Below are 70128 nucleotides of genomic sequence, written 5' to 3'. Positions count from 1 at the left end.
TACTGCTGGATGCAACTTCGTGAAGATTCCGTGCAACATAAAAGAAGAAGTTTGAGAGTAAAAGCGTATTTTTGATCTCAAACATAGCCAAGTCAAAAGCTGCAAAATCACACGTGTTGACTTTATGGGTCATAACTTCTACAATTTTTTGTCGATTCAGACAAAAAAAAAAAAAAAAAAAAAAAAAAAAAAAAAAAAAAAAAAAAAAAAAACTTAGGCTTAAAATGTAGGTGACGAAATTGTCTTTCAGAAAACCTATCTTATGTTGATATATATTAAAAAAAATTTTTGTTCCAAAAAAAAGTTAATAAACTTTGATAATTTAGTAAAAAACGTCAAAAATGCCTTTTTTTTTTACTTTCAACAGCTGTTTTGCGAAAACTACGACTCCCATTGACACGAATTATATATTACCATGTAGGTTATATGTGTGCTTTTCGAAATGTATGCACTTCAAAGAAATGGCGCGCACTGTTTTCGAGATTGCAGGTAATAATTGCACTATTGCACAAAAAACAGGTTTTTTGGGAATATCTCGGAAACCGTTCTTAAAAAAAAAAAAATCATTTTTGGTTTGAGCGACCTCAAATTAGTTTAAAAAACGCCTTTTGGTCGAGGACCAATTTTTGGTGTAAACTAGTGTAAGCGATACATTTGCACTCGAATGTTGGCAGTCTTTCAAGCGAGTCGTTTAAACTTGGCAAATAACTGTTGCATCATTCTATTTTGTACTTCAGTGCATTGAAAGCTCAAAAGTGGATTCTTATGCAAGATACTCCCATTTTATATACACATATTATACATACATACATATAAATATTTGTGTTTTTGTAAATATATACAAATTAATTGTTTTTATTTTTTAAATTTGATTATTTATTTTAACGGTGTGGGTATGGAAAATGCAGAGTCATCTATGCTCATGCAATTAATATCAAATTCTGGTCGTGCATTGGCACATAAGTACATACATATGTCCGACAGCATGTGCATAGTCATACTTTGCATGCAACACACACCTTCCCGAGACATTGTGTGCGACTGCAAGCTTTGAAGAGCCGGATTTTAGTTTATTTTATTGCTTCTTTTTCTATTTGATGTGATAAATATAATCACTTTGTCGCCATTCCAGAATATTTGATTACGCCAATGGCGCTTTACACAAGCATAGCATAGCCAAACATAACATATGTATATGTATGTACATGCTCTTGGTGAACGTGATTGAAATGTGTACACAGGGCTTTTGAAGTAAAATATGTAAGTAAGTATGTACATATTTACATAAAAATAACTCGCACTATCATACATACAAATGTACAGTGCTACATATTCGTTTAAACGCATTGCATTTTTTTCGTTTACTTTAGAACTGTTTTAAGATTACAACAATAACAACAACAAATATTCTTCCAAACTATTCGTTTAGGTAACAGTAAACCATCGTTGCATTTGTTTCTTATCTATTGCTTTTTGTTGTAAAATAACGGGTCTTTATTTAAAATTGTGCTTAAAAATGCTACATATTCGTATAAACGCATAGTTTGTTAAAGAGTGCAGTAGTGAAATTAAAAGTGATTAACTTGTGAATATTGTTTGTAACTGAATATTTTGGTAAATTCTCACAATTTTTTTACACATTCATTCAAATTTCTTAGCTAAATTAAATTTTTTAACCTAATTTCTTCAGATTTTCTAAAATGCCTAAGGCAAAATACTTAAATGATGAGGAACGGGTATTGGTCAGTGTTTACCATGAGGAGGGCTATTCCAATCGTGAAATTGGACAAAAAATTGGAAGATCCGAAAGAGTTGTGCGTGCTTTCTTAAAGAAAGCAGACATTTATGGAATAAAGAAAGCAACAAGAGGCAACACAAATTGTCACAGCGTGACAAAAACAAAATAAAGTATGAGGCTACGAAAAATTTTTTGAATTGCACACAAATAAAAAATAAATTGGGCATCTTCTAACATATCGGTGTACGTTTTTGAGTTCATTTTTGACGGCACAAAGCACAGTTGAGCCTTGCCAGCTGACGAAAATGCTGCCCACACCATAACACTGCCACCACCAAAGTTACGCTTCGACATGCGTACATTATTTTTTTGTAGATCATGCCAATAACATGAGTATGAGTCAGGGCCATCTAAATTGAACTTCTTCTCGTCCGAAAACACAACTTTCCTCCATTCCGTAGTCCAATGAATGTGTTTACGGGCAAATTCCAAACGAGCTGTTTTTTGATGTTCCTTTAACATTGGCTTAGACTTTGGTTTTTTCCATTTTATATTTTCATCAGTTCGTAAAATGTTCAAAGTGTGTTTTGCCGTTACAGGAAGACCCAATTTATTTTTTATTTGTGTGCAATTCAAAAAATTTTTCGTAGCCTCATACTTTATTTTGTTTTTGTCACGCTGTGACAATTTGTGTTGCCTCTTGTTGCTTTCTTTATTCCATAAATGTCTGCTTTCTTTAAGAAAGCACGCACAACTCCTTCGGATCTTCCAATTTTTTGTCCAATTTCACGATTGGAATAGCCCTCCTCATGGTAAACACTGACCAATACCCGTTCCTCATCATTTAAGTATTTTGCCTTAGGCATTTTAGAAAATCTGAAGAAATTAGGTTAAAAAATTTAATTTAGCTAAGAAATTTGAATGAATGTGTAAAAAAATTGTGAGAATTTACCAAAATATTCAGTTACAAACAATATTCACAAGTTAATCACTTTTAATTTCACTACTGCACTCTTTAACAAACTATGCGTTTATACGAATATGTAGCATTTTTAAGCACAATTTTAAATAAAGACCCGTTATTTTACAACAAAAAGCAATAGATAAGAAACAAATGCAACGATGGTTTACTGTTACCTAAACGAATAGTTTGGTAGAATATTTGTTGTTGTTATTGTTGTAATCTTAAAACAGTTCTAAAGTAAACGAAAAAAATGCAATGCGTTTAAACGAATATGTAGCACTGTAAGTATTTCCATCGCTTAGTATATTTTTTCTTTTTTATAAGAAATTAAATAAGATGAGATCAATCTAAAGCAACAACACCAGGCTGGGTTGTCCGTGAAGAAACAGCTTACAGACACTTCGCTAAGTTTAACACGTCACCTGACGCTTGGCATCCGCGTTTCTTTGAACGACTTAGCAAATGATTGTTAATTAATCACAATTGTGGGATGTAGTATTTATACAAAATAGGTATATATATACATACATACATGGTTTCAACTTATAGAGATGAGCCGGTGTTGATAAATATGAATTGTATTCCAAAGTGAATAAGACTTTTTTAAATGTTTGTAAGGCTTGCCTAGAATGATTATCAACTCACAGCAACGTGCAGTCATGAGATGCTTGAAGTATTCGAGTGCTTATGTCATCGTTACAAGAATAAGCTTTTGGATGGTCTAAAAACAAATTTGCTTTTTCAAATTAAAATATTCTGAAGTTTCTTCAGGATAAATCCTTGACAACCCGTCTTTTATTTGCTTCATAACTGCGTATAACCCCTTAAATAACAAAATCAATCATCCATCTACTCAAATTTGTTTGTTAAATTGGCATGCGGGACGTATTATGGTTAAACTTGGCAACGCAATGCAATTTTTCATTATACGAGTATGAAGCAAGTCTATGAAGTTATGGTATGGTAGTTTTCACGAGTGGTCTAGTAGAGCCATATGTTGACCAACCACAACTGTGCATGAATTAAAAAAAAAATATTGTTCGAAAACAGTCATTGGCCTAATGGAGATTAGTTTGAGCAGCTCAAGAACACCAATTCATCGTATTTTACCCGAAGATTTAGGCTGCGAAAGAATGTGTGCACGGTTTTTCTGCACAATCCGGTTTTTTCTGTCCAACATTTGTGAGCAAGTGTTCTTATAGCACTTTCTGTATATGGCGTATATACATTGTATATTTATATATATTAGGGCGGGTCAATTTAAAAATCGCTAATTGCTCTGTGAAAATCGTATTCTAGGGATCAAAATAAGAAACTTTGCCGAAGGAACCATACCTCTACCATACCGAACGAAAAATCCCACTTTGACCCATTTAGAGTGCTCCAATCGAGTCCAAATGTATGACCGACCCCCACTAACTTTGGACGGCCGATCCACCCATGCCAGTGGCACACCCCCTGGAACTCCCCTGGGGGGTTCCCCATACAATCATTTCAAAATATCACCATTTTTGGCCTTTACATGAGAAAAGAAACTAAAAAGTTCGACCCAAATTGGGGGAGGTATGGTTCCTTCGGCAAAGTTTCTTATTTTGATCCCTAGAATATGATTTTCACAGAGCAATGAGCGATTTTTTGCCTCCCCACAAATAGACCCGGCCTAATATATATATATATATATATATATATATATTTAAATATTATATATACAAATTTTGTTGTGCATCTTGATTTTGAGGGCACCTACAGTTTTATGCCGCTGGAACAAAGCGCTGGAAGGGCTAATCAACTTGCCTCCCTCATCAACTTGCACTAAATCACGTGGAAATACTCGTATGTGGCCGCCGCCTCGGTGCTTAGACTTAAAAGTATAGATGTGTGAAAAGTCGGGTGGTTTAGCCACGTCTCTATTTTGCACACTCTGAATAGTCACAAACAAGAAACAGACTATTCTATTCCTAGACACACCTTCGACAAACTCTTCAAGAGCATCCGGGGCACGGAGATATTGAGGGAAATTGTAAAGCCGATGAGCCAGCCAGTAAAGGTACTACTCTTCAACTGCTCAGTGACAGAAGTGCCATTGGGATACCTATGGACACGAGCAAATTAATAATGAAGAAAAACATTATCCAAGAGGTCAGTAGCACATGGAGAGATGAAAACACAAGCGTAACCTCTAGATTACTATGGCCGCAAATGAATACGAGAAAGCCAAAGTAACTTAGTCGTACAAGAGAGGAAATCTCGAAAGCCGTAGCTAGGATAACTAGGATAACCAGCCATTGGCTATTTGGCAGGCATTCATTGAGATTAGGAGTTTTCTCCCATCAATATTGTAGAGGTTCTAGAGATGAGGAAGAGGGAGAAAAAGTTGTGCATTTCCTTTGAATTGTCCAGCTTAGCTGAAACCAGAGTAGGTTTTCTAGGTAATATTTTTTTCAATTCTCTTACGGAACTATGTGGCGGGGGGATGGGACCAACCCTGCGCTTCATAAGAGCTACGAAATGGTTCCACAAAGATACATAAGTGAAGTTCCCGTATCTCACTCTAGTATCCTGTAGGGTCTAAGTGAGTTGGTTGTCGTAGCAGATGCTTTCCATTTCAATTCAACCGGGCTATTCGGGTCATGTTCTTCGATTTCGATGTAACTCAAATATGTTGCTCTCTGGTCAAAATAATGAGACACGTATTTTTTTGTTCGCCCGAAAAAAAATTTTTTCAAGAGTTATCGGCAATTTTGTTTTTCGGCTCAAACTCGATTTTTTTTAATTATATAAGAAAAATTTTTTTTAAATGCCCATAACTTAGTCAAAAATGAACCGATTTTAATAATTCTGGGTTCAAAATGATCGTCATTACTTACAGGAGCGACTTAATGTAGAAAAAATTGCAAAAAAGTAGTTGAAGATTTTTTATTTAGCAAAAAAGAAAGAAAATTGAGATTTTTTCGAAATTCAATATTTCAAAAAGTGTATTTTTTTTTTTTTATAACTTTTTCTAAATCAAGAAGACACCTCAAACTTCAATTGAGCAGAATGCCCAGTAGCTAAAATGAGTTGTTTTTGAGTAATGAATTGAGTAAAAAACCTGTTTCGCACTTTTTGTTTTTTGCAAAATGAAAAATTTTCAAATACTTTTTTGCAACTCTTTCTACATGAAATCGCTCGTGTAAGTAATGACGATCATTTTGAACCCAAAATTATTAAAATCGGTTCATTTTTGACTAAGTTCTGAGCAGTTAAAAAAAAATTTTCTTATATAATTAAAAAAAATCGAGTTTGAGCCGAAAAAAAAAATTGCCGATAACTTTTGAAAAAAAATTTTTTCGGGCAAACAAAAAAATACGTGTCTCATTATTTTGACCAGAGAGAAACATATTTGAGTTACATTGAAATCGAAGAACATGACCCGAATAGCCCGGTTGAATTGAAATGGAAAGCATCAGCAGCATAAACATTCGCCATACATACATATATGGGGAATGCTGCTGAAGTGGCAGTCCTTGGCCGGATGTAAATCCGGGTCGTTCCAGTTACGAAGAACCGACAGTCGTGAGAACCTAAGTGAGTTTGTTGTACAAACCGATTACCACCATAATTTAACCTAACCTAATTTCTAAAAAGAGGGACGTAGTTCCAAATATTACTATTTATTTAGTATCACTAATTTCTGGTAAATGTGTGCCAAATAACCGTCTGTGCCAAGCACTATTTCTAATTAATTTTTTGCACTATTTCTGCCATTAGGGGCAGTGCTGCAACAAAAGAAGATATGTGAAGGGAAATGTTGAGCCCATAGTCCAACTAATGATTACTTGGTGTATACTGCATATTTTTGTGTATTTCGTTAGTATATATTTTAACTGGGTTAAGGAACTATGGAGATCGGTTGATGTTGGAGCCTGTGAGCTGAAAAAATATTGTTAGCCTACAAGTGTACTTTAGTGTTTTTGTTTTGGTTTGCAGGTGCCGCTACTCAAAATATATAAATATACATACACTTATTAATGTGCATATACATACATATATATATGCGTATGTATATTAAGGTACATAAATTCAAAGAACTTTATATACATACATACGAGTAAATACATTTTTCAAGTGTTTTTCTATTTACATCGAGTCGGTATTTTTATATATAATTTTTGCATTTTTCGTTTTATTGATTACTTACAAATTCATTTCTAAGTATATGAATATACATACATATGTGTATATATAAATATTTTACAACTAAATAAATGTTTTTGTGACTTAAGTTTTTAAATATTACAATTCCAAAAATTAGGTATGTAGGTGTTACATAAATATACAAGTAGGTATATTGAGCGGAGTACAAAAGAGTAAATAAATAGGTGTGTAAAATGTAAAAAGAACAAAAGGATAGGAAGAATAAAATACTTGTGAATTCGAAACTTAGCTGAACCAATAAAAGTTTTGATATTTTAATAAAGTTGTGCTTTGGATATTATTATTTGCTTTTGTTTTTGTTTTTGGTTTCTGTGTATTTTTTATAGTTTTTTTTTTTTGGGTAAATGGCAGCCCAAAAATCGCATATTTACATATTTATTACATGTATATGCTATATATGTACATATGTACGTTTAGAGAAATATATATGTATTTGTTTATGACTAAGTCATTTGAATGCGAAAGTTGATTTTTTAGATTTCTTAGGTTTTATTGCAAAAACAAGCTGATGAATATGTGGCAAAAGCAGCAGCATAGCAAGCAAGTTACTTTATTTCAAGCTGAACATTTAATGGCAGCATGTCTAAATATTTATGTTTTTATTATATATAAGTATATGTAAAATTCTTGAACACTACTGATTCCTCAAAGAAAAAAAAAAAAACAGAAAAAAAATGTTACCGGTGTGTGGGCAACTATTGAGGCAACTCATGAGCAACAGATAAAAAACTCAAAACTAGAATCGTCAACAACTAAAATTGTACGAAGATAGATAAACACTATGTAAATATTATTAGTTAGTTTTTAATAAGTAAAGAAATATATGTTCGTGTGGAACCGCACTTTTTATACCCAATGCATAGGTAGGTGTGCAGATTTACGTGTTATTAAGCAAATGGTTACTGCTGGGTTACCAAAAAACGCTTTTCAAGCTTCACCCTTATTCGTGTATAAAAGTTATCTGATGTGGCTAAAAATTACGAATTTCTAAGATATTCGTTAGATTGGAGAGGGTTATGGTTATCGGATGATTTTTTCCCATGCAAAAAAATTCGAACATTCGCCACGAAGTAACAACAAAAAAAGTGCCGAAAATCAACGCAAAATGTACCATAATTGCATGGGCTACAAAACTAAATAAAAAATAAATAATTGGCGCGCACACTTCTGTTAGGTGTTTGGCCGAGCTCCTCCTCCTATTTGTGGTGTGCGTCTTGGTGTTGGGTCTTGGGACCTACAGTTTCAAGCCGACTCCGAACGTCAGATATTTTTATGAGGAGCTTTTTTATGGCAGAAATACACTCGGAGGTTTGCCATTGCCTGCCGAGGGGCGACCGCTATTAGAAAAATATTTTATTTTTTTATTAATTTTGCTTTCACCGAGATTCGAACAAACGACCTCTCAGTGAATTCCGAATGGTGATCACGCACCAACCCATTCGGCTGCGGCGGCCGCGGGCTACAAAACTACGTAGCCAGAATATCTGTAAAAATTTTGACTAAAAGTTTAAAATTTTGCTGAGAATTCGTTGCAGTTTTCAAATTGTATACTATATTTGAACTATATTTTTATAAGAAAATAATAAAGTGAATTAAAAATGAACTTTTTAGCGCAATATGTGCATTACTTTGCCCGCGCATCATAAACGGATTTGTGAGATGTTTTTTAGGTGAAGGGGTTACATCTAGTTAGAAGCCCTGAAAAATGAGGTTTTTAAAAAAATTTTCCTGAGAAAACTTCTGAATTAATTATTTTAAGCCTTTGTACACATATTATCGTAACTTTGAATAATATTTTAAAAAATTTTATTTGCAAGAATAACAGTTTTTATAGCTGCTACAGCAGATTTCCAGGAACCCCTCCAAAAAAAGACGTTTTACGGTGACCACTATATCTCCGAAGTGGATTATCTGAAATGAAAAAACCTAACGGATTTGATTAAACTATTGTATATTCTTGTAATTAATCGAAGGAATAAGCAAAAAAAAATTTATTGACAAAATGGCGGCTTCTCAAAAAAAAAAATCTATTTTTTGGAATAGTTTTGGCCTTAAATTGTGTATAAACAAAAAAATGTTTATCGGTTTTAAAAAAGCTTCGATTAAGTACTAGAAAATATAGCTCAGAAGCCGGTGTAAAAATTTCAGACTAACCGGTTTAGCCGTTTCCGAGAAATCGTGGTCACCGACTTTCAAAACACAGTTTTGAGAAAAACAAGGTTAAACGCCGGCCTGCTAATTTAAAGTGCTCTGACGCGTCGTTACATTTATGCGTATAACTTCAAAAATAATCTTCAGAATGACTTGAAATTTTCATAGTGTTTACTTAAATATATGTACATTACAAAAATGAAATAAAAAAAAGATCGATTTTTTGAAAATTCTAACTAGATGTAACCCCTTAATGGCAGAAATGCACTTTGAGGTTTGCCATTATTAATTGCTGTTAGAAAAAACTTGCTCTGGACAAGATATACTCCAAGTTTTATAAAGTGTTACCATAAATTTCTGAGAAATATTCGAAACCTGTTAGTTTCAGGAGTTTCTTAAGTTCACGCACGAATTCTCGTTGTTTCACAGGGTTTGGTGCTTACCGTGAAAAATCCCTCTTTTTGCACAGTTTAGACAAACAAACGGAGCTATAATCCTCTCCCCACTATGGCCAGCTTGATATGCAAGTACGAACTTTATTTGCTCCCATTCACTTTATGCATTGGGTATAAAAAGATAAACAAAAAGAGTTGGCTAGAAGAGAGCGACAGTGAGCAAGAAGAGAAAGCGAAAGAGAAAAAAATTTGCGTTAGAGCTTCTTTGAATTCAATTCACTGAATGTTGAGAAGCGTACGCAATCAGTTATTTCGGCGTAGATATGTTTATTTTATATTTATTTACAGTTATGTAATAACATATAAGAAACACCTCAGCATATAAAACGATAAGCCATGGGTATGGACAAAATAACGGTAAGACTAGAAATTTATAAACTACTAAGTTGTATGAGTATTTTAAGCGAAAAAAAACCGAATGTTTAGCGCTTGATATTAACAGTAAATCGTTTTTTCCCCGATTATCTTTTTTCCTGACAATCTTCATCAGATAAGTATAGATAAGTATATGCACCTAATACTTAGTACAATATGCGTACATACTTATGTCTGTATGGCTATGCAAATATATGTACTCATGCCTAAATATGTAATCGAAGTTTCATTTGCAAAATGATCTCTTAAAATACTAAAGCTCAAAGCTGTACTCATACATTTTTACGTAATATTCACGACCCTTACTCTGGGCGTCGTCTTTGCTGTCGAAGACTCGGTTACGCTTGTGCTGCTGCTACTACTTTGGTACTCCTCTTCGTTGTTGACTATTTTCGGTGTTATTGTCACTGCTGGGGCGTCAGTTGGTGACATTGTCGTGGTGCGCTTTCTCGATTTTCTCATTCTTCGCGCCCTGTGCTTACGCGATTTCTTCTTGCGCACTACGTGCGTTTCAGTACTAAAGCTTACCATTTCTTTTACTATGCTGCCACTACTTATGCTACTCGCACTGCTCGCACTAACACTAGCATCGTCTACAGAAGTGCCATTACTACTACCAACACTTTGTACTTCATTCTTAGATACATCGCTACTCTTGTGGTGGGTTGTAGCACCTGTTTCCTGTATGAGATTGGTGGGTGCCTCAACTACAGAGGCAAAACGGCTTGAGTATTCTGCACTCGAGTCAGTGGGTCTGGGTTCTGCTAACTGGGGTTGCGTGGTCGTTTGTGGGAATGGGACAGTGTTTGTTGCCGACTTACTTTCGACTGAAATTGTGCGATCTACTTTACTGAGTATAACTTTGTCAAGATTGGCTATGGTTATGATTAGGGGGGAGGACTCATTGGATTCAGGGCGTAAAAGGGGTAGTGGTACAACAGGTCTTACGTATGTGCTGGACTTCACCGCGGTATCGACGCTTGTTGGATCATCCGTTGCTACCGTTTTAGATGTGGTTGTTTCCAAGAGATTGTTGCTAACATCATTCACAGATTCAGTTTGAGTGATAGTTGCTTCAGTGGTTGTGTTTGACACATTCGGTATGGTAGTTGTGGTTTCATCATCAAAGTTATTGCCTACAATCGTTGTGAACTCTAAATTTGGGAATGCTTCGTTAGGAATGTTATTTATGCTATCACTAATTGGGATTAGGGGCAAAGCACTCTCAGTAGTGGTCGTTAATAATGTCGAGAAAGTCGGTAAAGGCGTACTCGTACTTGTACTTAGAGTTGTGGCTTTTGAGTTTTGAGTTTCGTTCTCGTTTACGCTAACTGTACTAGTTGAAATTGTGTCGTTTGATCCGAAAATGTAGTACACACTATTTACAGAATTTAATTCTTTACCTTTCCGTTCACTATCGAATAGACCTTCCAAGGAAATAGTCGAAGTCTCTACTGCACTGCGTATCACTTCGGGTATCAGTGCTTTACCATTCCGCTGTTCCAATGTAGTTCGCGCTTGTGCACTTTCCGTAGAGTAAGCGTATTGGGGCACATAATATGGCCCACCATCGGGTAAAGAGTTTCGTACCGGTATTGAGACAGTTGGCTCTGTGGGCGTGTAATCAGTTACCGTGCTGTGACCATCAATGGAAATGTCACTACCATCGACCAGATGAACAAATTTCACAACGCTGATTTCGCCCAGCTGCTCTACATGGGGCAAGGACTCGACCTTTACGTTCGATGCGCCAATCGGTTTGAGAAACTCTTGATTTGCCTTTGATTTGCGACGTAGCTTGTCTTCTTTCGAGGTAATTTCAACAATACGATTTATCTCTACCACCTTGTGCTTGGGACGTGCTCTCTCAGGTACAAATCGACCAATTGTATTGGCACTTGCTGTTGGTGGCCGATTTGTCTGCTCGCCCTCGGTCAGCGTGAAAACGTGCAAGAGAGTCGTGGTAGGCGTTTGAGGCGTCGTGAATACAGTACGTTCTGCGCCTGGCTCATTGTCCTGTGAAGAGATTTCATTAGCATTGATATAATAATCAGTGTTGGTGTCGCCGGGGGCGGGTGTGCGTGGTGTTGTGGTTATGTAACCTTGATTACCATCCACAATTGAAGTGTATTCATCATCGTCTTCAGTTTCTGTGTTTTGTTGGATGTGATCTTGTGTATCTTGTTGTTGATCTGTTGGTGTTTGGTTGCCACCTGATATGACAATTTTCGGTTTAAGGGTGGTGTGTTTTTTGCTGTTGATATCGAATATCTTTTTATTGCGTGCATTTAGTGCTTCAATATTTAAATCTTCAATAAGTGAGTTATCGCTATAATTTTCCGGTGTCTCTGTGGATGTGGCTGTGTATCTACGCTCATATGAGCGTGTGTTGGTTGGTATAAATGGTGCCGGTTTAGTTGGAATTACCGGCGTAGTGCGTTCGAAAGAGGTAGCAATTGGTTTAAGTGGCAGATTTGGTGGTACCACACCCTGTGGCAGATTCACAATGCGCGGTCTATTTGTGGCGCGTGTATTATTGGGCGGAGATGAGCCGAAACGATTGCCGGACGTGCTTGTGCCAAAGCGACTAGAACCCGAGGAGGGCTGACGTCCTCTGCCGTTAAAAGGCACATTACCTGAAGTCTGTGTAGAGGATGCAGGTAGAGCTGGCCTTGAACCTGGTGGGACACGATTATCTTTAGTTCGGAGTGCAGGTGTGTTTAACTTGGGTGTTGTTTGGTTTGTGCCATCGTCTAATGCATGTGTTTCTTCTTCTTCTCCTTCTCCTTCCTCGTCGTCTTCATCTTCTTCTTCATCTTCATCCCCACCTTCGATTTCTTCATTGTCTTCCTCGATTTCTTCTTCATTTGTTTTAATCGTTTTTAATAGCGTGGTTGGTGGTCTATTGAATAAGCTTGAGGGGCGTGTAACTGGTCTTAATGTTACAACTGGTATTTGGGATTTATTTTGATCTGTGGCAGTATTCGACTCTTTCTCTTCCTCCTCTTCACTCTCATCTTCATATTCTTCGTATTCTTCATCTTCGCTTAAAGTCTCACCGTTCGGTATGGGCACCCGCTTGCCGTTCTCAACTCGGAAGCGTTTTGTTTCTGGCAGTAATTGACTTCGTGGATCTGTACGCACAAAGCCCTCACCGGTATTGCGATTAACGGCATTGAAAGGGTGGAAACGTCCGAATTTGCGCCGTACAAACTTTCTTCTTGGCTTCGGTGATGTTGGAATTGTTGTTGAAATCGTGATACCAGACACTTTTGGTGGAGTGTACGGGCGTCTAGCGACCAATTTTCTACGGAAAGTAGGACGAGAAAGAGGAGTACGTGCCGTTGTTACATCTGTATTTTCGTCTTCTTCAGTTTCCTTTCCACTTTCGTTTTGTGTTGGTTTTGTCCGAGAGGCCAGACCGAATGGACGCCTGGGTAATGCGGTTTTCGCTTGTGTAGCATTACTGGATTTTCTATCATCACTTTCTTCTAGTTCATTGGTTGTTATTATAGTTTCTGTTGTGACATCAGGCAGTAATTTTCTGAGACGGGTAGTTGCAACAACTGGTCTTTGTTCTTCTTGAATTGCTGTCTCACCGATATTAGTCTCAGCACTCTTTGTAAGATTGTTACGTGTGAATGTGAGTTTAGTTAGGCGATTGCGTGGAATACCAGTATATTGCTCTACTGCCGGTGTCGATGTTTCCTGCACCTCATCACCTTCTTCGCCTGCATTAGTGTCTACACCTTCATCTTCATCTTCATTCTCGTTTTCATCGTCAACATCTACGTCCTCTGTGGGCGCTTTCGTTCGGCTACTTACGCGCGTCAATACAAATGGTCGTCGTGAAGGTAAAATTATGCCACTTGAACTAGAGCCGTTAGCTTTTGCTCGTATAAAGACATTTGGTGGAGGATTTGCTGTTACATTTTGACTATCCTCTTCAGTTTCTGTCTGACTGTCTGCTTCAAAGACACCATCATCATTTTCTGACGATTTTTCTATGTTGCTCGATGTAACTCGGTTACCGAAACGAGCTCGATTGCTTCTGCCAAATAAAATAGTTCTTGTGCTATTAAGGTTACTGTCGCTGGAAGTAGAGTTTTCGGAAGAGATTTCTGATGTATTTTCCACACCTTCTCGCCCTAAGCCGTAACGGGTTGCATTAAAACGCGATTGTCCTGCAAGGGATGCTTCCGATTGGGCGTCGTCTGATTTAGTTTCGTTTGTCAGAGTTGAATCAATCGTGCGATTTACTGGCCGTATTAACTTGCGTATAACTTTGCGGAACCGTTTAGTGGGTTTAGTTTCCGTAGTTACCGGACTTTCGCTTTGAGTTTCATTTGTATTTGAGTCTTGGGAATTTAAAAGTTCTAACCTGGTACGTCCTACTTTTTGGCTAAGCGAGTTGAGAGTATCTAAGCCTTGACTGACTGTGTTGGTAGTATTAGTAACACTAGAAAATGTGAAATTACTACTATCACTAACACTAGTATTAACTAAAGTAGCATTACTAAATGTACTTGAGCCGCCAATTGGACGACGGTATTTCAAGACCCGTATCCGTTTCAGTGTGGGAGCTGGACTAAAGCTCAGAGTGCTTTCGGTGGTTGTGGTTGTGCTGTCTTCATCTTCATCTTCTTCATCATTGTCATTATCTCCATCTTCATCATCATCATCTTCATCATCTACTAACGCATTTACCTGATTTGCTGTTGTTGCTGCTCTATTTTTGTTTGGCTGGTATAATTGTTTGGGCGGGAATAAGCTAGAAGATGTTTTTATCGTGGTTGGAGCTATAGTAGTTGTTGTAGTAGTTGAGAATCGTGAGCGGTTGAATTGATATTTCTGAAAACGTCGTTTAGAATTAACTTCATTACCCTTATCATTAGTGCTGTGATCTTCATCATCATCATTATAATCAAGTTTATCTATCAGATTATCAGCCTCAGTTTCTGCTTCAGTATCTACATTTCTACTATCATCATCGGTTATTTGAGTGTTGTTAGACTTGGGACTTAAATTAATTTTAGTTCTACTTGAATAGTTGGATACGGTGCTGGTACGGTTAGTATTATTACGATTTGCGAACAAACTAAGTAAATTATTTCTTACAACAGGTCTGGCAATTTCGTTACCAGTACTGACTGATGCGACTTCGTCCTCATCATTGATGTCTCTGTCTTCTACAGTATTGTCGGTGGCATGTTCGTCTTGTGCGTCATTATTTACAGAGTTTTTATTATTTGCCGTTTGTATAGTCTTCGCTCTGTTTGACAGAAGCACATGCAGTTTTGAGTTTACTACCCCTTCGTTATTTTCATTTCGTGTCTGACTTTCTTTCACACGATTTCTTAAATTTTGCAGACTAGTTTGAAGTTCGTTCGAAGGTCGAGTGACTTGTGGGCGGCTAATTGGTCGTCGTGGGATTTGGTCATTATTTTCAATCGTGCGTTCTTCATACTCGTCATCGCTGTCCTCATATTCGTCATAAGCTTCTGTGTCTTCTGCTCTAGGCTGCGTTAATGGACGGAGTGTGCCAAATTTTGGTTGCGTTCGTACGTTCGTAAATATCTGTGGTTTTTGGAATATTGGCTTATCAGACGTTACTACATCATTATATTCGTCGCTGTATTCATTCTCATCTTCTTCAGCTCTTTGGTAGCTATTCCTGTTGATTGTTGGTAATAAGGGTCGCTTTGTAGTAGTTGGCCGTGCTTTCTGGCTAAAGACATTCAAATTGCGTTTAGTTGACAAAGTTTCAACAGGCGCTGAAGTGGTTGCCTTTTGCCGATTAAATGTTTTAAACGTACGACGTGTATATAGTTCAGTAGGTCCTTCAGTATTTTCTTCTAATGACGGCCCACTCGTTTCAGTTGTGGTGCGGATGCGACTTAACCGATTGAAACTGCGGGTCGTTGTAGAGTCTTGAGTAACTGTACCAAGTGTTAACTTGGCTTCATCGTTGCTTGAAGCTATGAAATTTTTATGGGTGCTCGTAATAAACTTAGGACGTGTGGTCGAATCTACTATATGCGAATTTTCGCTAACTTTCAATTTCAATTCGCTATCATTTTCTTCTTCAGACTTTGATGAAGGCGACGTTTGCAATAGAAGCGCTCGGTGTCGATTTGTTTGCCCTAGGCTTAGTTTGCTGCTGGCAGCTGAAGCGTCCGTCGTGTATTGCGTGTCTTGATCATTTGTCAACGACTCTTCTGGTGATTGAGTTGTTGTAGTCAACTGTTTCCTACTAAAGCCGGTGAACACACGACGCGTTGTTGGTTGGGTAGTGGGCTCATCAGGATCGGTAACAGCTGAAGCCTCTGGCGTATTACCTGCCGATTCATCATTTGTTAATGAATTTCTTGGTGGCTGAGTGGTTGTACGCAACTGTTTCCTATTAAAGCCGGTGAACACACGACGCGTTGTAGTATCTTCAGCATCGGTAGTACTTGTTGCGAGAGTTGTGTTCGTGGTATTAAATCGTGTAGTTTTATAAACTCTGGATTCGTCAGTAGTATTATGCACTTCATTTAATTTTGTAGCATCTTCAGTTTTGGGAACGGCAGTTGTGGAGCTTTTGATCCGTTTTCTAATAATTAACCTGCGACGACCAGGAAATTCTGTAGTCGTAGTATCATTGTCTTCATTTACGGTTTCTTCGACCGGTGTACTAACTGTGGTTGAAGTGTGGATTCGTTTTCTTATCAAAATAGGACGACGTGGTGTAGCAGTTACACCATCACTTTCTGTGTAATATTCTGTAGTAGAAACTTCATCAACTTTTGTATTATTATGACGATCAGTACTCAGAAGCTTATCGTTGTCGCCTTCATCCACTTGTTTGACGACCACAGTTTCCGTTGTGTACTGTTCTTCTTGCTCGGTACTATTAAGCGTGCTGGAGTTGTTTTCTGCGTTCGCAGTTGCTTCATCTTCGTTTAACACAAGACTCTCTGTACTTTCAGTGGTTGTGCGTAAACGATTTAAAGCCAAGTACGTACGCTTGGTTGTATGGTCTTCGTTTTGCTTTTCCTCTTCCTCTTCCTCGTCCTTCGCGTTCTTTTCTTCGTCGCCATAGGATTTCAAAGGGCTCGCTGTAGAAGTTTTGTCTCTTAATCTATTTATAGTGGTATATTCTCGTGTGGAAACATTTTCCGCTGATCTTTCAGTACTAGAAATTTCAATTGGTGATCCGGCCTTTGTCTTAACTTCCGACTCGCTCGAGGTTGTAAGTCCTTTACGATTTATTGATGCATATGGCCGACGAGTTGATACCGAAGAACTATATTCATTCGCTGTTGAGATAGTATTTTCGTTTTCTGCAGCTTTTTCTGTTGTGCTTCGAAGTCCATGTCTAGTTAATAGAACGCGGCGCTCAGAATCATTGTAATTATTCGAGATTTCTTCGACTGAACTTTCCACTGTTTCCTCAATTTCAGTTTTCGGTGTAGTTGATTTTAAATTCAGTCTATTTATTGCACTATATGGTCGTCTTGTTGTTACTTTTGTTGACGTTCTTTTTGGTATGCTGTTCTCTTCATCTTCTTGCTCTTCTACATATTTTTCTGTCGTAGTTGAAGTTCTAAATCTGTTTAAAGAAAACGAGGGACGTCGTGTTGTACTAACTACATTGTCTTCCGTTAACTCTTCCTCGCTCTCTCCTTCATCATCTATAGTTTTAGCAGTACTAGTTCTAAATCTTAGACTGTTGATTCCAATTAAAAATCGTTTAGTTGTTGTTTCTGGAGGATCGCTTGTTATGGCATTTGCCGTATTTTTTGTTAAACTATAACTATTAACAGTGCGATCAGTAAGTGTGGTCAGATCATTATAAGTGGATTCCTCTTTCAATTGATCTTCCGCTAACTTTTTCGTTGACAATCGAGCGGTTGGCTTTACAAATCGATTTAAAGTACGTCGGCTTGTCAAACTGGCAAAGTTTTCATTACTAGTTTCTTCATTATTTATAGTACCCGAGTTCTTCGTTTCATCTACTGTTGATGTCGGAGACTGTGTAGTAGGGCTTTCAGTTGTAGATTTGGCACGCAGTTTGTATAGCGAAATGAAGGCTCGCTTTGTTGAACTTTCTGCGGTAGTAGTGGTTTCCTCAGATGGACTTGCAGTTGTTGTACGTATGCGATTTAATTGTATGTAATTGCGTAAGGCGCGTGAATCTTCGGTGCGATTATTTGAGTCGTGCTCTAGTATTGTTATTTTAATGGTTGATGTCTCATTGTGTAATATTGTTTTAGTAGTGGGATTGGCTTGGGCAGAATCTAAGTCGGGTTTAAGGGCCGAAAGTTTTGTAATTGTGGAGTTTGGTTCTCTAAAGGTTTTACCAACACGATGCGATAATTCGCTACTGCTTTCATCGTCTAAGTTATTGGTGTATTCGTTTGCCGAATTCTTTGCTGTTGTTTGTGGAACACTGTTTGTAGCAAATATCTGTTTCAATTCGGCTTTTGCGTTTTGATCATCGATTAATTCTTCTCCAGATGCTGTAAATTTTGATCCGATTGATTTTGCCCCCAGGTGCCCATCTACATTGACCCGGGGGTTTCCAATAAAAAATGATCTTCTTCCCTACTGCCTGCCGTGGAGTCTACCACAGCTTCATTACTGGCATTGCTTTCTTCAGAAGCAACAGATATGTTACTGTCGTTACTTATGTTAAAAACTTCATGTATTTGTTTCTTGATATCGACGTTGCTGGTTTGAGCTGAAGGTGGTGGCTGCGGTTTTCCTATATAGATAACTGGTGAATCTTTATAGTATTGGTAGTATTTTCTTCTGTGATATATAGGCAAAGAGAGGGAAGAATCTTCTCCATTTTCATTTAGTTCATTATTCAGTTGTGAAATTGACTCCAAACGAGTAACATCATTTCCTGTTTTTAAATCTGTTTCAGTCACACCACTTCCACTAGACGTCTTTGTTTGGGTTGTCTGTGTTAAAATCGTTGTTTCGCTCTTTGAACTGATATTTTCTTCACCGTTTTGCTTAAGTTTGCCTATAGCGTTAGAGAATTGTTTCTTGAGGAGATCAAAGGCATCATCGGCAGGTTTGGAAATCTGCTCCAAAGTTATTTTAGTGGGTCTTGTTGTAGTCGGTACTTCTTCTGTTGTAATAGTTATGGCAGAATTCTCAGAAGTCTCCGACAAGGTTGATTTAACGGGCTGCGTTGTAGTTGTCGTTGTAAGATTTTCAGTAACATTGGTTTGTTGCACACCAGTTTGAACGGTAACTTTTTCGTCAGTTTCTTGTGTGTTTGTTTCACCTTTAGATTTCACGGTTACTTTTTTATTCAAAGGTCTTTGCAACTTTATAACTTTTCGTCGTAATCCTGGCCTAAGTGTAGTTTGAATGCTTTCTGTATTGGTTACTGGCATAGTGAATGCTGGTTCATTAGTTGTTGTAGTCGTTAAAAGTGGTCTTTTGAAAGCGAAACCCTTTCGTGTTGCTTGTGTCACTGCCTCAGTGGTTGAGAACAACTTTTCCGTGATACTAGGTTTCACATTAGTTGATGTTCTTGAACCTTTGGAAAGTGGTCGCTTGAATGTAAATCTGGTTATTGAAGTTGGTGTTTGAGTTGTTGTTTCTAGGCGCAGCTCCTCTTCTTTTTCGGTAACCGTAGCTCTTTGCGTCGTTGATGTTGTCCTACGCAGAGGCCTTGTTGGTCTAGTACGACGTGTAGTTGGCGCCGCTTCAGTTGTTATTGGTCGTTGTGGTCTGGCACTTTCTTCGTATTCATATTCCTCAACATTTTCACTTTCAGTTATTGTTGCAGGCTTTTTTATTAATTTTCTTCTAGTCTTGATAATTGTTTTCTCTTCATTTCCCCTTCGTTTTGATTTTGGTGCAAAGTCCAATGAAAGGAGTGAGGATAAATCGGAGTCTCCGAAGCGTACACCACCACGGTTTCGTGTTACAGGCCGCGGTGTGCTAGGCGGTATCTTCTCTGTTATAACCTCATAGACGTACTCATATTCAGGTTCAGCTTTTTGCACCGTTTTTGTGTGAACACGTTTAATGGTCTTTTGCGTATTGCTAGCCGTATTGTAGACTCGCGTTTGAGTCGTTTCAGTTTCAGTTTCAGTGTTAGTTTCGTTTTCATTTATTTCATTTCTAATAGAAATTCCATCAGAGTCGCCAATTCGGTTCGTAGTTCTGGAACTGCCTTGGCCTGTATATTGCGCACGTGCGCCAATTCTAGAACGAGCGCTGAAAGCTTTTCGGCCTGAAGTTCGGCTGTTGGCCAAACCTGTTCTCTCTCTTCCATCCGGTAGATCTGCGTTCGTTTCACCAGTGTGCTCTTCTGCGGCTTCATTGTAACGATTGCTTGTTGATTTGGTGAATTGGTTTGTTTTAAAGCCTTGTACTAAATCGCCATGCGCTCTCAGCCTATTCTTCGTATTAGTTGCATCCTGAGATGCTGAACTAACTTCAGTTTTCACTAACAGATCTGAGCTTCCTTCATCATAAGATTCTTCAGCGGCAACATTTTTACGGCTGCCTGCTAATTTAGTGAATTGGTTCACATTGGTTTTTGAGCCTTGTTCAGTATAGTCATGCTCTCTCTCCCTATGCTCAGTGTCACTTGCAGTCTGGGATGCCGAATTGATTTCAGTCTTTACTGCATTTATATTTTGGGAAAATAGGCTGAGGTGCCCTGAATTTGTTGAAGAATCTGTATCAGAGTTGGTGCCGTTTTCAAGGCTTTGCTTTGTTGTAGAATCAGCAGGTGATTTATTCTTTCTCATATCAGCAGATATATTTTCATATTCCCCAATAGGAGCAACATCATCTTCAACCTTTTTAATGTTTGTGGAACTTTCTTTCTCTTCTATATTTACTTTCTTTGAATCGACTTTGGGCTCGCTTGCAGTTGTTGAGCCATTGCCCACTTGTTTTGTTGATTTCGAACCCGACTGAGCAGAATTAGATTTAGTTTCATTTAAATGGTCTCCTTCTTGATGTAAATATTGGGTAGACGTGAATGATCCAGTAATGTTTTCATTGTTTTTATTGAATTTATTGCTTCCTTTGTCTTGAGAACCTTGTACTTTAGCAAAAAGCTTTGTAGAATTCAACGCGGTGGCAGTTTCATAATTCCTTTTGACGCCTAAGTCACGATGGTTTGCTTCTCCATAAACTGCAGCCGTTTCATTGAGTGCTTTGGTGGCGTTCCTACTGCTATTTATTCTTCTTCTAATTACAGTAGTTCTTCTATTACTGGAATTTAATCGACTTCTGTTATTTCCGCTTAGATCTGTTGACGTTACTTCATGGGCGTTTATACTATTGATTCCTCCTTTGACACCATCGTGTTCAGCATGTGATACAGTGCTGATTTTTTCCTGTTTCGAGGCGATTGGTGGACGGAAACTAAGCTCGCCTGATGATTCTTTATTTCCTCCTTCTTTGTATATTCCATCCAAGTGTACCCGATTGCCGAGGTTGTACTGAGTATGGTTGTAGGGTCGGTGTTTATTCTCATCTAATGCCAATAATGAGGACAAATCATCCTTATCCGCTCGTGGCCGATAAGTACCTCGATGTGTGGTGCGTCGTCGGGAAGTTTCAGTTGTGGCGTCAAAGCGGTTCTCTAACGTATGACTTCTTTCATTAGCATCTTCATTAGAATTACTTGATTGTTTACTATCAGTGGCTAATGATTTCTCATATTCGTATGTATGAGTTGTTGTTTTCCGATTTGATGTCTTCTGTAAATTTCTTTGAGTAATACCATTAGAGATTGTGGATTTGCTATGCGCTTTACCTTTCAGAACATATTCGTGTGCCGTTTGAGCACGGTTTTTAGTTGCAGGGACTCTTATGCCAACTTCTATTGAACCTGGGCTTAGTGTGGTTTTGCCCGATTCCTCTTCGCTGATTTTTGCCGTGGTGAAGGAGGTTTCTTGGAATGCGCGATTATTCGTACTATTTTCTTTTCGAGCTGCATATACCTTTTGGATGGCTGGCGTTGTTGCACTTTCCGATGTAGATTGCTCAGTGGTCGGGTCTATGGTAGGAGAAGTTCCAAAAGGATCAGACGATGTGCGCACACTGGAAGTGTTATCGGATTCAAATTGTGGCATTTCTGTACTTTTATCTATTTCAGAGAGAGTTGAGATTTCCGGTGGTGCGGTTGTAGATGGTCTGTCATTAATTACGGACTTGGTTTCAGTACTGATGTCCTTTACGATCTCGGAGGACGAACCAACTCTGTGATGAATTAAGTTTCGTTTACTGGAATCCATGCCAGATTCAAAAGTCGGTGACGTAGTAGTTTCAATGATCTCTGGCAGAGTGGTACTTTCTGGCGCTGAGGTTGTAGTAGGACTACCTCGAACTTTGGACCTTGTTTGATTCGAGTTGTTTTCTATGACCTCAGATGACGTACCAACTCTGTGACGGGTAAAGGTTTGCTTACTAGAAATCGTATCGGATTCAAAAGTCGGTGATACAGTAGTTTCAATCATCTCTGGCAGAGTGAAACTTTCTGGCGCTGAGGTTGTAGTTGTTCCACCAAGAACTTTGGACCTTATTTGACTGGAGTTAGCTTCCGCGACCTTAGATGATGCACCAAATTTGTGACGCGTAAAGGTGTGCTTACTAGAAGTCGTATCGGATTCAAGAGTCGGTGATACAGTAGTTTCAATCATCTCTGGGAGAGTCGAACTTTCTGGCGCTGAGGTTGTGGTTGTTCTACCTCGAACTTTGGACCGTATTTCATTGGAGTTGCTTTCTGCGACTTTAGCTAACGTATCAACTCTATGACGCGTAAAGTTTTGCTTGGTAGAAATCGTATCGGATTCAAAAGTCGGTGATACAGTAGTTTCAATCATCTCTGGCAGAGTGGAACTTTCTGGCGCTGAGGTTGTGGTTGTTCTACCTCGAACTTTGGACCTTATTTGAGGGGCGTTATCTTCCGCGACCTTAGATGATGCACCAAATTTGTGACGCGTAAAGGTTTGCTTACTCGAAATTGTATCGGATTCAAGAGTCGGTGATGCAGTAGTTTCAATTATCTCTGGCGAAGTGGAACTTTCTGGCGCTGAGGTTGTAGTTGGTCTAGCTCCAACCTTAGATCTTGCTTCATTGGAGTTTTCTTCATTAACCTTTGATGACGTAGCAACTTTGAGATGCGTAAATTTTCGCTTACTAGAAATCGTATCGGATTCAAGAGTCGGTGATACAGTAGTTTCAATCATCTCTGGCAGAGTCGAACTTTCTGGCGCTGAGGTTGTGGTTGTTCTACCTCGAACTTTGGACCGTATTTCATTGGAGTTGCTTTCTGCGACTTTAGCTAACGTATCAACTCTATGACGCGTAAAGTTTTGCTTGGTAGAAATCGTATCGGATTCAAAAGTCGGTGATACAGTAGTTTCAATCATCTCTGGCAGAGTGGAACTTTCTGGCGCTGAGGTTGTGGTTGTTCTACCTCGAACTTTGGACCTTATTTGAAGGGAGTTATCTTCCGCCACCTTAGATGATGCACCAAATTTGTGACGCGTAAAGGTTTGCTTACTAGAAATTGTATCGGATTCAAAAGTCGGTGATACAGTAGTTTCAATCATCTCTGGCAGAGTGGAACTTTCTGGCGCTGAGGTTGTGGTTATTCTACCTCGAACTTTGGACCTTATTTGAGGGGAGTTATCTTCCGCGACCTTAGATGATGCACCAAATTTGTGACGCGTAAAGGTTTGCTTAGTAGAAATTATATCGGATTCCAAAATCGGTGATACAGTAGTTTCAATCATCTCTGGCAGAGTGGAACTTTCTGGCGCTGAGGTTGTAGTTGTTCCACCAAGAACTTTGGACCTTATTTGACTGGAGTTATCTTCCGCGACCTTAGATGATGCACCAAATTTGTGACGCGTAAAGGTTTGCTTAGTAGAAATTATATCGGATTCCAAAATCGGTGATACAGTAGTTTCAATAATCTCTGGCAGAGTGGAACTTTCTGGCGCTGAGGTTGTAGTTGTTTCACCAAGAACTTTGGACCTTATTTGACTGGAGTTATCTTCCGCTACCTTAGATGATGCACCAAATTTGTGACGCGTAAGGGTTCGCTTACTAGAAATCGTATCGGATTCAAGAGTCGGTGATACAGTAGTTTCAATCATCTCTGGCAGAGTCGAACTTTCTGGAGCTGAAGTTGTAGTTGTTCTACCTCGAACTTTGGACCGTATTTCATTGGAGTTGCTTTCTGCGACTTTAGATGATGCACCAAATTTGTGACGCGTAAAGGTTTGCTTACTCGAAATTGTATCGGATTCAAAAGTCGGCGATACAGTAGTTTCAATTATCTCTGGCGATGTGGAACTTTCTGGCGCTGAGGTTGTAGTTGGTCTAGCTCGAACCTTAGACCTTGTGTGATTCAAGTTCTCTTCTATAACCCCAGAGGAAGTACCAGCTTTATGACGTGTAAGGGTTTGCTTATTAGAAATCGTATCAGAATCAAAAGTCGGTGATGCAGTAGTTTCAGTTATCTCTTGGAAAGTGGTACTTTCTGGCGCTGAGGTTGTAGTTGGTCTAACTCGAACTTTGGACCTTGCTTCATTGGAGTTTTCTTCCTTAACCTTTGATGACGTAGCAACTTTGAGATGCGTAAATTTTCGCTTACTAGAAATCGTGTCAGATTCAAAAGACGGTGAAGTAGTAGTTTCTACCAACTCTGGGAGAGTGGTACTTTCTGGCGGCGTTGTTATAATTGGTATACTTTGAATTTTGGACTCAGTAATTACTGTAGAACTTGGCGGAGCAATAGTTGCCGGGGCATTGGTTGTAATGGGTCTTCTTCGAATATTAGAAAATACCTTAGCCGAGACGTCTTCTGTGATTTCCGTTGACGAAATAGTAGAATACTCAGATTGTGATTTTGACGGAATAGTCGAGAAATAACTTTCCGTGGTAGTTTCCAAGTTCGTTAATGTTGAGTGAATTTCATCGTCAATTACTTCGTCTGCCGTATTTTCAGCCTCCAATGAGGCTTCAGCAGACGTCGAAGTTGTTGTAGAATGGCTCTTAGACCCATTTGTAGCAATCGCAAGTGTCTCTTCATTTTTTATTTCCTGCGATGACGTTTGTGCCTTAAATAGATTTTCACTAATGAATTCACCCGTGACATCTTTACTCGTCTTGTCCGTGAAGCGACTATTTTCACGCTGGTTTGACGTAGAAGAATTCACTTGATGAGTGTGGGTTGAATGTCCACGATTTATTGTGTGATATTTACTTGCAATTTGATCGGTATTAAGCTGGTCATTATTTATATTCGACTTTATGGTCGTGGTTCCCGTAACCGCGGACGCTGTATTTTCACCGTCAGATTGCGGTAATTTACCACCTCGAGATATACCCTGGTAGATGCGATCGCGACTTGTTTCGGCTTGCTTTGCAACTTCGTCGAGATTTCGGAAGAATGAAGAAGACTTTCCCTCGTTTAGCTGTATACCTTCGTTACCGCGCACAATTGTGTTGTAATGTATGGTTTCAGTAGTAGGACCGTGATTTTCTGTGCGACGTGTTATTGTTTGGTATTTCGAATCTACATTGGACGCATTTTTCATCACTTCAGAATCTGCTATTTGTATTTGTGTGGTTATTATCTCCTCAATTGTCGTGGTGATGATCTTACCGTTCTCACTGGTTTTTGTTGTATGATAAGTTGTTGTACGCACGGTACTGCCGTCGTCGCTTGTTTGGACAGTGGTGGTGTTTCTGTCGCTGAGGTCATCCAAATATTTGGAGGAGTTGAGCTCTAATGTATTTTCGTTTTCTTGTGTGCGATTTCTCTTAATAGTGGCATATGCTTTACCAACATTTTCCCTATTCGCATTTTCATTGATATTTATTTCGGTTTGTTTATATGATTTTTCATTAGATAGTGACTTATTTTCCTCCAAGTTATCGCCACCACTAGTGATTGTGGTGTAAGTTGTTTGAATCTTCACTTTACCATTGCCCTCATCCGTTATGGTGGTTTCATTGGTTTGAGTAGTCAGCTCGGAAACTGAATTTTGATTGTTGTCGTCTTTGACGAGTGTAGCATAAGTGGATTGCGAGTGATTCGCACTGTTATTCTGTTTAATTTCTTTTGTTTCCGTATGAATCTCATTTTCTTCGTTTGCATTCTTCGCATCTGCGTTTTCTTCGTTTATCATCTTTAAGCCACGACCACGGAAATTTGCATGACCATCTGTCACTTTCGCGTTGTCAGTTTCCTCTGACCCCGCCTCTGCTGTCAAACTTTTGCCGCGATACTTACTTGTCTGCAATGTCTCGTCCTTGGCATTTGCAGTCAGAGAATTTAGTTGCGTAACTCTATCCCTATTTTTATTCTCACTAAGTGTATTAATTAGGTGTTCGTCATTGCTTTCGAGCTTACTCTTTGCCTCATTGGAGGCATTCGCTCGACTGCCACTCTTTTCTGCTGAAAGTGAATCAGTTATACTTAAGCTAAGATTTCTATCTACAACATGCCTTAGACTATTTGAATTTGTACCACTAACACCATCTACTACATCTACTAAATGCGTGTGTGTGTGCATTTTTGCTTGTGTATGGGTGCGCGTAGTGCTGACCTTATCATTTGTTTCCAATCCTTTTGGTACTTGCAACACATCTGAATTGGAACTCACCTTGGTTTTGGAGGCAATTGTTGTTGATAACCTCGTTTTTGCTACGCTTTGTTCATCTTCTATACTTTCAGTGATGGATTTTGTATCTTCGGTGTTTGTTGGATTGGAGTTATTCGGGCGCGTACGACGCCTTGGGAAACCGAAAGGTCTAGGGCTAGATACAGTTCCCAGGAACTCATTAGTGGGTGCTGATTCGGTAGTAGTTATGATGTTGGAGGAATCCGTCTGTTGATTTTGGATTTGATTTTTGCGAGTTAGTAACTCGTTTAATTGTTGTTGTCTTCTACCACCAGAGTATTTAACGGTATTACCTCTAACACTACTATTAAACTTATCATCCGTACTACTATTACTACCAGTATTAAGACTAGTTTTCTTTGTTTCACTTAAAATTTTGTTGTTGTTGTTGTTTTTTCTGTTAATATGATTCTCATTATCTAGGTCTGTGTCAGTGTTTGCAGTTGTAGTTGTTGATTTTGTTACATTACGTGTTCTTGTTGTAAATTTATATTGTGTCTTTAGGCGATTATTGCTTAAATTCGTTACCTCGTCGGCGGTGGGGGGTTGGTCAGTGTCAGTGGCGGTTGTGGTGGTGGCGGTGCTTGTCAATGTTTCGGTAGTTGTAGTTGTTCTAGCAGTTGTTGTCTCAGCGCCTTCTGTTTGCAGTTTTTCGGTTGCACTTGCAGTCGTTGGATTTGCAGTGGAGGCGGTTTTTTCAATAAGGGAATTCACATCAAGCGAAAGGTCTAAGGGTTGCTTCGATTCATGCTCAAAGGTTGGAGGGAGAGTGGTAATTGTGGGTAGGGCATCGACTAGTTCATTATCATTTGATGTGGTTGATGTTATTGTGGTGGCGGAAGCATTTGTTGTAGAAATGGTAGGACTGGATGTGGATGTGGTGACAGTGGAAATGATTTCGGGATTAGTATTTTTAATGGTTATGGATAGGGTGGGTGAGTCATTTGCTGTTGTGGCAGTGGTAGTATTTGGTAAAATTGGTTCAGGTGTTTCGTTGTTAAATGTGTTTTCTAATAAATTGTATCTGGTTGGAGTTTCTTGGGTGGTTGGAGTCTCTGTTGTTGTAGTGGTTGTACGACGACCTATACTCGCATAGATGCGTGTTGTGCTTTGTGTTGATTTTTGTGTGGAATCAATTGCTGCCCGATTTAATTGTACCGTTACATTTTGTTCTTCCTCTTGATCCTCCTCATCGTCTCCGGATAAGCTTTCCTCATCTTGGCTGGTGAAAGTTGTCTTAAGCCTGTTTTGTGGTCGTGGACGTTCCAGATATTTATACCTAAAATATATGGGTATATTTAAAAACATTTTTAAACAATGAATTATAAAATTAATACATTAATGCGTTCATGTAACGAAAAAACAGCTGAAAAATATACAATCGGTAAGAAACACGTATTGACTAGAATGACTGAATCGATTCGAACTTCAGTCAATTACGGCTAAAGCCAAATCGATTCTTTTCCAGGGCATTTTGATCTTTCTAGCAGTCTCGGCTATCGGTAAAGAGCTGACCTCCAGCGCTGGACAATTGTTCACTATTAATACTCGATGAAGGAGCAGGTATATATTTTAAAGCAATTCTTTTAAACAAAAGTATTAGAAGTGTGAGAAAAACTAAAACGTTACACAATTTTTGAATGTTCGGTATTTTTTGGCCAAAGCCGAACCGAATCCGAACTGAAATTTTGTGGGAAAGCATGGCCGAAGCCGAGGCTCGGCCGTTCTATAGTTTTGACATTGCGAGGGAAGACGTATTTCTTTCAATACGTCAGCGTCGCTTTGCTTAGAGAGATATTGCAATGCTGAATTCCCCGAGGGTTGGCGATGGCAAAATACCAAAAACGAATGCATAAAATATTTTCTACCCATCAGGTTCGTGTAGTCTACGTCTCATATATCCCTGCTTGTCCTCGCAGGACAAGTTTCACTTTTCTTTTAGTAGATAGTTTAGAGTTTTTGTGTTAAGTATGGGCTTTATACCCTTCTTCCGATACATAAGGTACTTATTTGACTAATATACGATTTAACCCGTATAACACCCCCCTCTCGGCTATCAAAGACACTATAAGAAAATGGGTGAATATTGCAGTTACTAACGGATGTGCATCGAAGAGCTGCAGTTGGGCTAATCTTAGAATGCTACTGTTTGCTCTGATTGAGCAATAAGGACTGCAGCAACTTGTGAGATTGCGGATGGGAATTTTTTTTTGGTCAAAGTGACTGAATGTAATACATACAAGACAAATTCGTGTGTTCTTGAGGACGAAGGTGCGGAGTTTATAAGATTATTTGGATAAATGTTTCGAGAGCAGAAAATTTGCACTCCTTAACAATCCAACTCCGATTGATTCATTACCCAAGGGAAACGAAATTCCTGGTGAGCTCGCATCTTACCTACCGATATGCTTACTAGATACAATGGGGAAAATTCTTGGGAGAGTACTGCGCTATGGTAGCTCTGGACGTTAAAAATGCTTTTAATACAGTTAGGTGGCAGCGTATAATGGAAACCCTCATAAAAGTAGGGGCTCCTAGTTATATTATCAGAATAATTGGGAGTTATTTTTCAGACCATAAACTGAGTTTTAGAACTGACAAAGGCATTGAGGACTACAAAGCAACAGCAGGGATCCCTCAAGTTTTAGGCCTACTACTATGGAAACTTATGTATGATGGTGTTCTAAGACTGGTTATGCCTCCTAGAGCCTAAGTCATTGGATTCGCGGTGCTAATAGTGGCAATGATAGAATCACCAAAGAATCAGTAGGTAGGATCAAGGCTTGGTTGACATCTATACCCCTGGAATTAGCTGAGCGGTTGCAATAAGTAGAAGGAAGTCAGTAATTAAATACTTAGGGGTTATGATTGATGGTTGCTTAAGCTTTAAAACGCACCTAGAATATACTGTGAAGAAGGCGTCGAGTGTACAGTCTTATCTGGCACGAATAATGCCAAGCAACGCTAGCCCTAGCCATAGCAAAAAAGGTATCATATAGTAGGGTTGTCAGCTCGGTCCTTTTGTAAGCAACACCGATCTGGGCTGATGCATTGAATATACATAAATAGCTACGCAAAAAAACGAATGACCCTCTAGCGGGTAAACGCTTTTCGAACTAATTGCGGCTCCAATCCTTTGTCATTGCATGACTTATCCCGGTAAGGCTGACCGTAAAAAGTAAAAAAGCGCCTTAGATTTTATTAATATTGCATACATAAAAGAGTAAGGATCCAATAATTTTGATTACTCCCTGGCAAAAACGATGCGCTGCTCCTTGTGGTATGCTTTTTATTTTCTTCATGCTTGAGGCAGAGAGAGATTTTTTTAATCATTCATAAAGGTAATCACGATCGAGCTCCAAAACAGTGGTATCATAAGAGCTCAATACGTCTAGACGTACCTCATACATATGTTGGAAATACTGTCTTACCTCACAACTTAATAATTGATATGTGGACCAAAATACAATATATATGCATCGTTCCATATATTATAAAATATAACATAATACAGGGTGGCTGATGAAAGCCGCTACCAAAAAAAAAATTGAATAACTTTTTTTCTTTTTAAGTTATCTGTTCCATTTTTGTTTTAATTTGCAGATTGATCTTTAAAATTTATTAAAATGGATAACTGGGACACGCAAACAAGAATTTGGATAGTCCGCCGCTATCACGCACTGGAGTCCGTAGTTTTGGTACAGAGAGAGTACAGGCGGATGCTTGGCGGCGATCCCCCGAGCAGATGGACCATAATGAGACTGGTGAATAATTTTGCTGAGCAAGGAACAGTCGCAAGAAGGCCTTATGATCGAAACCCACCAGTTCGGACGGAGGAAACGATCGCTGCTGTAGCTGCAGCTATACAAAGCAATCCAAGGGTTTCAACAAGAAGCTTATCTGCTCAACTTGGTGTCAGCCGACAGTCTTTGCAAACAATAATGCACAAAGATTTAGACTTATTTCCCTACAAAATTCAAATGGTTAACAAACTGAATGCAGCAGACTTGCCGATTCGCTTGGAATTTTGCCAGAAGATCCTGCAAATGGTGGAAGAAGACCAAAACATGTTAAACTGCCTTTTCATGTCTGATGAGGCCCATTTCGATTTAAACGGCAATGTGAACAACGTCTCACATAGCCCAGACTGTTATGACAGAGTTGCGACGAAAATTTCCCAATAAACTGATTTCAAGAAACTCCGAATTTCGTTGGCCCCCCAGGTCGCCTGGCCTTACTGCACCTGACTTTTTCTTGTGGGGTTTATGTAAACAACAAGTTTATAAAACAAAGCCAACAAATTTGGATGAACTAAAACAATCCATTCGGGCAACAATTGCGGCTATTCCTGTCGCAACTCTCAAAGCAGCAATGAACAACTTTTTACTAAGATGCCGCACTTGTGTCAACGAGCATGGGGGGCATTTAAATTCAATTATTTTTAAAACTAGTTAAGCTACATTTAATAAAATTTAATGACCTTCAACTTGAAAAAAAAAAAATAAATGAATTCCATACACTAAAAAAAAGTTATTTGAGTTTCTTAATGTAGCAAAATTCATCAGCCACCCTGTATAAGATTAATTTCGTCAAAGAGATAAATTTCTCAGTAACTCGCCTAAGATCTTACCTATTTGCATTAGTTATAACTTCTTCAGCTTTTTGACTGCTTTCAGTAGATGTGTACCTGCCACGATTCCGATTCAAAGAAGTATATGCTCGTTTTTCTTCGTTTTCCTTTGAGGTTTTTACTTCTTCATCGCTGACAGCTTCCTCCTCTGTTTCCGTTCGAACAGTCGATGGTCGTGCACGTCGTATGCTAGCGTAAGAGGGAGTCACCGTATTCGTTGGTCGCCTTGTAGTCTTAGCCCTACTCTTCAACTCCACCTCTTCATCATCTTCGCTTTGGTGCTCTGTAACCTGTTTTTCTTCCACGTCATCTTCATCCTCCTGCCCTCTAAGAGAGCCTCTATTTCTATTAATTGTAACATATTGCTTTTTTTCTTTCAAGAAGCCATCGAATTCAGACAATTTATCTAGACCCTCATTTTGGGGACCCTGTCTACTGTTACCACGCACTACCGAGGAGTATTTGGAGAATCCACTGCTGATGCTTCCTTCATTAACTTGCGACTCATCGCTTTCAAATTTGGAGTTCGCTGTTTGCTCAGTGTTGGCTTGACTAGATTTTCGAAATAGTGACGACGAAGTGAAACGATTACGGATCGAGTTGTATGAATTGGGTTTGCTGAGCACTTTATCGTACAGACTTTTGCTAATAGGTGATTGAGTAGTGGCCGCATTTGACTCACTGGAGCTACTTTTAATTGATATCGTGCCATCATCTTTGCGTAGCAAATGTTTTTCCAACTCCTCAATGCCACCGACTTTGCGAATTAGCTCAATGAGTTCTTTTATGACCTGTGGGTCTTCTTCGGCTTCCCTGTCTTTAAAGTGTGTTGGCACATCTTCCTCTATCTCCTCCTCTTCATCTTCATATTCGATTGGTGTTGGAGTAGTTGTAGTTGGGGTGGTAGTTCTGAAAAATGATGTACGCGAAGTGGCAGCCGAGATGCGATTGATGGAAGCTGTGGGGCGGGGTGTGGTGGTTGTTGTAGTAGTACTGCTGATAGGCGCTGCAGTGGTAGTTCTAAAATAATGTAAGTTTGTATCATTAGCACCCTTTTACAAATGAAATACAACTTTTTTTTGCACTAACTTTTTGATTTTGCAGGGCACATTGCGAGCAAAATCGCACGAATCAGCTGCGGGATTAAAGTACAAGCCCGATGGACAAGTAAACATGTGACCCACAATACCCAATCCCGACGGGCCGCTGTCCAAGCACCAATAATATTTCTTACAATCGCGTGGATGTTGGAAGAACCCTTCCTCTTCACATTTGAAATCTGTATATAAATGAAAAAATAATGGTGAATATGAAAAGTATCTTCGCGGAAGTTAAACTCACCAGTTCCGGGATCAGGCGTAGTTGGTGGAGCTGGCGTCGTTACACGGCCACCAATATACAACGAAGAACCCTCAGGATTTGTCAGTCGTATCGTTGTCTCGGGCTCACGCGTTGTTGTCGTAGAGGGTGAGGATTGCACGCGACGACGTCCACTACTCAAAGTTACCCGACCCGAAGAGCCTTTACCCTCGCTGCTGCCACCAATTCGATTCAGCTTCGAAGATGAGTTTTCACGACTACGTGACCGTGAAGGCTTTTTGGGGGCATTTGGTTTAGCGACCTCGTTAATACCAAGTCTGTTGGATGATACAAGTTAAGGTTACATAAATATGCATTTGCTATTACTGTTTGTTGAATTAAAATATACCCCAAGCTCTCTAACATGGATTCCTTGGCAGCCTCTATGAGCGGGTATGGTTTGCCGGAGCAAGTACCTCGGAAATCATCGTTGTCTATGGCCCAAAACATTATACCACCTAAACCGTGCTCGACGACGTATTGAGCTTTCTTACGTACAATGGCTTCATCGTCATAACCAACCCATTGGTTGCGTCTGTAGGCGTATGGACCCATTGCATTCGGATTTGGTTGCACGACAGTCCACTCTGGGTCCTCTTTTAGATTTTGGCATATCTAGAAAATTATAAAACATACACATGTTTTAATTACTAAGTATTACTTTTATTTTTCTTGTTATTATTAATTGTTAAGTATTGATTTATAACTGGCAAACTGTTGAAGATTTATGTAATGTAGAAAGGCTTCTGGGAATTAAAAAATATATACTAATGGGACTCTGCAGGCGAATTATCTTTGAACTTTTTTTGCAAAATTTTCGTCGGTGTTGCTAACTGCCAAATCAGTCTAACAAACTTTTTGCTCACCACTCTGTATAATATTTTACCCCATCATACTTTGGAATACTATGGCGCGTCATTTGAGGTTTATTGAACATTACCCTTGTAATTGCAAGTTATAAAGTTGGGATAAAAAAAATATTACAGGTGGAGAATACGAAGCCCTCTAAGAGGTCAACAAATTTTTATTTGTTTGGCAAATAGTTGAGTGAAGTAAACTTTTTGCCTTTTCCTTATTTACTTGTTTTGCCATTGTATATTTTTCACCCACTTTTTATATAAAAAATGATTTTTAATTAAAATATTGCAATTTATATTGGCCACGATCGTTTGCTTACTCCCTACAGTTTTTATATGTAATCCACTTACCTCATAGTAAGCCAAATATCCCTTTTCGCGTGTGGCATCACCCTGTTCACCTGGCCCCTCCGATGGTGCTCCAATTTCTGTGCTCTCCTCATTGATGAGTGTGTATGAACGTCCATATGTGGGTATGCCCAACACCAATTTGTCGCGGTCAGCACCGGCTTTCAAATAATATTTGATGGAATAGTCCTAGTAATACCAAACCAAAAAGAAATAATCAATTAACCAATCAAATTTTCAATTACTACATCCTGCATATTTTCTTCTTCTTCTTCAATGCTTACAATATTCAACTCTGCATCATAATTGTACTCGGACTCTTCCTCCAGCGAGTACAATGGAGCATGATGATTAGCTGATGGCTCGTGCGATGAATGAAAATCATACGAGAGCACATTGAACCAGTCAAGGTACTTGTTCAGTTTTGGTATGTCGTAACCCTTTTCGATGTTCTCAATACCTGCTGGTACGGCCATTGTCAACAGCAGACGTGGCCGTCCGGTCTTCTCCGCCTCACGTTCGAATTCAGCGCGCAACTCTTGCACAAACTGTGCATAATTATCCCGGTCGCGCTCCTTACCACCCTCACGCTGTGCCGGATACTCCCAATCCAAATCGATGCCATCGAAGTGGTTCTGACGCAGGAATTTCAAAATGTTCTTAATAAATTTTTGCCGTCTCTCTGGATTCGCCATAAGCGGAGAAAAACGTGATGAGGCCTCATTCCAACCGCCGATGGCAATCATTGTTTTCAATTGCTTGTTGTATGTTTTAAGCCCCGTGAATTTGGCATAGCCGCCTGCATGGTGGTGGTACAGATGGGATGATGGTGAGTGAAAAGCAATAGAAGTTCGTAGAAAAATGGTAAAGGTGGGTGTTAATTGAGTTTACTATGTACTTTCGTTTGGATTGGGTTAATGAGAAATTTGAATATACATACATTTATAGGCATACATACGTGTGCACATAAATACAAGCATACATAAATATTTCTACAAAGAGACTTAAAAGTTTGCTTGCACCCCTTTTCACGTGTTTAATCTGTGTATTAATATTTTCTATTTGATTGTATATTGTACATTAAGGCGGGTCAATTTAAAAATCGCTCATTGCTCTGTGAAAATCGTATTCTAGGGATCAAAATAAGAAACTTTGCCGAAGGAACCATACCTCTAAAACAAATTCTGATGTCCCCCAATTTCAAAATATCACCATTTTTGGCCTTCATATGAAAAAATCAGCTAAATGGCTATGTTTTTTCTTTATTTTTATTTATTTATAATAATATCTCTTTTTTCTCTTAAGAAATTTATTTAGTCAGAACATATGTAAATGAAAAAATTAAGTGAGTGATCAAGTGATCAAGTGAGTTATAGAAAAGAAACTAAAAAGTTCGACCCAAATTGGGGACATCAGAATTCGTTTTAGAGCTATGGTTCCTTCGGCAAAGCTTCTTATTTTGATCCCTAGAATATGAGTTTCACAGAGCAATGTGCGATTTTTTTGCCTCCCCACAAATCGACCCGGCCTATTGTACATTTAAATTATACAGGATTTTAAGTTTTACAATTTTGAATATTTTTAAGCAACAAATAAAGCAATTTTTCGAATAAACAAACCATTTTCATAAAATAATCAATTCGGCTATTTACATCTAAATTTGTAACTGGCATTTTTTTAACTAAAAATAATTTTTTTCCACTAAATTCAATCAATTTGCTGATTGCAGGCACTCTATTAACTCACCCTGTTCTATGTCCTGGTATTTGTCGAACGGTTTCATCTGATTGTCCTTTGTGAATCCACCAAAAGCGTACACCAAATGTGTACATAAATATGGATTAATATTCTGCGGATTGAATTTCGCTGTACCCGGTCTGTAGACACTCCAATTTGTGTAGTAGCAAACAACTCTGCCTTCCGAACGGACCTCTGCAAAGCAAAAACAACAGCATAAAGGAACAGTTAATGTGAACAGTCAATTAATTCTTTATGTGAGTGCTATAAATTGCATTAAACTATTGTACATTTTTTTAAATAAATATTTGTGGACTTTTAACAAACAAATGTAAGTCAATAAATTCTGGTTTACTATACGAGGGGTGCCTTTTATATGTCGGGATTAGAGAACAAAAAAAAATTTTAATCATCGAAAATCACTTTATTCTTTTTCAAAATATTCTCCATGAAGATCTATAGACTTTTGCATGCGTTTCAACCAATTGTCGAAGCACTTTTGCCACTCTGAATGAGGTACCTCCGAAACATGCATTCTGAATGCCGCAACCGCTTCTTCAGGTGTCGAAAAACGTTGACCTCTCAGTTTGTTTTTTACGTACGGGAATAAAAAGAAGTCATTTGGTGCCAAGTCAGGACTATACGGCGGATGACCCATTAATTCGATGTTTTGGGTGCTCAAAAATGCAGTTGTTTGAGCCGATGTGTGAGAGCTCGCATTGTCCTGGTGAAGAGTGATCCGTCTTTGGCGATTGGTTTTCCTAATTTCTTGGAAGACAACTGGCAAACAAATGGTTGTGTACCACTCAGAATTTACTGTTCTGCGTTGTTCTAGTGGTACGGTTGCGACATGTCCAGTTTTTCCGAAAAAACAGGCGACCATTTGCTTGGAAGTGCTTCGTGCGCGAACAACTTTTGTTGGATTTGGCTCATCTTGAATCACCCATACAGTCCACTGCTGTTTACTTTCGGGCTCATACGCGTAAATCCATGATTCATCACCTGTCGCGATGTCATAGACGTGTTTCGAAACCCCGCGATAGTATTGTTTGAGCATTTCCTTCGACCAATCGACACGAGCCTTTTTTTGAGCGATTGACAAATTGTGTGGGATCCAACGCGAACAAATTTTTTTAACAGTCAAATGTTTATGCAATATTGAATGTATGCTGGTCCCACTAATGCCTAAGATTGTCTCAATCTCACGGTAGGTCACATGACGATCTTGCAATATCATTTCGCGCACAGCATCAATGGTTTTCGGAACAACAACTGATTTTGGACGACCTTCACGAAATTCGTCTTGGAGTGAACTACGACCACGATTGAATTCACCATACCATCGATAAACACTGGTCCTTGATGGAGCTTCATCGCCAAAAAATGAATTAAGTTCATCCATGCAATGTTGCTGAGTTACGAGTAATCCACGTCGAAAGTTGTAAAAAATAATCGCACGAAAATGTTCACGATTTAATTCCATTTTTGGACCGAGATGAATCTTTTAAGTTACTGTAAACAACACAAATAGCGCTGGTATTTCAAAACGTTCTGAGTACGTAAAAGCCAAAAAATGTCAAACTTTGCGATACAGCTGTCAGTTGCCAGATTGCAACACCAGGGTTGCCAAATCCCGAAATATAAAAGGCACACCTCGTATTATATAATATGCTAAAGTGTTTTTCAATAAGAGGTGTTATTTTGATATTCAAAGAAAAATACTATTTTTTAATATAAATGAACGGATGTTTATTTCATTATAAAGAGGAAGGTATGTCGTTAATAGTGGAAAATGACGTCAGGCAAATGACCACCACGACCACGCTTACAGGACAATATCCTTTTCATGAAATTTTCCATAATCGAATTGCAAAGTGGCTGCCCCATGTCCTCGAGGGCCTCACGAATTCCATCTTTGAGGTCTTGAATCGACACTGGGCTGTTGGCGTAAACCTCTTCTTTCACGTGGGCCCAAAGAAAAAAGTCACAAGGTGTTAAATCACAAGATCTCGGTGGCCAATTGTGATCACCTCTTCGAGAGATAACACGGTTCGGAAACTTTTCCCGTAAAAGATCAATGGTTTCGTTGCTTGTGTGGCACATAGCGCCGTCTTGTGGAAAATAAACTTTGTCCAGATCAATACCATCCAATTTCGGCCATAAATCGTTAATCATCTCTCGAAAGCGATAGATAATACCTGTTATTGGAAAAGCCTTTATATAATAGCTACAAAATTTTAACGAAGTTCTTCTCATTGATTTTTAGAGCCCTGCTATTGTGACCAAAATGCAATTTGTGTACCAAGTGAACTTTGAAAGTAGTATGCCGGAAAAATTAGGTAGATATTTATTTGCAAAGCTATTCTGTACTTCAATGCACTAGTAACAAAATTTTTTAATGTGTTCCATTGAAAATAATTTACATCATATAGAATATGAAATATTTCGGTATTACTGGGGACGGTTTTCCAAAGAAAGCAATATTGGGCATCGTCCAATTATGTCTGTTATGATAATATTATCTTGTTTATATTGCCATTTTTCTTTTTCGATAGTTTGCTCCCACGACGGAAAACCATCATTCCCGATTTGGCTAGGTTGACCTCCATGTTCCATTTTACACAGAAAGCTTCTGGATTATTTATAATTTTTTGAATTTATTTCATCCGCCAAAATGACTTCATCATCGGCATAGAGAAGTAGCTATATATTTAGATCGTCAACTTTCAAACCACAGCCCAAATCTTCATGCAAGTCATTTAAATATAGTGCAAAAGGTAAAGGAGACATCAGACACCCTTACCTTACCCCAGAGAACGTTTCAAAATCATCTGAATAATGTTCACCTGTTCATGTTGTAGATTTTGTCTCTAGATATATGTACTTGTTCAATGAAGTTAACAAACTTGGAAGATATCCCCATACTATCTGGTTTGAAAATGAGCAGTTTTCTGGATACTTTATCATTTCATGGACTCCTCAAAATCTATGTAAATTTTCTGAGAAGGAAACGGAAAACTGTCTGAGGAATGGGCGAAAGTAATAGTTAGCGGAGGTCATTTATATAGAATGAGTTAAAGTTATAAAAACGAAGGTTTTTAAGATGTAATTCCAATCTCCATTAGTTACCAAACCTATCAGATTTGGATTTCTTTGATTGGCATTTTTTTAAAAAGAAAAATAAATTAATAAACAACAGACCATTTCGTAACTTAAAGAAGCAGTTGCGCCAAACTGAATCGAAAACAAAAAATGCAATTCCCGAATATCAGAGCATCAGCGCTTTACTTACACACTACGTCTAAGGAACTCTTTATCATAGGAAATCAAGAGTATCGACGGCTTATTGCATTTCTGAAGAGAACTTCTTCTTCTTCTTGATTGGCGCGATAACCGCTTAAGAGATTTTGACCGAGTTGAACAGGGTACGCCAGTCGTTTCCTACTCATGCTAACCGGCGCAAGTTGGAAACACTAAGTGAAGCCAAGCCCTCTTCCATGTGATTTTTCCAACGCAGAGGAAACCTTCACCTTCCTTTGCTACCACCTGCTGCTACCACATCGAGTACTTTCAGAGCCGGAGCGTTTGTATTCATTCGGACGACATGAGTCAATGAACTGGATCTTTATTCACTACGCCATATCTTTATCGTCTTAAAGATCATACAGCTCATCGTTCCATCGCCTGCGATACTCGCTGTCACTAACGTGCAAAGGCCCGAAAATCTTCTGTATAATCTTTCTGACTTACGTTACGTTACAAAGTTAATACCAAATTTTGTATTTATGCATTGGTCATGCGTTTCTACTTCATTTTTCTTTTCTCTTTTACCTCGTTTCAAAAAATAACCCTTCCATTTTTTAACTTTGGAACTTTGTACTACTTCTTTTTCTTTCGATTTCTTAATCAGTACATAATATTTGCTCTGTTAGTTAGAATAGTTATTTCAAACTTTACAAGGTTCCGTTTAAGTAATCATTTATAATGTCGTTCAGAGGGAGGGCAGTTAATCTTCCGTCGGCATTGCTTTAATTAATAGATGATTCCTTTATCTACACATATACCTACTTCAGTAGCGTTCAGTTACTCATCTAAGTGTTATTGAAGTTGATGTTTTAAAAAATTTCAAGGACGTATTATCTTTCTGGGAACATCTTAGTTATGTATTTGTTATGGTCAATGGGCTCTCGAATGGGATGAAATAATTTATGTTTCGGAAAATTGGAATATTACAAAAACGACTACTCAGCATGTGAGAAAATTGGACCGCTTTTCCAAGTAGCCCTATATTAGCTGTCCATCCTGGATGTATTGTATTTGTATTGTATTTTTTCCAGAATTTTCGATGCAGCTTGTTGGAGATTTTTTTGCGCTGATTTTGATTTTAATATAGATTTTAAATTGTTATGAGAATATTTATTTCAAATATACTCACCATTTATGAAAAGCACCGCACATAGTAGGAAGAGGGTTTGCCAAACCGCTCCTCGCGGAAGCTGAAAATAAAAAAAGTAAATAAATTATTTTTGCGAAAAAACGTTACAGTCTTCATAAATAAATTAAATGAGTTGTAATTTAAATAAAACTAATTTTAAACAAGAAGTAGTTAAATTAAGCATTATTGCAAATATTTAAACCGTAATTTGCTCATAAACCAATACACTCGTATATATGTATATCTTCGTATGGATGTATGTACATTGCATTAGACGCATGATGACATACCAAATTAAAGCAACAGGTTGAGAAAACTCCAAAAGACAGCAAACGTTATATATTTATATAAACAATTGGGACTAAAAAGCTATGCTTCATGCGCATACACATACATACGAGTATATCTGACGATTGCATGGCTTACGCGACAGTTTGCATCGTCGGCGCATGCGCGAGTTAACTGGAATGTACAATTGCAACTGAATTCAATTGAAAAAATAAATATTTCATAAGAGTGGTAATAGGTATGCCCGTATATGCATGGATATGTATGCACGCGTATAGTTAAATAAATACCTTTGAGTCTACTTTATCTATTGAATAACGTGAATGATTGTCGCTTGTGCCACAATCCCTGCAGCGAAATCAATTAGTTCCGTACAGGTGCACAATTAATAAACTCGGGTCCAATACTAATATAGTTCTTTCTTTGGTGCAAAGACGGAAGTGATAAATTTCGCATGACATTAGGGTTCGAAAAACTATACGTCATTAATTATAGCCAAACGATATACATATGGATACTCATGGTGAAATTAATAAATACATGATATTTTGACCAGGTTTGATTACCTTCCTCGTGGTTTTTCATAATTTTTTATAAAAAAATTAAGTGTATTCTACAACAAGCTTTGTAGAAGATTTATAAAATTCGACGTATTTTTAATCAGAACACTAAAAAGAAATTTGAGTAAACAGTTTTATAGTCCATCAAATTTTAGTATAATAAAATGCAAATTTGAATTGGCTCAAACTTGTCTTTGACTTTTTACAAATTTCCTACTCATAACGGATGCACGAAAAAATGTTTAGATTGAAAAAATTTGCAGTACGGTCTTGGAAAAAATTTGTCGAAAGCTGAGGACAATTTTAAGCCAACTGAATAAAATATAATATAATAGGCTATGAAACTGCATAGTAAGAGTTTTTTTCATAATTCCGATTAAAAAGTTTGAAATATTGATGGACATTTTTAAAACTTTTACAAATTTTGATTTAATTGATATATATTGTAAAAGAAATATTGTACAATATTTTTGTAAAACATTAATAAAAATTATAAAAATTAAAAAACAAAAAAGTTATCAAAACTTCTCATAACATCGTATGCACGTATATGAAATTTTATTTCAATCTGTCAATTCATTCTTTGTTTAGAAGTCATTAAGAATCGACGTGTCACAGTATTTTCTGCAATGGGAAAAATCAAGTATTAGAGCGGGGGCTGTATGGAGTTGAGTGTGCAAAATGTGAGGACCGCATTCTGTAAATAGTTTTAAACTCAGAAAAGCTTGCAGATTATGATTCTGGATGTTGCCGGGAGATTTAATGGTCTTTTTTTTTTTTTTTACCCCACCCCCTTAGTATTCAAGTGTACCTAGTGCAGGCGCTAACGGACATTGAGTATGCAAAGTGTGAGGACCGGCAACAATGCTGAAATTCTTTTACTTGAGACCCTACACAAAAAAAAAAAAACATGTTGCCGGCAGCTGTGATGGTCCCTTCCCTTTCCCCCGCCCTTCACCTTGTCCAAGCGTTATTGCGTCATAGCACTCGTATTAGTCAGAAGAAAATATTTCGTGGCGCATGACGGTTTATTTTTTCGTAATCACATAATTATTTTAGCTAAGTTTTCTTATAATTCAGTGTTTTATTAGTGTTTTGTTTAAGGGGGTAGTATGGTTAATTCGGTGTAAAACAAGCATATTTTTCGAAATTTTTTTTGTCGACACAGTTGATTTATTCAAAATTTTAAAATTACTTCATTATAAAGTCATATTTAAAGAATATTGTGTGAAATTTTCATTGATTTTTATGAAGAAATGAGTTGGTGGCAGCGAATCTTCGCGGACGTCTCATAAAAAAGTTTTATTGCGGTGTCCCTCAGAACTCATTACTGGATCAACTAAAATCAAAAAACCAAATTGATTTCATCAGCTAATAAAGTTTCGCAGGTAACAACGTCGAATTTTTTTTTTTTTTTAATTTTTTAAAGCGCTTTGAAGTCAAAACACCGATTTTTCATAAAAAAAACTTGAAAACTTTGTTGTTTTAAAATATGACAAAATTAAAAAAAAAAAAAACTCGACGTCATTACCTCGTGAATAAAGTAAAGAAACAAAAAAACCAAATTTGAAAAGAATCGGTGCAGTAGATATGAATCTACAGTGGACACCGACCGTAAAAAAGGCAAGTGTGAGAAAAACGCGTTTAAAGATTTTCGGCAGCGTGAAATCCGGTTGGAGAGGTAGATACTTAATTCTTTGTGTCTTTGTCAAGTTTACTCTAATGCACTTCAAACTTTCACACAATAATCTTAAGATGTTTAGAAGTGATAAATATAAAGAAACGAAAACTATACGAAATTTCGTCTTTGTTTTGTGATGAAATGGGTAATTTAGTGATGAATCCAAAACCACAATCATTTATAAATATTCAGAAAGCAGCAGATCGGAGAAAAGATGACATTAGTGAGAAAATTAAAAATAATGCAGACTTTACTGAATATAAATGTACTTGGCATCGAACTTGTATGGCAAGTTACATTAGCGAAGAGAAGATAAGACGTCGAGATTTGGCACTACAAAAGCAGGAGAATGTTTCTATTTCTACCTGCTCTGCAGAAGCTAGTGTGTCAGGACTCAAAGCACTCGAAGGTCATCAAGAACAAATTTAAAATTTAATAAAGATCTAAAATGTTTAATCTGGGGTAAACAAACAAGAAATAAAAACAAAACACTTTATTTGTGCTCCGAAATGTCAGCAGCGATGATGTTTTTACACAAATTGACACTTGCGAAGATCCAGCCGATTTATTTGCAATGGAAGTAAGGTATCATAAACACTGTTATCGTGGTTATCTACGACTACCAAGAAACTCAGAAACTCCAGCAGGTAGACCTCCAAATATAATACCACATGACATTCTTATAGAGGCATTTAAGAAGCTGATTAATGAAATAAAACTTAAATTAACAACTCACTCTTTTTAAGAGTCATCATTAGCTAAGCGACTAGCTGAACTCACTGACATAGAAGATGCAGTTGTAGAAAATCGTGATATTAAATCAATTAAATTAATAGATAAGTATGGTGAAAACAATTTATTTTCATGTCCAAATGATCGATCGAAATCATCATTAGTGTTTATGGGTAACATATCACTGGATCAAGTCATTGAAGATATTCGTACCGTAACTTCAACAAACTTCATTGTTCAAGTGGCAAAACATCTTCGTAAAGAAATATTAACTACTGAAGTAATACCAAATGGGTTTTTATGTGATGAAACTTTAATTGAACAATTTTTAAAGAAAAATCATTTACCGAATAATTGGCAAATTTTTATGCAAGTGCTAAAAATAAAAAATTAAGTGAAAATTACAATCGACGAGCGTTATCAGTGTTTCATGATATATACATACTTCACGATTACTGAGAAACCGACTCCAAAGCATATTGCTTTAGCTCAATCTATTCATCATTTGACTCGATCGAAAAATTTAATCAATATGATGAATAAATTTGGTCATTGCATTAATTACAAAGCATTAAAAAACATCGATAAAGAAGTACTAACGTCAATTGTGTGTGAAGATATAGACAGAAAATTACTTATTCCTAAAAATATAGTTCGAGATTCGTCGTTATTTCTTCATGGAGCTATAGATAATAATGATTTCAATGAAGAAAGGTCTATGGTTTGAAGGTTCTTATAAGAAAAAATACATTTAAGGGTGTCATTTAGCTGCTCAATCCCTTGGCGAAAACATTTCTCGTATTTTGCCAGCATTACACTCTCTAAGTGGTTGCGATTCGGCTAGCAGATTGGGCTCAAAAAAAAAAAAAATAGTTTAAAAGCTGCATCGTTGGATTTTGTGCAAAACGGTCTTAGGCATTTAGGAAATCCATACCTAACAGTCGAACAGTCAGAATTAGAAACCATTTGCACCTATTTTTTCTCAAAAAAACATTAACTGCTGGTGAACTTCGCTATAAATTAATTTGTCAAAATATCGGCTTCGGCTTAAATTTATTAAAACTAATTTGTACATCAGATGCTCTACATTTACATTTGTTAAGAGCTTCAGTACAAACATATATATGGATAAATGGTAAATTGTATCCACGACAATTGACGAAGCGACCATTACCGGAATTGTTAATTCAACCCTGCAAATGTACATCTAATTGTCAAACAAAGGCTTGTTCTTGCAAAAAGTTACAACTAAATTGTATTTCGTTGTGCAAGTGTATTAATAATAACTTCCAAAATAAAAGAGTTTAATTATTTGTATTTTTTTGTATGACTTATGTTAAAATATTCTTTTTCCTATTAAATCATTTTTTATCAAAAATATGTGTTTTATTTTTAATTTTTTTTTTTATTGACTAACTAAAATTATCTTTAATCATAAGAAATAATTGAATTTTATCACTAAAACAATCATTGAAATGGTTTCAAAGCACTTGTTCAGTCCATTTACTTCAATACTAAGGGGGTGGGGTAAAAAAAAAAATATAAAAATCTCAAATCTCCCGGCAACATCCAGAATCATAATCTGCAAGCTTTTCTGAGTTCAAAACTATTTATAGAATGCGGTCCTCACATTTTGCATACTCAATGTCCTTTAGCGCCTGCCCTAATACAGTACGAATCACCAATTCGACTATGAAATGTAATTGGGCACGTACGGATTCTGAAAAAGGGTGTGTATTTGCTGAACATCTGCAATTTGTCTTCACTCCCAATCAGTCTTCTGCAACTACTTGTTTACCACTAGACATATTGCAACCACCAAAAAAGCCAATAAAGTTTAAAAAAAATAACATAGTCTCAGTTATTAATCAATTTAGACCTAAAAAAGCACCAGGTTACGACAAAATCACCCCAAAAATGCTAAAAGAGCTTCCCAATATTGCCGTTCTTCATATCAGCCACATATTTAACGCCATCTCTCGTACTGCCTACTACCCAAAAGCTTGGAAATTATCTCAAATCACTATGATTGGTAAACTTGGGAAAGACTTAAGCCAAGCATCCTCATATCGGCCAATTAGTCTATTGTCCATACTTTCAAAGCTATTTGAAAAGTTGCTCTTGCAGAAAATAATGTCCTTTATTCAAGATAACAATATTATTCCTCAACACCAATTTGGATTTAGAGCAAAACATAGTACAACTGAGCAAGTTCATCGCATTGTGTCATTTATACGAAAGTCCTTTGAGAAAAAACAGTACTGCACTGCACTGTTCTTAGACGTAGCACAAGCATTCGATAAGGTATGGCACCGCGGCCTAATTCACAAAATTACTAGTTTACTGCCTACACTCGAGCTTGACTTGTTTACAAACTATGTGACATATCACGCTGAAATTTGCCATGTAAGCTTATAACAGTCCTACCAAAAAACAAAAAATTTATTTTTGCCATATGTCATCCGCGGACCGTTTTATTGATACCGTCTCGTTCATTTTTGAGTAGAAGGTATATATTCATTTGAGCAAATAATTCGTTTGCGCGAGCAATGGAGCAACATTTCTCGTTCCGTACGTACCGCCGCCGAAGAAGAAATCGGATTCCGGCGAGCCCGAAAAAACAATTGGTACGACGAGGAATGTCATGCTGCCGCAGGAAGAAAGGATGCCGCCTATAGAGCCACGCGGCGATCGTGCGCAACGCGAGCCATGTGGGATCGCTACAGAGAGCTGAAAAAGGAAGAGAGACGTATTATCCGAAAGAAGAAACGAGAGGCCGAAATACGTGAGTGCGAGGAGCTTGAGATGCTGGCCAATACGAACAACGCCCGAAAATTTTACCAGAAAGTTCGGCGACTTACAGAAGGTTTTAAGACCGGGGCGTTGTCCTGTAAGAACAAAGGCGGCGAGGAGCTGGTAAGGTGCATGCATCAGCTCCTATGCAAAATATGGTCGGATGAAAGCATGCCTGCCGATTGGAATTTAAGTGTGCTCTGCCCAATCCATAAGAAGGGCGATCCTGCGGGATTAGTCTTCTGAATATCGCCTATAAGGTTCTAGCGAGCGTATTGTGTGAAAGGTTGAAGCTCACCGTCAACCAACTGATTGGACCTTACCAGTGTGGCTTCAGACCTGGAAAGTCTACCATCGACCAAATATTCACAATACGCCAAATCTTGGAAAAGACCCATGAAAGGAGAATCGACACACATCATCTTTTCGTCGACTTCAAAGCTGCATTCGACAGTACGGAAAGGAGTTACCTGTATGCTGCTATGTCTGAATTTGGTATCCCCGCAAAACTAATACGGCTATGCAAGATGACGTTGCTCAACACCAGCAGCGCCGTCAGAATTGAGAAGGACCTCTCCGAGCCGTTTGATACCAAACGAGGTTTCAGACAGGGTGACTCGCTGTCGTGTGACTTCTTTAACCTGATGTTGGAGAGCATCGTACGAGCCGCAGAACTTAATCGCTCAGGCACAATTTTTTTTATAAGAGCGTACAATTGCTGGCGTATGCCGATGATATTGACATCATCGGCCTTAACAACCGCGCTGTTAGTTCTGCCTTCTCCAAACTGGATAAAGAGGCAAAGCGAATGGGGCTGGTGGTGAACGAGGACAAAACGAAGTACTTCCTGTCTTTAAACAAACAGTCGGCGCACTCGCGTATCGGCACTCACGTCACTGTTGACAGTTATAATTTCGAGGTTGTAAAAAACTTCGTTTATTTAGGAACCAGCATTAACACCGATAACAATGTCAGCCTTGAAATCCAACGTAGAATCTCTCTTGCCAACAAGTGCTACTTTGGACTAAGTAGGCAACTGAGTAGTAAAGTCCTCTCTCGACGAACAAAACTAACACTCTACAAGACTCTCATCATGCCCGTCCTAACGTATGGCGCAGAAGCTCGGACGATGACAACATCCGATGAAGCGACGCTTGGAGTGTTCGAGAGAAAGATTCTGCGTAAGATTTTTGGACCTTTGCACGTTGGCAACGGCGAATGTCGCAGACGATGGAACGATGAGCTGTATGAGCTTTACGACGACATAGACATAGCGCAGCGAATAAAGATCCAGCGGCTTCGTTGGCTGGGTCATGTCGTCCGAATGGATACAAACGCTCCGGCTTTGAAAGTATTCGATGATGTACCAGCTGTTGATAGCAGAGGAAGAGGAAGGCCTCCTCTGCGTTGGAAAGATCAGGTGGAGAAGGACTTGGCTTCACTTGGTGTGTCCAATTGGCGCCGGTTAGCACGAGAAAGAAACGACTGGCGCGCTTTGTTAATCTCGGCCAAAATCGCGTAAGCGGTTATCGCGCCAATTAAGAAGAAGAAGAAATAATTCGTTTCTTAACACTGGCAAGGAAACATATTACTCTAGTATATAAGATTTGTAAACTCATTGTTAGTTTCTTATACAAGAAAGATTCAATAAAAAAACTTGCTATTTGAGAAGCTGCTATATATACATAATTTTTTTTTTCTAGATTATACAAAGATGCGGCTCTTACACGTTTTTTATGCAAAATTCTTTACTGCTCAATTAAATTCTAGAATAAAAAAAATAATGTTAGCAACAACAATTGGTACACCTAATTGTATTCTCAAAAATTAGATATGTATATGTAATCCTGTGGTAATTTGCATAAATTTAAAATTAACATTGACACTATGACCGCAATACAACAAGATGCCGCGGCCGAAGTGGCACACAAGATGGAGACGATTGAAGCTCCCATTGGACGATTGAGTGTTGTACCTTAATTAGCATGCGAAAAGCCACAAAGCGCAACATCAAAATTAACAAGAAGCAGGCGGTCAGAGTGGCAAAGAGAACCGGTGCGAGCGAGCACAGCATGAAAGTGAGACTGATCAAGGTCGTGTGGCTTTTAGCCAATGTTGCTTGTTCATTGGCAGTTGTTTTATAACTTGTAATGAAAAAATTACATCATTTTATAAACCAATTAAATAAAAAAATATGCACGCCAGTTATGTATTATCGATCGAGTTAGTCTTCGGCTATGACTCGTAAGAAATAGTCGTGTAAAACCAATTATTTTAATTTTAATAATATAATAATAATAATAAAACTTAGAAAGACAGAAAAACTAAGTTGTATTAATCGGAAAACATAAATGGCGACGAGGATAAAAAACAACAAAACAAAAACACAAATTTATTAAAAAACTAAAATTTAATATCTGCTCTTCGTGATGTATTGAAAGTAAAAATAAAAGGAAAACGTAAATGGAAAGTAAAAAGAAAAAAAGTGGGAAAAAGAAACAGAGAAGAAGGAAAAGGAGGAAAATAAAAATAAGAAGTATTAGATATAGTAGAAGAAGAGGAATAACGAGAAACAGAAAATGAGAAAAATATATTAAGAAGGCGAAAAGTAAAAAGAAAAAGAAAAAGAAGAAGAAAAAGAAAAGGAGAAAGAAAAATAAGAAGAAAAAGAAAAAGAAAAAGAAAAGGAGAAAGAAAAATAAGAAGAAAAAGAAAAATAAGAAGATAAAAGGGGGAAAAAGAAAATAAGGGAATAAATAAGGGAAAAAGAATAAAAGCAAGAAAACGAGGACGAGGAATATAAGAAGGAGAAGAATACAAGAAGTAGAAGAAGAAGATGAATAAGGATAAAAATAAAGCAAAAACACGAAAACGAAAAAAATTAAGAATTAAGAGTTAAATAGAAATAAAATGAAAACAAATCGGAGAAAGAGAAAAAAAAAACAACAAGAAGAAAAAAGTAAAAAGAAAAGAAAAAGAGAAAAGAATAAGAAAAAAATAGAGCAGTGGAAAAATACAATGAATAAAAGAAAAAGAGAATGAGAAGAAGGAGAAGGACGAAGAAGGAAACGAAGGAGAAGAAGTGTGAAAAAAGCAGAAGTAGAAGAAAAGGGATAAAAAGAAAAAAAAAAAAAGAAAAAGAAAAGGAAAAAGAAATGGAAATAGAAAAAGAAAAGGGAAGGTGAAAATGAAAATAAAAAGGGGGATGAAAATGAAGAATTGAAAGCTAATGAAAAAGGAAGTGAAATAATTGAAAAAGAGTATGTAGAAAAGACAGATAACTTAAAAGAAAATAACACAATATAATACAAAATTGATTTTTGAAGTTTATTTACAATTCTTGCTATTTCATATAAAAACTTTGTTGTTGCAAAATAATATAAACAATATGGAAAATGCCTTCACATATTATTTACAAAATAACTTGTTGCAAGACATTAATATAGGTCGCGACAGCCTGAAGGTTGACACTTATGAGAAAAATGTTAAGAGCAATCGTGATTTTCATTCCAATTTCAATCGGTTGAACCATAAAAACCAAACCAATAACAATCTTGGTAAACAAAATTCAAGAGTTTTCTGCAACAAAAATACAAATTTTGAATATAATCCGAATTATAAAAATTCGAACAGATACAATACAAATTTTGAATATAATCCGAATTATAAAAATTCGAACAGATACAATAGAAATTTTGAAAATAATCAATCCAGAAATTTTAATAGCAATGTTAACTACGGTAGAAATAGTGGCAATTGGAGAGGTGAACCAAATTTAAGAAATTACTCTGGTAGATTTCCTAACAGCAATGGAAGTAGATAATTTAGAAAATTTTCAGATTTCTCCTCACCGACCGACTTACCCCTGATAGATTTGACTATCGAAGGCACAAAAGTAAGGTGCTTAGTCGACAGTGGATCAGCTACAACGTTAGGGAATTTCAAAACCTTTAAGAATTTTCATAGTCGTAGAACATTGAAAACCCCTATTCTGATAAAAACACTTTTTGCCTCTGAAGTCATATCAGAAGAGGTCATAGTAAATATTCCAGCGGAACTCGAAAGAGAGAAAGAAACAATGTCCATAAAGCTCATAAACCTAAAAAATAAACCTTTCCAATGTATATTAGGATTAAATGTTCTTGTCCCCTTAAAAATGCGAATAGATTTTTCACAAAAAGTAATAAATATAGGCGATAAAATAATTCCATTTTTTAACAATAATAGCTCAAATTACCTTCCTGTTAACGATGAATTTTATGCATATTGTTCTCAAACAGACACATATCCAGACAACTTATGTTTGGATAAAAGCAACTTTGATGTAGAGCCGTTACTTAGTAAAGATTTGAATGACGAAGAAAGTCGGATATTAAAAAAATTTCTATTAAAGTATAAACGTATTTTTTTTCAAGAAGGTCAGTATTTACCAGCCTTAGAAGCAGTTAAGCATCAAATTATCACCAAACCTCATGCCCCTATATACACAAAAAATTATCGATATCCTTACGCGTTGGAAGAAGAAATAAATATTCAGCTTAATTCCATGTTAAAAAATGATATAATTAGACCTAGCAAGTCTCCATATAATTCACCGTTGTGGATAGTTGCGAAAAAATCAACAGGTAAGGAGAAGAAGTGGCGTTTGGTAGTTGATTACCGTAAATTGAATAGCCTTACCATTGATGATAAATTTCCCATACCAAATATTGAATCTCTTTTTGAAAAGCTTGGGCGGGCGCAATACTTCTCAACCATTGACCTCGCAAAAGGATTCCACCAAATTTTAATGGACGAATCTGATATAGAAAAAACTGCTTTTTCTGGACCTAATGGGCATTACGAGTTTACGCGCATGCCCTTTGGTTTGAAAAACGCGCCTGCTACGTTCCAGCGCATGATGAATACAATTTTGTCTGAATACATCAACAAAATCTGCATAATATATATGGATGATATTTTGGTATTTTCTACTTCTATTAGCGAACACTTTGAGAGCCTAACAAAAATATTTAACTGCTTATCTACAAATAACTTAAGAATACAATACGATAAGTGCAAATTTTTATCTAGATATACAGAGTTTCTGGGCCATATTATCACACATGAAGGTATCAAGCCAAACCCGGAGAAAATACACGCTATACAAAAGCTAAAATTGCCAAGCACCGTTAAAGAAATTCAATCCTTTCTAGGCTTAACGGGCTATTACCGAAAATTTATTAAAAATTACTCAGTGATAGCTTCTCCAATAATTAAATATTTAAAAAAGGATCAAAAAATCAACTTAAAGGATAAACGATATATCGAAGCATTTGACAAACTCAAGCTTATTATGACTTCACCCCCTCTACTAGTATTTCCTGATTTTTCCAAAACATTCACTGTGACAACCGATGCCAGTAATGTTGCTATAGGCGCGATTTTAAGCCAAAATGGAAAGCCAGTTTGCTTTGCAAGCCGTACACTAAGTGGTGCGGAAAAACGATATCATACGCTAGAAAAAGAGCTTCTAGCCATAGTGTGGGCGGTGCGTCATTTTAGACCTTATTTATTCGGACGTTCATTTGTTGTTCAAACGGATCATCAACCCCTTAAATGGCTTTATTCTCTAAAAGATCCAACCACACGGGTTTTAAGATGGAAAACCTTACTAAGCGAATACGAATTTGTTGTGGAATATATTAAAGGTAGGGAAAACAACGTCGCTGATTTTTTAAGCCGACAAAACGATCATAATTATTTTACGGATAACGAAGAAAACATTGATATAAAATCTTTGTTCGAAAATTCTTTAGAAACGGTGCATTCAGCATACGAAAACCTAAATGAACACTTTCTTATATCCGAGTCCTTAGTAAATATATACACCACTCAAATTCGTATAGTAAGGAACAAACCCATCGAAAGCGAAATGTTATATAACAAATATAGAATAGTCTATATAGCCGAAAGAGACTTACAAAATAGCATTTATCTTACAGATCTTTTTAGGAAATATATTAAAAAAGGAACAACAGGAATTCATTCAGAGTTGCCTGATAGTGCGTACAATGTGGTACAAGAAAAACTGATAAGTTTATTCTCTTATGATAATAACATTAAATTTATTAAATGCTGTTTCAAAGCTTTAGACTTGAAAACAGAGGAGGAAATTTTAGAGGTAGTGGAAAAAGTCCATACGGAAGGGAACCATAGGGGTGTGCTAGAAAATTATGAACAGATGAAATTAAGGTACTTTTATCCAAATATGAAAAAAGTTATTAACAGATTTGTTAACAATTGTGATGTGTGCAACGAGAACAAATACGCAAGAAAACCTTTAAAAAAATTTTACAATTACACAGAAACTCCTAGTAGCCCTAACGAGATAGTTCATGCCGACGTATTTTATTGTTCCCGAGCTTGTTTTTTAACTACTATTGATAGATTCACGAAATTGGCTTCCATTCATAAATTGCCTGATAGAAACATGGTCACAATCAAGATCAAACTTCAAGAAAGATTTTCTTGGTTGGGAGTACCTAAAAAACTGATAATGGACAACGAGTTCAATAATGCACTTATACGATTATTCTGCCGCGAAAATAATATTATTCCACACTTCACCACTCCAAACAGTCACACCGGAAATTCTGATATTGAAAGGTTACATTCCACATTGTTAGAGCATATACGCATTTTGAAAAATTCAGACAACTCCTTAGAGTTAGAAGAAATCATGATCAAGGCTATTGGCTTTTATAACAACTCCATCCATAGTTCAACCAATGTAAAACCGATTGACTTTATCAATAGAAGCGATATAGATTTTGAAAAAATAAAAAAATATACTTACAGAAAAAAGAAACAAGCAATCAACAAATTGAATGCAGAAGCAGAAAGGGTTCCATATTTCAACAACAGCAAAGTTTACATGAAGAATACTCTTGCTAATAGAAATAAACTTGCAAAAAGGTTCGTACAATTGCAAAAAAGTTTTCCTAATAAAGTTGACATAGCAAATATCAAGAGGCCGCATAAAATAACTTAAATGTGCTTATGCGAATTTTATTAAAGATTTTAATATCTACTCATAAATGAAAAAAAAAAATAATGATTGCGAACACAATAATTACTAGAAATTCTGCTGAAGTTTTAGTTTATTAAACACTATGTATATTTACGTAAACTAAGCTAAGTTTTATAGTTTGTAATACAACAACTTGTATACTGCAGATGTAAAGTATAAAGTTCTTTTGTAAAATGTAAAAAGTTGAATATTCAAAAACGACAAATAACGAAAATGCAAATAGAAGTTAAACATTAAACAAAATTTTAATGCTGACTGAAACTTAGTTTTAACTACTGTATATTTCAATGAAATTGTGTAGTTATAAGTTAATAAATTAAAGTAAGTTATATAAAACACACTAAGATAAATCGCAGGGACTCGATTTAATTTAAGTGGAGGGCGAGTTATGTATTATCGATCGAGTTAGTCTTCGGCTATGACTCGTAAGAAATAGTCGTGTAAAACCAATTATTTTAATTTTAATAATATAATAATAATAATAAAACTTAGAAAGACAGAAAAACTAAGTTGTATTAATCGGAAAACATAAATCGCCCTTTTAATAGTGTGTGTATGTATGTGTGTTTAAGTGTTTCATGGCAATGAATGCTACGGAAGACGCCCAAAGCCTAGTTACGAGTGAATACAAAGCGACAGGGCAAACTATGAAAAGACTATACCCTACATTACCGGAAACAATTTCCAATACATCGACACATTGATTGTTACGTTTGCGTAATTTATTAATTTAATACTTTTACTGATTTCGTTTGGTTTTCTTTTGCCTATTAAAAGTACCGTATTACCAATTGATCGCTTGCCATCGTTTTTGCTTTAGTTAAATGACATAACGTACGAGTATAGAAAGTTTAGTTTGTAATAGAGCTGGCATTAATAGCGGCGATTGTTGATCTCGGGATTCCGAAATATTTGTAATGTAATTTCGGGGCACTGGAACTTATAACGGGATATAACTTTCTTAAACACAGATAAATGGTTTTGAATATTATTTATTAGTTCAAGACAACAAGTATCGTCTTTTTAGGTGCATGAGTAAAGTAAAGTTTGGCAAATCATCATGAATCGTTTAACGCCAGAACGATGCTTCCAAATTGTGGAAATTTACTTTAAAAAAACATAAAGTGCAGATACAAAGGGACAAAATTTACAAAAAACGGAGAAGGGTCGACCGGTGTAGGTAAACGCCGGGCACAAACCGTGGCAACAGCGCGCACTACTGAGAGCGTTTATCACCCGCACAAACGCAGCGATTCCAGGACCGCAGCAACGGCACAAACTACCGCAAGGCAATACCAATAAATCTGACGTCGGAATGGATAGGACTTTATAGTACGCACAAGCACTAGCCAGGAAACGAAAATAAACGCCAACAAGTAGGCACAAAAAAACAAAAACGCCAAAAAAATTGGGACCAAACAACGACCCAAACAGTAGGCACCAAGGAAATATAACGCCAAAAAGTAGGCACAAAAATATATTTCCTACAAGTTTGTACCAACAAACAAGCGCCAAAAAGTAGGCAGTGTTATTTCCCACTAGAATTAGCAACCACAAGGAAAAACTCAGGAAAAATAGTCTAAAGTGTATCTAAGATATATATAAGGTATAGATCTCTCTCTCCTTTAGCTCTCTCTCTCTCCTTTAGTAGAACAGCCAGTTGAGTGGCACTCTCCAGTTTACATATTGTTTGTCGACTTTAAGAAGGCAGACGGCAGAGCAGATGAAGATGTCAACTGCAGGTTAGACAAAGCCGGGGCGGCGTTCGGGCCAATGCATATAGTATGGGAAAGTTCGCAAATCTCCAGGCGCACAAAACTGCGAATATTCATCACATGTGTAAAGTCGGTATTATTGTACGGAAGTGAAACATGGTTGGTCTCCCACACCATTACACAGAGGCTACAATCTTTCGTTAACAAAAGCAAATCAAATGCAGGAAGTGGCGATGGATAGGTCACATGCTTAGATAGCATCACGAGAATGGCACTGGACTGCAGCCCGCAAGGGAGCAGAGGTCGCGGTCGGCCAAAAATCACTTGGCGAAGGTCGATGTTGCGCGAACTAGCAGATGCCGGCATCACATGGGAAGGCGCAAAAACAACAGCCCAGAACCGTGTAAGACGGAAGAGTCTTATCGAAGCCCTATGCTCCCGAGCGCAGTGAACACGGATATAAAAAAAATATTAAGTGCACTTGTACAGCGCTTCTAAATGAATAAAGTCTTAAAAAAACAAGTATTGAGATAAATACAGTTATATGAAAAATGAGTCTGAGGTATCGAAATACGGTGGGACATCTATAATCCATACACACTCTAGTATGCATTTGTACAAGTAGTTATATATAAATTTGTTTTAATCTGTAAGAAGAATTGTATAAGTTGTCACTGGACTAATTTTATTTAATTAAATAAAAAAAGTGTCAACATAAATCATGGCAGTGGCGCATGCCAATTCTGATAGAAATTTTCTTTGTTTCACTTTTATTATTTTACTTTAGTTCTAAGATTCGTGTATGAACTTATTGAAAACTCGATATACATAACTAGTAAAGGGTGTTTTTTTAGAGGTTAGGTTTTCAAGATGAAATAAAACGTATATAATTTAATGTTATGGCCAAGAATTTAGCTTTATTATAAAGATAAGGGTTTGCCATTATGTTTTAAAAATGATTTCGGGCAAGTGGCCGCCGCGGCTGGCTCGAATAAATTCCAGCCGAGAGGCCCAATTTTCGACCACTTTTTGCAGCAATTGGGGCCGTATGTCAGCAATAACGCGCCGAATATTCTCTTCCAAGACGTCAATCGTCTCGGGCTTATCTGCGTAGACAAGCGACTTCACATAGCCCCACAAGAAATAGTCCAGCGGTGTTATATCGCACGATCTTGGAGGCCACGCCACAGGTCCACGGCGCGAGATAATGCGCACACCAAAAGTTGCATTCAATAAATCGATTGTTGCGCCGTCTTGTTGGAACCAAAGGTCGTCCACATCAACATCGTCCAATTCAGGCACGAAAAAGTCATTAATCATGGCTCTATAGCGCTCTCCATTGACTGTAACATTATGGCCGGCTTCATTTTTAAAGAAATATGGACCAATGATTCCCTCTGCCCATAGAGCACACCAAACAGTGACTTTTTGAGGATGTAACGGCGTCTCAGCAATGGCTTGTGGATTATGTTCACTCCAAATGCGACAATTTTGCTTATTGACATACCCATTCAACCAAAAGTGAGCTTCATCGCTGAACAAAATTTTCTTGTGATGCGTCGCGCGAACCGAACCATTATTTTCGTAATAAATTTGCACGATTTGCAAACGTTGTTCAGGTGTAAGTCTATTCATTATGAAATGGCAAACCAAACTGAGCATAAATCAAGTGACAGCTGTCAAAAAGACCATCTACGAAAAAAGTAGTGCCAACTTGAAAACCTAACCTCTAAAAAAAACACCCTTTATTTGAGCTTCGTGTTTTCTGTTGCAGGCAATTTAAATTCTTAAAAAAATTTCTTTATAAATTTATATTAATTGGATAGTTTAATTTAATACTACAAGCATTTTTTCTAAAATACAAAGTCTAATTAGTTAGCGCGAATTCTTTGCAAGCTGCTTATAGAAATTACTTATTTGTAACAATTAAAAAGCAATGAAAAATAAAAAATAGTGTAATTCAAAAAATGTAGTGCAATTTAAAACTGGCTGCTAATGGCAGTATGTATAATAATAAATAACGAAGGTGCATGGGCGAGTAGGTGGAGGAAAAGAATGGCAAGAGCGCGCCATAATATGTTGCAATGGAAATTATTTTACTCTACAAATATCAAACCAAACAATCAATAATTAAATATTTTTTATATACAATAAGTGGGCTTAACTAAAAAACTGCTAAGCAGCGAAGATATGAAAAGCAAAATACCAACCGATATGAGAGTGTGTGGCAATGCTTTGGCACCATGGCCAACAGTGGCCAATATCAACAAAAAAATAAAAATAAAAAATGAAAGAAGAAAAGAAACCCAAACCACAATGCAGTGGTAAACAAAGAATCAGTAACAGTACTCGTAGCAATAGCCAGTCAACCAATACGGTAGTGGAGCTGCCGCTGATGATGGGTAATCAATGAACTTATTGTTGGGAGCCTTTGCCTTTTATTTTGATTTTGCTTTCGATTTTTGTGTTGTCTTGTTATTGCTTGGCATATTACATAAGCCGGTAAGCATGTAAACCGCTCGAATACGGTTAATAAGTAATGAATATGAATTTATGTGTGTATGTACATATGTATGCCTACCTTTACACACACGGACGTTTCATTGAATAAAAAATATTGGTGCATTTTGCTTTATTGGTAGGTACATTAAATGGAAAATTGAATAGTAACGGAGATCAGAGACGCTTGTGCATATTTATGTTCATGTAGAGATTCACTTGCTTATAAAAACGTCTAAAAATAATTCAATTAAAAAGACACGAGCCGCTCATACTCGATCTGAGAAAAAAACTATCCTACTTTTTTAGTATTTTCTTATTTTTTTTTAATTTTAAACTACCAAATTTGCTCAAGGTTAACATACATACATGCATATATACGTTTGTAGGTATGTAGATTGGTGTCGATTTCTATTCAAGCGAGACTAACTAGGCACAATGGTAATGCAAATTAAACAAAATTAGCTGCTTAACACGCAATGAACGCCCACTGAGGCCATTGAAGGTAACGTTTAAGTTTTTTTTTCTTTAGTTTCATTATACTTGTAGAAAGCCATATTTATTACATAGTCTTTGTTTTGGTCGCTCAAATCCGCTTGGCTATGAGATTACAATAAACCAGTATTTGAGTCACTTGGTACGCGTGCTGGACGACGTAAAATTCCGCGCAACCTACACAGACGCTTGTGCGTCACTCAAAAATTTTATTAGTTCCCATTGCCTAATTTCTTCCAGCACATTTGCATTTGTCACATTTTTACTTGTTCCTATACTGTCTTAATATGTATACATATTATATATGTGTGTTTGCCCGCGTGCATGCATGTACGCATGAATTTTATTTCACTACTACAACAACACTTTTTGCCTCTTTTGCTATTCCCCAGCACCAAATAGGTGCGGACCCACATATCCATATTTTGCCCACCTCGATACGATTGTTGTTTTTTAAGCAGTTTGTGTAGTAACATATTTTAATTTCCGTTATAGCTAATGGCGTAAGTAGTTTGTTTGCTTGTTTATCAATTACAAATTTTGCATTAGTGACAAAAGTGTATCAATTGACAGGCACGCAGGTGCAACATCCATTTTTGGGACGTAGTGACTTCAATCCAGGATGAAAAAACTACAATCGTATAAATAAAATGTCTTAACTTTATTGCATTCTCAAGACAAAATTTTTGTATGGAATAATTCAGTTTTCAATTATCTACTTGAGTGTTTTTCGAAAAAGTAGGGGAAATGGTTAACCCATTTTCGGCAACTGGTCAGAAACAAAATGTAAATTTATTGATCAGTTTTCACAAGTTTTAAATTTGGAATTTAGTTAATTTTTAGAACATAATTTTTTAAGAAAAAAAGGTTCAGGGCAGATTTTTGTAAAAGAATGAAATTACCACTATTTTTACGTGTTTTTTGTGCAGATGAAAAATTAATGAAAAACAAATAATTGTTACTAATTTATTGTGAAGAGAAAAGATGAAATCAAAAAAGTAACATATCGATATTGCAATAATTTTTACTGTTTCATGGACGTAAACTTTAGTGGTCGAGAAATCGACCGCTGGCCAGGAACTGTCATGTAGGATAGAACGAAATCTAGCAATATTTTTTTTTTTTATTGAAAGAGATGGAAGTGAGTATCTTTGTGGTATAGGAAAGCTACTCCCCCTGCAGGGAAAATCACTACTAGTAAACCAAAACTCTAGTTCAGCACTAGTACCTTACCTCCAAAATCGAACCTGTCCTATATTGGATGGTACGGGACTATTAGAAAATACCTACAAATCGAACTAGTTCTCACTCGCCTAATATCGAACTAGGGCGGAACTATCCTAAAAGGGATGCAGCGGTGGAATGTTGGCATTCCGCTAAGATTGGAATATTGTACCTATCGGGGTACCATACTTTGCCACACAATGACCACAACTGGTCTGTTCGACCGGACATGGGGGTTCCAATTGTGAAGCAGGCTCTGAGTCGTAATCGGTTTAACCTTCATGTGCCCGGCTTACTACATTTGTAGTAAATTGTGAAAAAAAGTGAGATAAAAAAAAAATTTCCGAAACAACAATGCCCGAATTTTTTAGTAGCTTCCTGATTATCAAATCAAAGTCAATTAAGAGTATAATAACACTCGAACTATTATTTGCCTGACCTCTAGACCCTACTTGAAAAAAACATCATCTTGCGGCCGGCTTACTACATTTGTAGTAACCATATAAAATGTATGCAAAATAGTATTTTATAGTTGACTTCAGCTTGAACTAAGAGCATTTATAGGTCTTGTGTTACTAGCAGGTGTAAATAAATCAAATGACGAAGATGTGGATGTGCTATGGAGCCAAGAATGCATTTGCTTTTATCGAGCAGTAATGCCTAAGCCACGCTTCAAAGAAATTGTTCGATTCATTAGATTTGACAGCGAGCGTACAAGAGCGTACAAGAGCGCAAATCTGCGCAAATATTACCAACCATCTGGAGAAATTACTGTAGGTGAACAATTATTTGCTTATCGCGGTCGAACTCGGTTTACTCAGTACATACCCTCTAAGCCTGCCAAGTATGGGATAAAGGTTTGGTTTGCATGCGATGCTAAGTCGTTCTATCCACTCAAAAGTGAAATATATACTGGAGAAAATTCAAATGCTGGTCGAGCAAATAACGTAGGTGAAGGTGTTGTGCAAAGGTTAGTATGCCATTGGGAGAACACCGGAAGGACTATTATTCGTGACAATTTTTTTACATCGCTAAACTTAGGCAAGTATTTAATGTCCAAAGGTCTTGCTATTCTTGGTACTGTTCGTCAAAATAAAACGTTTGTACCATATGAAATGAAGGCTGACCGCAATCGTGCTGAAGAATCTTCCATTTTCGGGTTTCTCGATTTAAAGTTTTCTTTGGTACCTTATGTTCCAAAAAGAGGCAGATCAGTTATAATACTTGCCAGCACACCTTTGACAAATTCAATTCTAGCTGAAAAGAAAAACAAGCCGCAATACATCCTTGATTACAATGCAAACAAAGGAGGCGTCAACGTAATGGATAAAATGCTTTCTGCATATTCAACGAAACGCAAAACATTGCGTTGGCCCTTGGCCATGTTGTATAACATGCTGGACATACTTGCATCATTCATCATTTACTCGGAAAACAATCCATATAACCGTCGCACAGATGCGCGACGAAAGTTCTTGCAGAGCTTGTCTAAGAAGCGTTTTATGCCAGCAATTGAACAGCGCTCTCAATTTCCCCGGGTGCTGGGATTCCATCAAACACGTAAAGCTATCGAAATGGCACTGGATCGATCCCTTTCTGCTACATCTAATGTTGATTCATCTATTTTACCTGATATTTCCAATGATAAACAACCAAAATATCCTGTACCTTGTCAATACTGTGAAATAGGAAGTCGTAACAACACACGAAAAATCTGTAGTTGGTGCAAAAAAGCAGTGTGTAATGCACATGCCGAAACATATATTTTGGGAAAATGCTGTTCAACTCCTGAAAATTAAAACATTTTTTGTATTAAAATTATCACCTGAATTCAATATTTTTAAATAAAAAGGTTATTACACACGTACAAGTAAAAAAAAGCACCATACAAGTCTTTTTTTCTTAACATTACATTGGTTTTGCATGCAATTACGTAGTTACTACAAATGTAGTAAGCCGACCGGGTACGTAAGTTTTATATCCCGGGCACATGAAGGTTAAAAAAATTAAGCAGTTTTTCCATCTCGCTGACAACACAAATTTAAACGTAGCGAAGGTTCGTCCTATTATTGACGCTCTCAACAAAAAGTTTATGCAGTTTGGAGTCTTTAGCCATAATCTCTCTATAGACGAACAGATGATTCCATACTTTGGACGCCACTCCTGCAAAATATTTATCAAGGGAAAGCCAATTCGGTTTGGGTTTAAAACATGGTGCTTATGCTCTGAAAGTGCGTACTTATTTTCTAGTTCATTGTACGGGGGAATAGCAATCCCTCACGATAACACTATTGGTCTAGGCGCACAAACAGTCTTAGACTTGCTTGCCAACGTATTTGACCCTGAGTGCCACATCATTTTCTTTGATAATTTTTTCTCTTCATACCATCTAATGTGCCTTCTGAACGAACGTCGATTTTTAGCAACTGGTACTATACGCGAAAATAGAATGGGCGATTCTCCTTTGAGAAATTCAAAAAAAGAAATACGAGGAACATTTGACCAACTACTTGATCATCAGCAAGAAATATTGACTGTTCGGTGGAATGATAATGCTGTAGTCAATGTTATAACTAATAACTCCACAGTCAATCCAATTATTAGCACTAAAAGATATTGTCGGAAGAAAAAACAAACTATCACTATCCCGCAGCCAAAAGTTATTCAAGAGTATAATCATGGCATGGGTGGTGTGGATCTCTATGACAATGCGGTGGCAAATTATAGAATTTGTATAAGAGGAAAAAAATGGTGGTGGCCAATATGGATAAATGCTCTTGGTAACGCAATGGTCAATGCATGGAAACTTCATTGTATGATGGCAAAAATTGAAAAGATAAAACCACTGTCACAAATTGATTTTCGTTCCAAAGTCACAACAGAATTATTGAATTGCGACAAGGGCGAGGACGAGTATGAAAACGAACATGGAGATGAAGGTCCATCGAACCTTCCTCGGATCAATGAAAGGGTACACGCCGTCATGAGAAGCATTGAAAACAAATTTCGGCGGTGTAAATTTTGCAAGAAACATACTATTTTTACTTGAAAAAAATGCAATATTCATTTACATACTAAATGTTTTGATGATTATCATAAAAATTTGTAAGTTGACTTTTCTATCAATAAAACAACAAAAAAATATTTGTATTTGAAATAAAATGAAATAAATTGACTTCGTGTGCTAAATTTTTTTCATAAATGTTGTATTTTTTTTTTATATATTTGACGGTTTTTGGCCAGTGGTCGATTTTTCGACCAGTCCATATCTAAAACACCGATGGTCAGAATCTTTTTTTTTTTAATTTTTCTTGTAAACTTTTTGTTAGTTTCTTATACAAAAAAGATTCAATAAATAAAGAAAATGAAAAAAAAATGAAATTCGTTACAAAGCTGAGTAGCGACCCCGAGCTATTTACGAATACAAAGTCAAGAAGATGGACCCACATGGCGGAATATAAATAAAGTGCCTTTCAAAAGTGACGCCTAGATGTCAGTAGTGAATAATTCCTAGATGGTACCTTTTTTGCATCACATTTGACATTTGTCAAGTAGACAGACCAAAAACTGGATTTTCTGCTAAGAATATTGGTGCTGTAGCAGAAAGTCAGCATCAACTTGTTTGGCGGATTTTATAGTAAATACCTGTAGGCGTGCTTATGGTGGACATTTGAATGATATAATTGTTCGCATATAATTGTTAAGAGCCGCATTTTCCATAAAAATAGTGAAACCAGAAAGAATCTACATTTTTACATGATTTAATTTACAACAACGTTTGGGCACCTCTTTTGAAAGACCCTTTAGAAATCACTCGAGTTCGCTCTTGAAAGTAAAAAACACTTCCCACTTCTGCACACGTGCATGCATACTAGGGCGGGTCGCTTTAAAAATCGCTCATTGCTCTGTGAAAATCGGATTCTAGGGATCAAAATAACAAACTTTGCCGAATTCTGATGTCCCCCAATTTGGGTCGAACGAAAAATCCCACTTTGACCCATTCAGAGTGCTCCAATTGGGTCCAAATGTATGACCGACCCCCACTAACTTTGGACGGCCGATCCACTCATGCCAGTGGCATACCCCCTGGAACTCTCCTGGGGGGTTCCCCATACAATCATTTCAAAATATCACCATTTTTGGCCTTTACATGAGAAAAGAAACTAAAAAGTTCGACCCAAATTGGGGGACATCAGAATTCGTTTTAGAGGTATGGTTCCTTCGGCAAAGTTTCTTATTTTGATCCCTAGAATATGATTTTCACAGAGCAATAGGCGATTTTTTTGCCTCCCCACAAAAGACACTAAAAGTTCGACCCAAATTGGGGGACATCAGAATTCGTTTTAGAGGTATGGTTCCTTCGGCAAAGTTTCTTATTTTGAGCCCAATGGGCGATTTTTTTGCCTCCCCACAAATCGACCCGGCCTAATGCACACTATTTAAAAAATCATACGAAATTAAGCCAATTTATATAATTTTTGAGCTTCTACAACTTGCTAAAAAATATACACCAAGATAGAAAGTGAAACACAGCGGTCTGATTAAACTCTGATTATTTTTCTAGATGGGCCATATACGTCCCAAAACATTTAAACGGTTAAGGTGTACAGAAATAGCAATGAAAAGTAATTTCCTTAAAAATATGAATTATTTATTTATGTTTTTTGCCATTGCCATTTATTTATATTGCTAATGAACAGAGGTGTTAACCTATGTTTGATTAAGAGTTTTTAAAATGTGACCTAACAATTTTGTATTTAAATACAAACTCACTTATGGATTGATGAATTCATGAGGTCTACTCATAGAAGTCGTTGGTCTGAATTGGGCTCCTGACGATAAGCCATAAGCCAAACAGAAAACTAATAACCCCTGTGGTCAGGATATGGCTACCATGGGAATCATAGACGACACAATATGCCCATTCTGCCGAGAGAATGAGGGCACAGCAGGGCATTTTCTCTGTAGCTGTCCGGCGTTTTCTAGAATCAGATTTAGTTTAGGGAAAGAACTTAAGTCGACACCACAGCCTTGTAGGTAATTGTATGGCTTGGAGAGCAATGTCGTACTATGGCGCGTTCCAAATGAAAAACGTATACTACAAAATGACGGGAAACAGCTATAAAGCACATGTTCGATCCATCAATTGTATCTTTTAACAGGATAAAGCATTTGTACACACCTCAAGTGTGGACAAAACTTGGAGTGCGTCCCAAAACGTTGAAACTTTAGCATGTCGAACGAACTTTATAGAAAATCAATGGGGATGGTTTGCTCGTAAGGTTTATGAGAATGGGTAATTAGAAGTCAAAAATGCTTTAATTCGAACCATTGAAACGCCTGGTTTGAAATTTCAATAGGCTGTCTGGAGAATTTGTACTAATCCATTCATCAACGTGTTTATAAAGAAATATTGCAGCACAAAATTGTATATATTTAATATATTAAATGTCAAAAAACAAAATTTCCAAAATGTATTATTATTTTTTCTTATTTGGCTAATGCCGCTATTCAAGTGAATCAATAAATCAGGCACAGTATTAAAGCTGCTGAAGTTTTACTGATGCAAAATACCGTTAGATAGAGTAATATTTTAATGCATGTTTATTTTCGAGCAAAGCACAGTCTTCACTTGAATTATCAGACAACCTTGGATTACTGGATCAAATACGGTTGCTTTAATAACCATTTTATTCCATAGAAATGATTGCCTCTAATCAAATGAACCGATGTAATACCCAGCAGGGCCAAATCGAGGTTGAATGGTAGTATAACCAACTTTATGGATATTCTCAGTCGCAATTTTTATGCAAGCAAAAACAATACTCGTACAAACACCTTTTAAGTTTCGCAAGTTACCTCCATTTGTTCTGCTTTAGTTTTAGGTTGTGCAAATTGTTTGATTTCTTTTGTATTTATGTGCTTGCATTGTAAAATGTTTGTCGTCTACAATACTGACCACCTTGTGTAGTACCAACAAACATTTGTTGTTGTGATCTTATCGCTCCAAACGCGCTTACTAATGTCTGGGAGTTTTATTTTCAGGCTAGTATTGTGGTTTTGTTTTTATGTATATATGAATGTACGTGTGTGTACATATGTATCTGTCGGCACGTTAATGCCGGTTGAAGAATTTATGGCTTACTGACACCACACGACTGACTATTTGGTTTACAAATTTTGGTTGCTGCAACTGGCAGCTGGTTGAAACCAAAACAGAATTAAAGCCGATTTATGCCAATCGACTTGCTGTGAATAAATTGCATTGGTACTTTTGGATAAAAATTATTATTATTAGTTTTTAAATACGTATCACGAAAGCTGTACTAAATTTTGATTTTTAAAAAAATATTTCAGTGTTATTTACAAGAATAGTATACTAGAAATGCTTTGCTTTCAAAGCAGCGGATGTGATCTACATTGATTCGGAGTATAACTGCAAAACCTTGACACCAAATGCGAAAACTGCCTGAGAGGAAAATAGCCAGCCAAGAGATATCTTTACTTAAGAAGCAACACAGTAGAAAGGATGCCTATTTGAGACAGAGGAATGGCTAAATCTGGGCATGTGCGATGGCTAAGAAATGATTTTAGTTTTGGTGCCAGGAAGCAAACAAAAGACGATTTCAGCTCGAAAATATAAAAGCCGATCGGAAAAATATGGCTTTTCTCCTTAAATGAGTCTTTCACCGTTTTCAAAAACGTCGAGGGTCTGTGTTAGGTGCTTAAAGGAGGAGGTATATTTTAATAAAAAATTTTTGTTGAAATTCCAAATACAGTTAAAATTCCAAATATAGTCAATTCCAAATGCAGTCTAGAACTTGAATCAGCATCATCCAATGAATTTGTCCGATATTTTTGACGTGATAACGTCTTATAATTTGATTCAGCCGGCTGCACGCACGAAAAAATGTGTCGTTACCTTGCTCATTAGTGTTACCTTGCTCATTTGTCGTTACCTTGCTCATTTGTAGTTACCTTGCTTATTTGTCGTTACCTTGCTCATTGCCGTTACCTTGAATGAACTGAATGAGAATAGGACGATGATAGAAAAAGTAGGAAATGAAAGGGAGTGTTTCGAGTGTAAAGTGTCTTGAAAAAGGCAAATCGATGATGGCGCCTCTTAGTGTTGTTGACTTATTAACGTCTGATGCACAATCGAAATTGAAGATATCTTTCATGAATTTGATAAATGTTTCGTCATTTTTCACGTTTGTGTAAATGTAACTTGACCTATTCCATTGCAATTCCATTTACCTCCTCCTCTATATCCATACAAACTATCTATCAAACAAATAAAATTAAAATTTGGTTTTGAAAATTGCAACCATTCCATCAATATTTTCTTATGACGTTGTCACGTTAAACTATCGTCAGTAAACCGACTTTACAGACAACCTCTTTTTTTTTATGAGAACATAACGTATTTGTCAACTTAATTCGAAATCAAGTTCATATTCACGTTCGAAATCCCATTGAGATTGAAAACCCCTCGTGGGATTGAAAACCTCTCGTGGGATAGGACATTAAAAATTGAAAAACGCTAAATATCTGTTCAGATTTAATTTTTTTTCACGACACGAAATACTCACTTCTCAGGAGTTATTGAGAATGACCTGATTAGATCCTCAGAGAAAATAATCAAATGGTTTGTTAATATTTGATCACTGGTCACGTGGCTGTCTTAGATAATGCGTGTACAAAAAGCACATTTAATTGCACTAATAATTCTAAAAAAAAATAAAGGCTGTTTTTTTTAGAGGTTAGGTTTTCAAGTTGGCACTACTTTTTTCGTAGATGGTCTTTTTGACAGCTGTCACTTGATTTATGCTCAGTTTGGTTTGCCATTTCATAATGAATAGACTTACACCTGAACAACGTTTGCAAATCGTGCAAATTTATTACGAAAATAATGGTTCGGTTCGCGCGACGCATCGAAGAAAATTTTGTTCAGCGATGAAGCTCACTTTTGGTTGAATGGGTATGTCAAGAAGCAAAATTGTCGCATTTGGAGTGAATATAATCCACAAGCCATTGCTGAGACGCCGTTACATCCTCAAAAAGTCACTGTTTGGTGTGATCTATGGGCAGAGGGAATCATTGGTTCATATTTCTTTAAGAATGAACCCGGCCATAATGTTACAGTCAATGGAGAGCGCTATAGAGCCATGATTAATGACTTTTTCGTACCTGAATTGGACGATGTTGATGTGGACGACCTTTGGTTCCAACAAGACGGCGCTACATGCCATACAGCCAACGCAACAATCGATTTATTGAAGGAAACTTTTGGTGAGCGCATTATCTCGCGCCGTGGACCTGTGGCGTGGCCTCCAAGATCGTGCGATATAACACCGCTGGACTATTTCTTGTGGGGCTATGTGAAGTCGCTTGTCTACGCAGATAAGCCCGAGACGATTGACGTCTTGGAAGAGAATATTCGGCGCGTTATTGCTGACATACGGTCCCAATTGCTGCAAAAAGTGGTCGAAAATTGGGCCTCTCGGCTGGAATTTTTTCGAGCCAGCCGCGGCGGCCACTTGCTCGAAATCATTTTTAAAACATAATGGCAAACCCTTATCTTTATAATAAAGCTAAATTCTTGGCCATAACATTAAATTATATACGTTTTATTTCATCTTGAAAACCTAACCTCTAAAAAAAACACCCTTATTTTAAATATTTTATTTGCTAATACGTCAACTGTTTTTTATTGTGTATTTTCGTAACAGTGGGTTATTTTTGTATTAAATATGCAAAATAAAACAATTCGGAACATATTTTTTAAGTAATTTTATCCACTTAGATTGTTGAAATATCGCACTGTGCGTCGTTTGCGGAGAAAAAATTAGTTGTGCGGTGAGTCAACTTTCAGTTTTTTTATTATGATAAGGCAACTGCGTGCACTGCAATCATTGTTCGTGACCCTTTGACCAAAAGCTCGAGCAATATTGCAGTTCAACAACCACTGTATTCGTGTAGTTTAGTTACGCGAGAGGAGAAGTTTGCCCACAGTTGTCTACGCGATATTTTCCTTGTTTAACGTAAACTAATAAATACGACGTATGTTTTTACTTTTGTTAACTCTTATTACAATAATAAAATTATTTTTTATTGCACAAAAATTGATGCGCCCATATTGGGGTATTCACATTTTTTTCTATTACCAAAAACAAGGTATTTTCTTAGCGCCATATATCGAGTATTACGACTTTTCTTAGTTGGATTCGGTATGCCGGTATGTACTTATGAACCAAACAGAATGGGAAATGACTTAAAAAAGTAGTATAACCAAAAAATACCTTTAGTTTAATATTGTAACGCAAGCAACAATTGGGAAATCGGGCCTAGTTTCACCGCCAATTTGTTATAAGTAAGCCTTTAAATTTTTGCTACAAATTGTTGGCAGGCATACATACACACAGTCGCAGGTTCGCCATTGCGTGCTAAAATGCGATAAATAGAAATTATTTATGAAAGATCAAGCCGAAAATTTTAACTGCCGAAAACATACTCACACAAGCAAGCGCAACTACCGCGCATGACCAAAAATTCAAGAAACCATAAAAAAATATAAAATACTTATGTATTAAACTTAACGCCGTGCGATTAATACATTATTCAAAATTTAATTTGTTTAATTATTTAAAGTATCAATAACTCAATTAGTTGATTAATCGGTGATTTTTCTAAATAAAAAATTGAGTCTATCAAAGAATTAAGGTTTACGCTACTCTAATATTTATCTTTTTGACTAATTACAATTCTGAGTTAAATGATTAATCACATATTCAAAATAGTTTTTTATAGGTACGAGTAACATATATGCATGTACAGGGTGTGTACGGTATACGGAGGACAACTTTAGAGTAAACTAATTAGCTTCTTTTTTTTTTAAACAAACTTAATGAAACTTCTTCACGCATTTTTTACACAAAATTAACTTTTTATGTATCTATGAAATCATTCAATAAATTTAGCTTCGATTAGCAGCAATAAACTACTACATCTGGGTCCGGAAACGATTGTATGCCCGAATCAAATGCCAATATGACATTGGCCACAACGGTATTAATTGCAACCTTCAGAGAAGAAATGGTGTCATGCGGATGCTTATTGTTTTTACGCTTAACTACGTTCCATACGGATTAATACGGGTTAAGGTCTGGTAAGTTAGGCGACCAGAAGTTCGGTGCTCTCAGGCGCTTCAGGACTTTTAATTTTGTTTAGAAGGCATTTTGATAGCATAACTCGCTGATCTCTTATTTGCTCTGACATTAAACTGTCTTCTGCGCACACGGGCGCCTTTTATATGTCGGGATTTGGCAACCCTGGTGTTGCAATCTGGCAACTGACAGCTGTATCGCAAAGTTTGACATTTTTCGGCTTTTACGTACTCAGAACGTTTTGAAATACCAGCGCTATTTGTGTTGTTTACAGTAACTTAAAAGATTCATCTCGGTCCAAAAATGGAATTAAATCGTGAACATTTTCGTGCGATTATTTTTTACAACTTTCGACGTGGATTAACTCAGCAACATTGCATGGATGAACTTAATTCATTTTTTGGCGATGAAGCTCCATCAAGGACCAGTGTTTATCGATGGTATGGGGAATTCAATCGTGGTCGTAGTTCACTCCAAGACGAATTTCGTTAAGGTCGTCCAAAATCAATTGTTGTTCCGAAAACCATTGATGCTGTGCGCGAACCGATATTGCAAGATCGTCATGTGACTTATCGTGCGATTGAGACAATCTTAGGCATTAGTGGGACCAGCATACATTCAATATTGCATAAACATTTGACTGTCAAAAAAATTTGTTCGTGTTGGATCCCACACAATTTGTCAATCGCTCAAAATTTGTCAAGGCTCGTGTCGATTGGTCAAAGGAAATGCTCAAAAAATACGATCGCGACGATCGCGGGGCTTCGAAACACGTCTATGACATCGTGCCAGATGATGAATCATGGATTTACGCGTATAAGCCCGAAAGTAAACAGCAGTCGACTGTATGGGTGTTTCAAGATGAGCCAAATCCAACAAAAGTTGTTCGCGCACGAAGCACTTCCAAGCAAATGCTCGCTTGTTTTTTCGGAAAAACTGGACATGTCGCAACCGTACCACTAGCACAACGCAGAACAGTAAATTCTG

General features: G+C 37.2%; 1 protein-coding gene across 6 annotated transcripts; it reads right to left on the bottom strand.

Moving 5' to 3' along the window:
* Positions 1–9607: 9607 nt before the first annotated feature.
* LOC129237137 (mucin-2) lies at positions 9608–39979 on the bottom strand. Of its 6 annotated transcripts, none has more exons than XM_054871618.1 (10): positions 39917–39979; positions 35491–35676; positions 34029–34543; positions 33748–33933; positions 32889–33154; positions 32522–32817; positions 32270–32459; positions 31181–32200; positions 26533–27829; positions 9608–14731 (listed from the first exon to the last, which is right to left on the bottom strand). In XM_054871618.1, the coding sequence occupies exons 2-10, from the start codon at positions 35525–35527 to the stop codon at positions 10163–10165; spliced, it is 8376 nt and encodes a 2791-aa protein (XP_054727593.1). In that variant the 5' UTR covers positions 35528–35676; positions 39917–39979; the 3' UTR covers positions 9608–10162. The 6 variants fall into 6 exon arrangements, with proteins under 6 accessions (XP_054727593.1, XP_054727594.1, XP_054727592.1 ...); XM_054871619.1 differs by lacking the exon at positions 39917–39979 and having other exon boundaries at positions 9608–11896; positions 12308–14731; positions 35491–35623; XM_054871617.1 differs by lacking the exon at positions 39917–39979 and having other exon boundaries at positions 26533–26757; positions 27079–27829; positions 35491–35623.
* Between the last annotated feature and the right edge of the window lie 30149 nt (positions 39980–70128).

This window comes from Anastrepha obliqua, chromosome 2 (assembly GCF_027943255.1).
Source record: "Anastrepha obliqua isolate idAnaObli1 chromosome 2, idAnaObli1_1.0, whole genome shotgun sequence".
NCBI lineage: Eukaryota > Metazoa > Arthropoda > Insecta > Diptera > Tephritidae > Anastrepha > Anastrepha obliqua.
This window is presented reverse-complemented; position numbering and strand designations above follow the sequence as displayed.

What these genes read in the sequence shown, in the direction of transcription:
- LOC129237137 (XM_054871618.1), bottom strand. Translation starts at nt 35,527, where the DNA reads ATGAAACCGTTCGACAAATACCAGGACATAGAACAGG. An exon ending in ATGATGCAGAGTTGAATATT is followed by an intron (nt 33,934 to 34,028) that starts GTAAGCATTGAA and finishes TGGTATTACTAG; the next exon opens with GACTATTCCATCAAATATTA. An exon ending in TACGCCTGATCCCGGAACTG is followed by an intron (nt 32,460 to 32,521) that starts GTGAGTTTAACT and finishes ATTTATATACAG; the next exon opens with ATTTCAAATGTGAAGAGGAA.